The sequence below is a fragment of the Mya arenaria genome, chromosome 11 (genome assembly GCF_026914265.1).
Source record: "Mya arenaria isolate MELC-2E11 chromosome 11, ASM2691426v1".
NCBI lineage: Eukaryota > Metazoa > Mollusca > Bivalvia > Myida > Myidae > Mya > Mya arenaria.
The window spans coordinates 51,962,694-52,034,782 of NC_069132.1; the positions used below are offsets into that span (position 1 = coordinate 51,962,694).

General features: G+C 34.4%; 2 protein-coding genes and 1 pseudogene across 2 annotated transcripts; 1 reads left to right on the forward strand and 2 right to left on the reverse strand.

Moving 5' to 3' along the window:
• Window positions 1-464: 464 nt before the first annotated feature.
• LOC128207278 (uncharacterized) lies at window positions 465-22,032 on the reverse strand. Its single transcript, XM_052910113.1, has 9 exons — window positions 21,899-22,032; window positions 19,871-19,913; window positions 17,290-17,418; window positions 16,668-16,796; window positions 9,657-9,782; window positions 5,097-5,702; window positions 4,165-4,282; window positions 3,663-3,790; window positions 465-3,351 (listed from the first exon to the last, which is right to left on the reverse strand). Exons 1-9 carry the CDS (start codon window positions 21,923-21,925, stop codon window positions 2,528-2,530), a joined length of 2,130 nt encoding a protein of 709 aa, XP_052766073.1. The 5' UTR covers window positions 21,926-22,032; the 3' UTR covers window positions 465-2,527.
• A 30,335-nt stretch (window positions 22,033-52,367) lies between these two features.
• LOC128209168 (gamma-glutamylcyclotransferase-like) lies at window positions 52,368-54,732 on the reverse strand. The gene is made up of 3 exons (XM_052913073.1): window positions 54,530-54,732; window positions 53,932-54,080; window positions 52,368-53,007 (listed from the first exon to the last, which is right to left on the reverse strand). The coding sequence occupies exons 1-3, from the start codon at window positions 54,629-54,631 to the stop codon at window positions 52,590-52,592; spliced, it is 669 nt and encodes a 222-aa protein (XP_052769033.1). The 5' UTR covers window positions 54,632-54,732; the 3' UTR covers window positions 52,368-52,589.
• An 8,620-nt stretch (window positions 54,733-63,352) lies between these two features.
• LOC128208609 (deoxyhypusine synthase-like) lies at window positions 63,353-70,907 on the forward strand (annotated as a pseudogene).
• The last annotated feature ends 1,182 nt before the right edge of the window (window positions 70,908-72,089 follow it).

Consider the following 72,089-nt stretch of genomic DNA (forward strand, 5'->3'; position numbering starts at 1 on the left):
TCCAATCAGGCCCTAATATCACGAATTAAATAGTCATATTTGATCGGTTAACAGTGAAATGACTGGGATAAGTTCACGAAACATTTGTGACTTTTCACCGGACCCGGATAACCCTGTAATGTGTACCATTTATCCCGTAAGTAAAGATAGAGCACCTGGGTGTATGGGAATACTTTTGACCGACACATTCATCTATGTTTCGTTCTATTAGAGCGTCCACTTTTACTACGAATTATTACCAGCCTTTTCTTTCATGTCTGTCACGCGTGATATTGCGTCAATAGCTGAACGTGACATTAACCTATTCTATTGACATTAATGGATTTAAAACTTTCGCTCCGATACAGAAGCATTGTCATACTAGTAATTGAAAAAGTTGCACCAATCACGTGCCCTCATTGACTCGGAAAAATGTGAATGTGTATTTAGGATGTGCTTCCAAAATTCAGAAAATAAAGAATCAAGATATTTCAAGATTTATTTACAGAACATAAGGATACATTGTAGTATTTACAGGTGAATCAATGAACAATTCATTTAACAATACGAAAAGAATACTCTTTATACAAATTTATATTAACTAATATCTACTGTTACTATTACAAGTAACCTTGACGCATTCGCTATCGTGTATGTATATATACATTATCAGTAATAGGGTTAGTATGTGAACTTATATGGTTTCCTGCACCCCGTATGTCCTATATCGGATTATCTACTATCCCCATAACGCATATATCACGTTGCCAATCTGTTAACATTGATCAAGACGTCAGCACCGTCTGGGAAATGTAACATTTATTCATCGGATTTGGTAAAATACGCTATTTTGGTACGATATAACGATAAGTGACCCAATATAGACACATATGGGGCACCGTGTGACCAGGCATGGACCAATGGCGTTGCATTATTCATGCTGGAGGCATGATATATACTTAATTTTATATAGTTATGCAAAATTAGACACTCAATGTACAATACCTATACAAAACAAAAATATAGAAAGTCTTAGGAAAATTACTTGACATCTTAAAGAATGTTACTCTTACTGAAAAAAAACAACAACAATATTTTTACCTGAACCAAATTGTCAAAAAGCTTATATCAAATAAATAGTCAAAATATAGTCGATTCATTATTATTTTTAATAATCTTAATTTATTTTAAGTATTTCTATTCATAGGAAGCATGTATGTTTTTTAAATCGAATTTGTTTCAGGTAAGAGATACTATACAAAGGTATGTCATATATATTTCTTAATGAAAATATAATTTGTGTACAATTTAAGTTTAATATCATAATGTACAACATCAATTATATGTATACGTCTCTATATGAATGAAGTAATATTCATAAACATAAACAACATGTAACTAAATGACAGCAATATGTTTACAACGTACCAATGAAGTTGATTAGCACGGTACATAAATACCAAAATCTGGTTTAGGACGAATTCATGTCAGCTGATCTATCTAAATGCATTGTAAACTTAGATAGCTTTCGTAACAAATCGTCTTAATCATATGCATATTTGTTCTACGTCTATTCAATAAAACGTGCATATTTACATCGTATAGTATATACTACATATTGCTAAGAATTGCTAATATATTTTATTTTCTGCGCTCATTAGGGAGTGTTATGCCAACATTTTACTCTTTAGTCTATGGTGGGGTACACGTTACCCCGATGAACTAAATCGGAACGTTCTAATTTGGCAATAGGCTGGGGTTTATAACATGCTATTTTCTTATAAAACAATTTTCTATTAGAGTCTTCTTATTTTCCCTTCCAGTTTTGTATAAGATACCAGAACTAAATAATCATTTCCTACATCTGCAAACAATATATGCAGGTTAAAGTCAAGCTTAACAAATCTTGTACTAATAAAAACTAACATATTAAATATAGTATCTTTAACCAACCTTCAATACGGTAAAATAAATTGTATTAGTGTACTTATTATCATTTGTATGTAACATCTTAAGTACAAAAGTTACTATGGTATGATAATTATATAATTGCTGATAGTTTACAAATTCAAGCTCGCCGTAGATTAAATCATTATATGGACTTCCTTTACAACCTAGAAATGTAGTGGAATATCCTATTTGCAATTCGATATCATATGAATATAAAAACGCCGCAATGCGACAAAAGCAGGTTCTTAATATGGGCAATCAGAAATTATAGCCAATTAATTACTTGTATAATTTAGGAAAAATAAGCAGTCTAAAGTAATTGGGCGTAGAACATTTTTCTACTTTCAATTACAGTAACATTGACTCCGATCCCTCAAAATCCATCCCAGGCAAGATACAAAATGTAATTTAATTTCATTCCTATCGTGTAATTTTAACCTAAAAGTGTAACCTTAACTTTTGAGTTGACTACTCGAAATTTTTATTACGATACAGCCTTCCATAATGTTATACTTATCTGCAGTTTAATGAAATTTCATTCATGATATCTAATGAATGGCTGAAACATCGTTTATAACGGCTGGATAGATTGACGTCTTTATACAAGAGAATCAGTTTGTTTTATTTCATCACTATCGTCCATCCCATCAGTGTCTTTTGGGTCGTCCATTTTTGCATCGTTTTGAGATTGAGCAGGTTGCTGTTCAACAATGAAATCTATATCATTTGCAGAACAGCTTTCTTCAATTTGTTCTGATCGACCTATTACTAGTGAAGACTCTATATTTAGTGCAAGATTTTGATTATCAAGTTGATTAAGCACTTCACTTTCTTCTGTTTCAGTATAATGACTATCTTTCGCTTGAAATTGTCCTATGACACCAAAAACGTCCTCCCCCTCGTCGAAATATTTAGCAGCTAATTTTCGCCTATCTTCGGCCTTGGCTGTTTGATAAAGTTCTTCAAGGTCCAAATATTCATGTGTGCACACAAGTTCGATACAGCTTTTAGATTTTGCAACGCAAGGTCGGGGATTTACTCCGTTCGTATAATCTGTCTTACAGACATGAGCAAGGTCACCAGCAGAATGTGAGGTACTTCGCCCAGGCTTCCTATCGTCCGTTAATTCTTTTGTAGGCACGATTCCACTATCACTGTCATTTGTTGGGACGTTCCGACGGGTGTTTAATTCACGATTGCTTATATAGCTGTGAATACTGCTTGTTCTCCCAATACCCCACCCGCAGGTGGCGTAAGGTTCCACAAAAGTCGTACTGGAAGAACCTGAAGAAATCCTTTGCAAAATTGGGTCGACTCTTTCCCGAACGCAATGAGGACAGATGCATGGCTTCCGATCTTTGATTTTATCATAGTGATCTGGAGGGTTTTGCTCGCAGATGTAATGATAATGTTCCATGGTTTCTAAAATAATAGAAAACAATAACAAACTTTCAATCATGCTCCGTCAAGTGCACCTTACAATTATTTGCAATCAGCATCACGGAAACAGAATCATAACATTCGTATTTTTCACATGTATCTATGTATTATTGAAAGCCGTCTTTACTATTACAAAAAATGCAATGCATTTTTAAAAATGATTATATTTTAATTATCCAGTTTATTATAACATGAATGTACTAAAATCCAACTTTATATGAGCGATAAAAACACCAAATTACATTGTAATGTATAAAGTAAATTTTATTAAACTAATTACAATAAATATGTACCTTCGTTGATGTCGGCATACAGGGTAGAACTTTGCCGTCTCCGAGACCCGGAGGGTCGTTGCCTTGGTGCAACGCCAACTTGAAATTCTCGGCGCGGTTCAATGCGTTCATTCTGCTGACGGTTAAACCTACATAATTAAACAACATCAAGGATAATACAACCTTTTTTCAATCATTATCTAATGATGCGACATTAACTGAATAGCACTACTTTCCCATAAATCGCACAATAAACCAAATAGAATGTTCAAACAATTAACTTGCAATATAATGTTCTGAAGACAAATCCCATTTTGGAACCTCAAATAACAACTTTGTATTATTTTGTTCTCTTATAGAGAAGCAAATATGAAACATGCCTTATACGTTGTCTTTAACGGGCACCTCTAATCTAAGTTTGTGTATCTAAATCATGGCACTTATAAATATTCAAAAATATGTTCGTTCATTTCAACACATATCTAGTTACACATACATTTATTCGCAACTTCGTTTCTCTCACCTTTTTCGAGCCCAAAAATAGCAGACAATCCCGACGACAACGACAACCACAGTGGCAATAACTGGTATGACTACGACGGTTGTGTTTATGGAGCTGACGTTCTCTTTATCGGTGGATTCTAAAAACAAATGGAGCGTTATAATATAAATGAATTGGGAAACGAAATAACCGAGCCTGAATATAAACAAGCAACAACTTCTCCAACAATGATAAGACATCCGGTCCAAAGACATGTGGATTCTGAATAACTGATGGCTCTATATTAATTTTGTATTATTTAAAAGGGTCTTGTGTACAGAAAAAATATGTAAATAAAAACATACGGAAAATCAAATTGCCAACAAAACTTGCAAATATAGATAGTTTTACGTCATATTTCAGTTTACTGTACCAACTGTAATTCATTTATGTACGATGTACTTTCAATTGAGACCAATATCGCATGGGGCTATAAGGCATCAAAAGTGATGATTAAGACTCAGCAAGCTAAAAGAGAACTAGCTTATTTGTGGGTTTGATGACGTAAGTATTTCTTAACATGATCGTGTTTTGCACATTTAAATTTAATTTAATATAGAGAGGTTCTAATTCTTTGAAATAAAATTATCTTTAAAATAAACATAGGGATTTTTTATTTTGTAAAATCAACTCAGTTATATAATAGTTAATAAGTCTGTTATTTGGCTAAATAAAATAAAATATTAAAGAGTGTTACGTTAAAAAATCTTTTAAAATAAACAATTATAAATGATTATAATACAAATGTTGATGCCATGTGGAATATCAAAACACTTCGCTTAAACTCTTCGATAAACATACTGGTTCATTATCAAATAAGTTGTATATCTGCCATTGGATAAAACCATATAATTAAAAAACTCATCGTACATTTTAACTTGAATGGCGGTTGATGTTTTGAACTTTATTCTTACCCAAACATAATTTACCACTCCATCCACGAGTACAGCCGTTTAAACACTCCCCTGTGGATGAATTACACCGTTTGCCATGTTCGTCACCTTGACAGCTGGCACTACATTTAGAGTTGCACGTCTTGTCCCAATAATCGTTCTCACATCCAAACTGGCACACACCGTTAATATCACATGGAATATTTGAGTAATTTCCTTTGCAGTTTTTACATGAATTGTTGCAATAGTGACCGTATTGATAAAGTTTACATCCATTCAAGCATTTGCCACTTTCTCTGTCACATTGTGGGAAACCGTTTATTTCTAGACATTCCTTGCCACATTCTTGTGAACAATTTTCTAAATACGTTCGTGTACAGGTCTTACAAATTCCGCTTGATTTATTACATATTCCATTCAAACATTCTTCGGAACATGTTTTCTGGCAGTACTTGCCATGATAGCCAGATGCACACACGTTACAAAGTCCACTTGATTTATCACAACTGCCATTCGAACACTTTTCGAAACAGGTAGACCCGCAATACTTGCCAAATATACCAAGTTTACATTCACCCAAGCAGCCTCGGGATAAAGAACGATTCGAGTCACAATAGTGTCTGAGATCTGCAATAAGGAAAAAGTTTTGCAATATTCTATTTAAACAAAATATATAATGAAAACTGTGTTAACTATTTAAATTAACCAAACAGATATTGTATAATACGGACTTTTCTGCATTATAATTTTTGTAATTCAGATACGAATTTGTACACAAAACCATCAAAAAGCAAAATAATCTAGAGCCATCGCATAGGTGATTACACGCCCGCAGGTGTTGGCATTAAGGCTAGTAGAGCTATCGCTAGTTCTTGTAGTGGTGGCACGCATGCACGTGCTAGCTTTACGGTTACTCGTCTTCTTCCTGTTGTAAAAGAACGCATGCACGTATTAACTTAAAGGCTACTGCCTACTGGGCTTGTTCCTGTGGTGCTGACGCACGCATCCGGTAACTTTAAGGCTTCTCGGTTTCTTCCTGTAGTGCCGACATGCATGCACGTGTTATCTTTAAGGCTAATCGTTTTGTTACTGTAGCGATGAAACGCTTGCACGTGTTAGCGTTAAAACAACTGAGGTTTTGTCTGTAGTGATGACACGCACGCATGTGTTAGGGTTAAGGCTACTCAACATGTTCCTGTAGTAATGACACGCATGCACGTGTGTTAAGGCTACTCAGCTTGTTTCTCAAGTGATTACACGCACGTACGTGTAAGCGTTAAGGTTACTCGTCTTGTTCCTGTAGTGATGACACGCACGCACTTGTTAGCGTCAAGGCTACTCGGCTTGTACCTGTAGTGATGACACACACGTACGTGTTATCGTTAAGGCTAACAGTCTTGTTTCTGTAGTGATGACACGCACGCACGTGTTCAGATGAGATTTAAAAGAGAGTATATTGTCTGTCATTTAAGTCCGTTACATAGTGAGAAATGAACTTCAGGGCTTATAAAGGTTTGGGAAAAGGCAATGATTTCATTTCGGTTCGATTGCCGTCATTTCGATATAGATAACTTTTGCGCAAGATCAAATACATCCGGTTTTACGAATGCAAATATTAACTTACGATGGTCATTCGATGAAAGATAATAGATATATAGCTTAAACAAACATTTGTTTTCTCTTTTCAATATATGCTAACAATGACATCATATAAACCTCATTCAAACCTCATATTTTCGATTTAAAATGATGCATAACACAAATTAGAATACAACCTACATTTTCAGCCAATGAGATTGTATTTATGCAGTCATTAAGTACAAGGCTTTATAATAAGGATTTTCAACTTTTGCGGGTGTTTAAGGTCCGCCTATTGCAATCCATCCGATACACACTCACTGTGTCAGATTTTGCATTAACAATGTGTCAGCCACTGAGGTTGTATTCTAAGTTAAATGACTTGAATAATTAAGTCGGTCGCTACGCTAACTCCGCCCATTCGTAATCGGTAACTTCATGTCATATAACTATTACATAATAATCGGATTACGCACACGATACAAGGTACAATAAACAATAATCTTTATTTAAAGTCGGATATATGTTAACAAGAAACATAAGCTTAATGAGCTATTTTTCGACATGAATAACAAACATACATATCATATGCACTACCTTTTTAACATTCCTCATCTCACGTTAACTTACTCCGGGAATTTATTGGCATTGTGGTACTAGTCAATTGCTGATTTCAGCAAACCTATGTTGCTAAAAAAAATAAGTCGGCGATTTAACTTTTACATGTACACCAGTCGCTGGATGAGCAGCAAGAACCAATTAATTACTGATGGAGATATAAAGTTATTTTAGATAGATGAGTCTCGTTGCGTACATTAAAATAATAAAATGAATGTGTTGAGGAAATAACTGGAGTAATTCTAAAACAATAACGCGAAAATAAATTGCGTCTGTTTAGATTAAATTGCTGCAAAAATCAACCGGATATCTTTATGCTTGATAATACGTCTATATCATTTATGACAAATTATTATAAAAAAACAACAACAAATATTCAGTGCATTTTTTCAATATTTATATACGCATAAGCTTTTGTTTAAAGAAACTCGACTTTCATATTCTATCAAACGCAAACAGTTTTGACGTCATTTTTTTTCTTTTTCAAAAATACACTCTGATTGGATGATCGCGATATCATTGTACCGTTGATGTTCAAATTTACATTTTTTTGGCTATTACTTTTTGTTGTCGATAACCTTTCTCTAACAATAAAAAGACAGCTTCAGAAGATTGTACTCATCTTGTAATCATGATGCATAGGTTTTTAACTGTAAACATAGAGATTGGCCGCATTTGTCCGTGTGCTCATATTAATATACCTTTTAAGTGATACAGTATGAAATACACACAGGTGTAAATTTTCTGGAGAAAAAATACAATTATTAATTCAGGATAGCTTGATCTGTAAATATCAAACCATAAGGATGATCAGTCGGCTTATGCCAGTACACTGCTGATTAATATAGAAACATGACTTTCACATTGTCATATACATGTTTCTTCAAGCGAGAGAGTTAAATTAGATAATCCTCGTGATTACGCTGCTCTGATTTGCATCAGTTAAATGTAATATATTAGCAAAATAATTTTTATCATGGTGTGAACAAAAGCAAAAAAAAAATAATCATGAGACTAGCGCAAAAAAAACTGTACATCAACGTAAATGAAAGAACAGTATACTATGATTGGTGGGATGGATATAGTATCAAATTTGTTCAACATATCTTGTTAACAGATCAGAAATGTTTCATAATTTCAACGAAATAAAACACCTTTAAATTATAACAGATGTAATTATCTATAATACTACCAGCTGAAAACTAGTATACCGAATATAACGTACATGTTCTGGTTATATTACACTATTACTTCTTCCCCAAATTCGGCTATGAAGAAGTAATAGTGTAATGTAACCACAACATGTATGTTATATATTTTTAATTTACACATTATTTCACAAGTAAAGGTTTTGTGTACGTGTATTATTGCATGTTAATGAAGGAATTAGGAATAAGGTTGATTGTATTATTAAATACAATATTATAAAAAATAGACTGTGTTTTTTTGTTTGTTTATCGGAACCTTGTGTTGAGATTCTTTTGGGATACTTTCCGAAACTTGAACAAATTTCTTCAACTGGACGCATGTTCAGGTGAGAATTCTGGTTGCAAATAAAAGATTGGAGGGTAATCGGCATGCGGGCTGCATGTTTTTGTTGCAACTTTTCGTTTGGGTACTTTTCTTGACATGTTTTTTGTACTCAACACATTTCGATGAAATTGAAGTTGTTTCACTTTCCTCCATTTAGGCATTTCGATTTTTTCTGACATTGGTAAACTGCAGTAATTCATAGTTATTTTATGCTAGATAATTGGTAGGAGTGACCCCTTTGATAAATCTGAAGAAATATATATATATATTTTAGGTTAAATGTCACTAAATTTTGTACTGGTCAAATGACACTAAAGCAGGAGTTCATTCCCATCAAATCACTGTGTTTGAATACGCTCAAAGTGATTCAGAATTCGGGCTCTTCTACAAGAAGAAAATAATCTCTCTCTAAGGGGCAGGGTTAATTCATTCCCATAACACTGTTATTCGTTAGTTTCGTCTCGTAATCGTTATTACATGTAGGTATACATCCGTTTTACACGAGGGTAAAATATGTTTTTTAACAACAGCTACATGTTGTATTAGTCGTGTTCGATTATTGTTTCTGTGGCCACATCTTAGAAAGAAGAAAGTTTAATGTGTATTTTAGTCAGCGTAGATATAGGTAAATATAAATTGTATAAAGGATACATTATTTATTTAAAATATTTGCGACCATATAACACCGTATTTACCGTCGCATATACAGAAGTTTCTATAGTGATATTGGTAAAACATATCATCATGTATACTTTATAAGAAGCATGTGTTGTTTTATATAAGCCAAAACTATAGGTTGCACTATTGTTATCATTATCAACAAATAATAAGTGATATACAAGGATGACTTACACCAGGCTTTAGGCTGCTCATCTTCCCCGCGTGGACAGTTAACCTTTTCGTCAACCAACGAACTTGTGTGGATACACAGGGAACCAAAACATAAGGACCGACCATTTCGAAAACATTCATCCTCGGCTGTAGTAGAGGAAAAAGGCAGAATCGAATGTCAAAAATGTATGAAAAAAGCTGTGTGTTTAAAAAGGAATATCATTATCATTCCATACATACGATGTTTATATACGGTCGCATATTATTATTATTATTATTATTATTATTATTATTATTATTATTATTATTATTATTAAGCAGTATCAGTATCAGTATCAGTAGCATTATTATTATTAGTAGAAGTAGAAGTAGTATTAGTAGTAGCACTAGCAGTAGCAGTAGCAGTAGTAGTAGTAGAAGTCACAATTATAAAACGTATAAACCGTCGCAAATACTAATTTGAAATAAAATCATATATATATATATACAATATGTGTGTGTAAAGGATTAGTCATGATATATATTTCAATCAACCTTAACTGTGTTCAAGATGACCCCGTTACCGTTAACAATACGTTGAATCCAAATATACCGTCGTATATACAGATATACCTTAAGTTGTACAATAGTAAAATTGTATCATACATCATTCGCTTGCATCATATAATTATTTGAATTCACTTGTAACATCCACTGCATTATTATTAGTATAAGCAAGACACATTCGATAGTCGAAAGAGATGTACTGGTGAATTATCATCCTTATCAACGCATAGAAGAGAAACATAAGATCCAACTCTAAATTGGCGGATGAAACCTATTCATAATAATTTTATTTATTATACAGCAGGGCCTCATTTGGGCATATACAACATAAAAACAACGTTATGATAAGCAGGGATCATTTTACGGTGGCACAGAAGTGATATGTGTATGTTTTTATTTATCTCATGCGCACGACATACTTAGTCGTGCGTACGAGATACTAAGTCGTGCGCACGAGATACTTAAGTCGTGCGAACGAGTTACTAAGTCGTGCGCACGAGTTACTAAGTCGTGCGCACTAGTTACTAAGTCGTGCGCACGAGATACTAAGTCGTGCGCACGAGATACTTAGGTCGTGCGCACGAGATACTATGTCGTGCGCACGAGTTACTATGTCGTGCGCTCTAGTTACTAAGTCGTGCGCACGAGATAATTAAGTCGTGCGCACTAAATAATTAGCCAATCAGAATACACTTTACACACATGAATGTTGTTTGAAAACGGCTGATAGCAGAAACGATTTTATTCTATTATATTTTAATGCAGGGTTAACGTATGAAGAAATTCGGTTTCGTTTAGGCGATCAACATAATATACACATGTACATAGATTGTTACCCGAATGAATGTTGCGACGAAGAATCTATGGTGACCCTCTTAACTGTGGTTGACTTTATTAGCAACGCAATTGAACATTCTGTACCTCTGCATGGAAACCGAGTCATGCGTCAACGTTGCATTGTCAATGGTTTACGGGTTCGGGCCAACGATGTTGCTACCATCCTTCGGATATGCGACCCTCGGGGTAAACCTAATGTGACAGCGTTAAGCTAACACCTTTAAAATCAACCTTAAATTTTCCAAAACGTATACTGAAAATAATATTAGTTTCTGACGTGTAATGGTGGTGGTGGTTGCCAGTTTGTTCATTGTGGCGTGTGGAGGACGTATACATATAATGCTTTCAAATCAAACTTAGAGCGTATACATTGTATTTTATATTTCAAGGCCAGTGATTTTATTTAACAGTGATGCGAAATCTAGTGTAGGATATTTACACTTAATACGAGGTGTGTTCCAGAATTTACAAGACTTCCCCATTATTATGTGCCGATAAGTCAGCAACACCACTTCTATCGTTTCTACCCCTTTCATTTGATCTGCCAGACAGTCGCACAATAATCAGGTTGTGTCATTCTTTCCCGTATATGTTTATTGCATCATGAAAAACATCATAATTGGTGATATACATGCTGACAACAAAACTTGATTATTGTGCGACTAATTATCTTATTTGAAGTGCATTTTGATTGGCTTATCATCTCGTGCGAACGACTTAGTAACTCGTGTGCACGACTTAGTAACTCGTGCGCACGACTTAGTAACTCGTGCGCACGACATAGTATCTCGTGCGCACGACATAGTATCTCGTGCGCACGACTTAGTAACTCTTGCGCATGACATAGTATCTCGTGCGCACGACTTAAGTATCTCGTGCGCACGACATAGTTTCTCGTGTGCACGACTTAGTATCTCGTGGGCACAACTAAGTATCTCATGCACACGACTTAGTATCTCGTGCGCACGACTTAAGTATCTCGTGCGCACGACTTAGTATCTCGTGCGCACGACTTAGTATCTCGTGCGCACGACTTAAGTATCTCGTGCGCACGACTTAGTATCTCGTGTACACGACTTAGTATCTCGAGCGCACGACTTAGTATCTCGTGCCCACGACTAAGTAACTCGTGCGCACGATATAGTATGTCGTGCGCACGAGATAAATAAAAACATACACATTTCACCTCTATGCCAGCGTATCAATTCGGTAGATTTGACTTAAATCCGATAAGAATTGACGTTGTAAAGTTTATCGTTAATCGTGTAATTCTAATAAAGGTCTATGTATGTAGATTTACGGACTTCTTATGTATCACGCTGTGATTATGTCCTGTTAAACAAGTCTTGTTCAATATTAAAAGTTTTAGATTAGTTTTAAAATTGAATTGTTGCTTTAATATATAATAACGGCTTCGATAAGATTCTATAAGCGAAAAGTTAGCAAAAAAGATACTCTTATATATTCTTTGTTTTAATAACAATTTTCGATAGTGGTAGTTGTCTGCTATTTCTGGATATGTTACGGTTATACATATAAGGCATTTAGGTACTGTTAATTGTTTAAGGGCAAAATAATATATAAATTAGTGTTGGTTAAATGCAAATTGCGTATGCATGCAAGCTTTCTTTGTTTTGGATATGGGAATTGTTTAATTATGGTGTCGTATATAAAGGAAATCATTTATATAGCGCTACATAGACGTGGTATGTTAGATTGTACTGTCAATTACCGTGGAGTGTGCAAAGTATTTGCTTATATTATTTACTAATTAAACGATTTTGGACTAAAACTTTTCCATGTTGGCCAAATCAAATAAAGTAGTTGATATTTGTCATATTTTGTATCCGTACTGACTTGGGTGGTACGGGTGGCGCGTATACTTTGGGACGAGCACGCACATGGAGCTTGGCGCCATTGTTATCAAAGAAACAGCCAGTCTACACCGAGACATGGCAGTTGACAACGCCGACTCTACCAGGGCCAGATCTAGTTACAGCGCTTGGGTACAGTGCACCGGCAGACGATATCGGCGTTGGTATACGAGTGCACCGGCAGACGGCCGGCAGTTGACGTCATCGGTCGTTGGTATACGAGGCACCGGCAGATGGCCGACACTCAATAAGATCGGTCATTGGTATATGAGGAAACAGAAAGACGGCTGGGTCTTGACGACATCGGTCGTTGGAATACGAGGGCGCCTACAGATGACTGGCATTTGACGTCATCGGTCGTTGGTACACGTGGAAACCGGCAGACGGCCAGAACATTGCGACATTGGTCGTTGGTATACGAAGGCATCGGCATATGGCCGACACTTAACGACATCAGTGGTTCGTATACAAGGGAACCGGCAGACGGCCGGAATTTGACGATATATATGTCGTTGATATACATTGCAACCGGCAGACGACCCGCGCTTAACTACATCGGGCGTTGGTAAACGAGGGAGCCGGCAGACGGCCGGCACTTGACGATATATATGTCGTTGATATACATGGCAACCGGCAGACGACCCACTATTGACTATATCGGTCGTTGCTAAACGAGGGCACCGGCAGACGGCCGGCACTTGACGATATCGGTGTTTGTTTTCGAGGACCGGAGAACGGCAGTCACTTGACGTCATCTGTCGTTCATATACTGGGAACCCGCACACCGCCGGCACTTGACAACATGATTGAATGGTATACGAAAAACGCGCAAACGACCGGCACTTTATGACATCGGTCGTTGATTTACGGGGGCATCGGCAGACAGCCGGCACTTGACGACATCGTTTGTTGGTAATATAGACCCGGGCAGACGACCGGCACTTGACATCAGTCGCTGATATACGAGGGCTCCGGAAGGCGACATGCACTTAAAGACATCGGTCGCTTGTAAGCGATAGAATCGGTGAACGACGAGGAAACGGCATACAAAGAAATTTGACGACAATTGTCGTTGATATAACATAAAACGACAAACGGCCGGCACTTGACGACGGTTATCGATATACGAGGGAGGCACTTGACGGCATCTGTCTTTGGTAACCGAGGGCACCGGCACACGGCCAGCACTTGACGACATCGGTCGTTCGTATACTAGGGCAACGGCAGACGATCGGCACTTAATGACATCGATCGTTGGTTTACGGGGGCACCAGCAGACAGCCGGCAATTAACAACCGATACCGACAGTCAGCCGGCACTTGACGACATTGCTTGTAAGAATAGTAACGTCATTTCTGGGCATATGTATCGGAAGCGCTTCAAAGACGGTGGGTCTATTTCTTCTACACACCACAATCTACCTATGAAACTGTTTATTTATCGATTTATATATTTTGTACTCTAAAGTCGATCCATTAAAAAAGTTTTAAAGTACTTCTTGATAACGTTTGCTTTTTTCTGTTCACTATTTATAAATATGTCTTTTGTTAATAAAACCTTAATCAGTAAACATTGATAAATTGTGTCTTGGCAAAGTATACCCGTACGTATCATCAGAATTAAAATATCCTGGCGTTTCACCCCGAAGTGTTAGTATGACACTAAATATGCATATTTCCAAGGTAACTAGCATCAGATAAATGATCAGTAAATTTTGATAATTAACTACGTTCTTCAATAGTAATATTCTCATATCCATTACTCTTTATCATGTATAACGGTGCTTCCGTTTTCAACTTAAGATCACCGCGAATGTGTATGTTTGTTCGATCAATTTCACTGAGACATTAACATTTGAACTTATGACTTAAAACATCGACAGTCGTCATCTGCTGCACATGAATACACCTGCTTTTGAATTTCGTTGGCTCATGTATTATTCTGTTACTGATTAATCGAAACGGAAAAAATATCTATCATTTTGGACCGGCTGTACAAACATGATTCAAGTGTTGAAATCGTGCCATCCATTTGCAGGTTATTTGCGTCCCTGATTATTATTTTGAATGATATACGGTTTCAACCGGTATTGTTATTATTTTTCACTTAAAACATTTCTTCAAAAATACCGAAAACTGGCATTTTGCGCTCTAGTCAAAATATATGCCATAATAAGTCATCGTATTCCGTATAGTTAGTTTGCTCCAGATACTTTGCTCTCAGGTAAGTATTAGATTGATGGGAGTATCACTTTTTAGCGACTTTGTCGAAGGCACCAAACATATATAACGTACCAGAACACTTCATGATGATCATGTAAAACACAATTTCAGAGCCGTCCATTGGAAAGTAAAGCAATCGCTCGCGCAACAATATTAGTTTCATTCATAGCTTTAAAGTACAAAATAAAAGGCCTATTACGTTCGAACAACTGAACCGAATCTCACACAAATTGTAAGAATTAGTAATCATGTAAACCATGTTTCAGAATGATCCGTATGATCCGTATACAACTATAGAGGTTGTTTGAGTCACTTTCTTTGACGAACAAATACCGAAACCAAACTGTCGGCCATAACTATTTCTTGGTTGAAAGATGGATACTTTGTATTAATAATCATTTAGTATTGTCCACGAGTGTTTGATTCGAACTGTGTACGGTAAATATTTTAATGATTACGTACAACAACAACAGCAACAACAACCGCTTGACTCATGAGTGTGTTTTCATATCGCAACACTTCAAGGTATTTTGATACGTATGCGAATAAAGAAAATAATTACTTCGAGCCTCGAGAATATCAAGCCAAGCGAGATTGCTTTCTGAATGTGTATCTTTGTTACGTTACCTCGTTTGTTATTTGCTACGTTATCGCCGCAAGAGAAGAGTATTTATTGGACATAGTTAAAGTTCGCAACATCATGCATTCGATAAAATTATGAAAATATCATTTGATTTTTGTATTAATGCATGCATAAGCATAATTTATGCTATACCGGGTCCTTCTCTATATTTCTCAGCATTTGACATTTGTATTACTTCTTCCATTTGGAGAAAGATTCAGTGCAATATTTTTACGTGCATGACGCCTTATCAAATTGCATTGAGAGATACACATGTAATGATATAATTTTGACGTGCAAATTCAAGACAAAAAATTAAAATGATGGCATGGTCACTCCAATTGTTAAAACCATTTCAATTCGATAATAATTATGATAACAAGCAAGCAAATCTATTCGATTGTTGCCTGGTCCTTAATGAAATTCTTACATGAGCCCGCGAAAATGACATCGAGCCAAGCACACAAAACAAAGTGTGAAATTCTTACATGAGCCCGCGAAAATGACATCGAGCCAAGCACACAAAACAAAGTGTGAAATTCTTACAAGTAACCACGAAACTGACGTCGAGCGTGGAGAAGAATCGACCCTCAAAATATCGAGCCAACCGATCGAATGAACATATTTTAAAATAATCGGTCCTTTTATTCCGGTTCGAGCCGGACTAAGATATCGAGCCATATGATATCGAGCCAACGAGTTTCGACTGTAATGCATTCACATTTTATCCGAAATTTTTACCAAAAACTGCGTTGAAACTTTCTGCGTCCATTTACATACCGTATATATCGTCGGAAATAGTAGTGACATATATCATCAGATACATGTATCGGATTTTTCATGCTTTACAGCTTTGAATTAGTATACAATGTGTACTATATTATTATTACCATCACCTACAAATAAGTGATAGTCGACATATATGACTTACTACAGGCTGGAGGGGACTCATCTTCGAGCTCTTTACAGTCAGTATCTCCGTCACAAACTGAAGACTGGTGGATACATCTCCCGGAAGTATTGCAATGAAAGTTGCCCGCTTGGAGGCATTTATCCATGGCTGCAATAGATTAGTAAATGGCTGCATCGAATGTCACAAATGTATAGAATATACTTATGCGATGTAAAACACAAACCAACACAATGTTATTAGATATATATGATTTTAATGGTCTTAAATACTTTGGTCGTTTTAGAATAACCCTTTCAGTGTTGAAACATTTTGTGACAATTACAAACCGTATACACCATCGCAAATGCTAGTTTAAAATAAAATTATATATTATGTATGGGATAAGTCTTGATTAATGTATTACAATCAATTTTTACTGTGTTCAAGATGACCCTTTTTCCGCTTACAATATGTGCGATCGCTATAAACCCAATATACCGTCGAAAATACATTTGTACGTTGAGAACTACTGGTATGAAACAAATATTATATATTATGTAAAACATTTTCTTTCTTTTAATAGTTAATTTTGTTCAAAATGCTCATTACAATATTATTATCATCACCAACAAATAAGTGATATTTGCCATATATGACTTACGGCACGCAGGAGCGGACTCATCTTCGCCCTCTTTACAGTCTTCAAATCCATCACAAACGTCATTCTCGGTGATACATCTCCTGGAAATATTGCAATAAAATCCGTCCATTTCGAGGCATCTATCCCTGGCTGTAATAGAGAAGAAAATGGCTGCATCGAATATCGCAAATGTATGAAATATACTTTTGCGATGTAAAACACAAAATAAATATGTATTACATATAAACGATTTTGATAACAAAAAATACTTTGATTGTTTCAGGAACAACATTAGAATAGCACAATAAGAGATAATGCATTCACATTTCATCAATTGTATTGCACCAAAAGCTACACGGAACTATAAAAACCAAAATATACTATTTCAAAAAGTAGAAAGAATAAATCTAACGTCTGCATGAATTGTTTTAAAAAGAATGTCAATATCTCGAACATCTAATCAAATGATCAAATGGTCTTGACGGGTTTCAATGATAATTATTTTGATACGGCTTAAAAGGTTTTTTATATTTAAAATTCAAAAGTCTTTAATGCGTATAATGATATCACCAGCAAAAGAAAGGATCAATGTGGAAAAATGGGTCGATATTTATTATCCTTCGTACATGACATTTCGCTCAAACCGAAGCCAAAACCACAAAAATAGTAGATATTTTGACCTCTTAACAATGCATTGATAACATCACGTGATAATATCACTCAACAAATCATACAACAACAAAGCTGTTATTAAGTGATTATAAGCGTGTTGACGATAGAGAACAATGAGGAATTAAAAGACGATATTCGAGCAAATATCAACATTTGCTGAAGTTTTGCAGCTTTTAGTATCTTAGTTTTAATAGTCCTAATGATTTGCAACACTTTCTTTCGTCATACAAAAATGTGCATTTCACAAAAAAAACATAAATGAGTACCTTTGAAGGGAGGATTAAACAAAATTGATATATAATTATATCGCATTTTATTACTTTGTTTCTTAAATAGCATTATGCGTATATCAAAAACAGCTCTTGGTAAAACTTCAAACATATTCAAACTTAACTTTTTGTAACTTTAAAATGAAACTTTATCATTTACATTTGCTTACCTTAAGCAAAGAACGTAACCATATCTAATCTACAATATTCATACTTTAAGTTATATGTTCCACTACTAGGCTCGTCCCTGTTGTGTTTATCGAAGTATTTTTTAACTATCGCTTCATAAAATAAAAACAAAAGCAATGCGTTCAATCCTTGATTACGTTATGCTTTCGTTTTTTTATTAAATGATTTATGATGTCTAAAAAAAAGAATTAGCGATCAACCACAACAATTCAAAATAAAAGATTCATTTTAAACTCATAATTATTTTATATTGTTTTCATAAAGTTTTATATTATGTGTATGCATATTTTCATTATATTTATTAACTTCATAAATACTTAAATACTCATTTGTTTGCTTCAACTCAGAAACATATTAATTTACTATTAAAAAAAACTTATATTATATAAAATATATTGAAAAAACTGTAAATATTAACACAGAAGCAGCAAGGGAAAACACATAAAACACTTTAATGAATATTATGATAATTATCGTATTGAGTCAAATTGACGTTCCATTATATCATTGAATTGTTTTCCACTTTTTTCATAACTTCGTTGTTGATTTATATTGAAATTAATATACATGTAGCTGAAAATTCAGCTAAAGGTATCCTAGATAAGCAAATGATAGGGAGAATGGACTGCAATTACAAACCGGGCCTGCATTCTTGCTGGTCGTGTGCTAGGGTAAGAACCAGCCTATAAAGCTTAATGTGTATGAGCGCTGAGGAGCTAGTGTCTTGTGGTTTTGGGTTCGAGCTCCGCACCGGGTTCACTTTCCTTACAATGTTCACTTCATATTCAACGGATTAGTAGATGTGAAAAATAAGCCTGATAATTAGGCCTATATATATTTAAAGCAGTGGTATCTCAACTGCAGGCGGTGAAAAATATGTACATGGACTTTACTATTATTTAATAAAATCTATAACATATTTTCATTTGTAGCTTTAGTATTCTGTCGTGATTATTTTAGGTTTGATTAAATTGATTACATAGTGATGCATTACCAAATTCTTTCATTGCCCAAAATGGTGTGTCGATAGCAGTTTCGGCGATATCTTAAGCTGACCGATCTACTTAGACATGCTGCTAATTGCGATATTGTATCACGGAGATCGATAAGTTTGATTGCAGTTTCCTCTTTGCGGTTTGAGATGTTTTTAGGTTTAATATGGTAATAACTGCTGGTTATTTGCAAGCGACAATACATCGTAACAACTCGGCTTTTTCCGGCAAGCTCGGAAATAGCCGAGTGTGCTCCGAATGCCTTACGACGAAGGGATATACTTGCTCCATTTTTTCAATGTTGATTAGTTTAATATTAAACATTTCATGAACTCTTTTATTTTTATTTCATTAGCGTATACGTTAGGGGCGGCGAGTCTGTAAATAATTTAATTAAAGAACGATGACCTTATCCTGATAACGTTGTGATAAGTATCGAAATCATTAACAACAAAAATGTCATAGGTTAATTTAATTTACCTGAGTCGTCGAATAGCTGCACAATCCAGGGAAGAAAAAATGCCTGAAACAGAAGAAAAATAATATAAAAGTGTGACACAAAAGAAGCAAAGTTTTCCTGATGTTTAAGCAACACAGTTTAGTATATTTTATATATTCACGACTTACGAAACAAATTGGTAATATTAGGCTCTTTAATGCACCTTATTTAAAAGTTCCTAATAGCAAAAAAGTATCCAAAAATATCAACGATATTTAATCATAGTTTAACAATGTGTCGGCTTTATTTATGCCAAAAAATAAAGGAAAGAGGTTAATATGTAATACGAATGTCTTTTGACATTTCAATAATTTCGATTACATCTAGAACCACTAATGATTGTACTTTAACCACTTGCAGCAAATGTCTTATCATTGAAAAGACTAGAAAATCAGTTATATCATCAAAGTTATACTCTCTACTTACTACTCTATCAACAATGTCATGATAATCATTACTACAATATGAGAAAACACCCTGATACAAATCTATACTTTCTGTGTTCAATGAATTTTTTTCGAACCTACCGTTATTGTTACTATTTTCAAAAACAGTCATCTCATAATTGCGATTGGAACATGTTGTTAAAGCCTGTGCAACTCATGAATACATTCCGAAATAGATTGAGCCAAAACTGTATCATTGACCTGAATCCGATCTCAGGGTGCGTTTCCACATAAGCCAGTAAGTTGTATTACCTTAAATATATCTGAACTCAGTTGTTAAGTAAATAAGTGTTTATTATCCCTGACCTTGACTTTAACTCACCTAGCCCTAAATGCATAAAAAAATACAACGTCACATGACCTTGCTATAAAAATATTATATATAGCATATTCTTAAGTAATTGACTTGAAGCAATTTTCTATATTTGGAAACAGTGACCTTGAACCCATCCCCCTTAAGGCAAACAAAAACTATGTCTTCATATGTGCTTACTTTACAACATCATTATACGTCAATTCTAACAAAAATCATTAAGGTAAAACAATTGTCTACTTTCAGTAACAGCGACCTTAACCATGAGCCCACTAACGCGAGTTGCAATTCCAAAGTACGTCTACACTTAAGCTCAGAAATTTCAACACCGTAACATATTTCTAACTCTAGCAGAAGCTATTTTTTAAGTAACATCGATTTTTTCCTTGCACCTACAAACTCAAAAAGTAATCCTAATTAACCTTTTCACCTATCAATCATTATAAATCTAATCCTAATGTATGTCTTGAAATTAGATTTGTTAACACAAAATTCCATCGTAAAACGCTATTCCAAACTCAGGTTATTATGCGAATAATATGTTGTTGTTTTTGGTCACCTACCTTGATCTTAACAAAAACAATCAAAATTTATCTGTTGGCTGGGCTATGTTTTACCTGCACTGAAACTTGCATCACTGGAATTTAAAGTAATTGAACGGAAACCAATTTAATTATTTTTAGTAATAGCGACCTTGATCATTTCCCTACTGACCGCGTTAATCAATTTCAACGTACAATACGATCAATTACAAAACTTCATTTTTAAGCCATCATTTGAGCGAATTTTATTTTCTTATTTAATGAAAGCGACCTTGACATTGACTAAACTGGCCCGAATTGCAATTCAAATGTCTTTTCAATAGCAAGTTCAATAACAAGTTTCATCATTGAAAAGTATTTCCAATTCAAATAGGTTCTCATATTTTCTCATGGTCGTAGATCTTAAGTATTTGAGGCAGATGACAGTAAACACAGAACAGCATGTCATGGCCTAAGTGGTACAAAAATGACTCCCATTTATTAAGTTTTGCTATAGTTTTACGCTGCCTTCCATATGTTTGCTTGAACATTCATGGAATAACAGTCATCCACTGATAAAGGCGTCCATGTATATCATACATTAATCTCAAACTTACAATTCACATACACAATACAGGGGAAAACAAAATTAGACGGTAATGCAGCAGCATTGAGGTTCCAGCGTTAAAGAATGTTTAAACTGTGATAGTCAGTTAAAAATAAACTTACAATGAGACAAAACTGTATCCAAGACATCGTGACGAATAAACTTTCACTTATCCTGTCAAGTTTAAAATAATTGTATTATCTTAACTTTTTTTGTGGCAACTTGCGAGCGCAGATCGAATACAGGCCGTTTACTGAGAAAGCTTAGCAGTAAACTAAATATGCAAATATGCAAATAATTAAAGGATGCTCTCATCTAGCTTTTACATCCGTGCTTGAATGCAGAGCATGAAGAGTACGTAATATTTTATTAAGGCAAATGTACTTAATTTTAAGCTGCTCTTTCTAAGACTAAAATATGGACCGGTTTCACTGATTAATAAAATGTTTCAAAATTAAAACTAATCACGAACGTTTTTTTATGAAATAATTTCATAAGAAGGAATTAACAAATAACACAGACAGTTTTATGTTCTTGAATCTGTTTAACTGCTCAATTTCGTCACAAAAATAGGGACATTTTGCATTGCGTTCTTGAAATTTGTCGAATGGAATTAATAGAAAAATGTCTATCAATACCCGACTATTTTCACTCGATGTTTACATTAACCCGAGATAATGCACATTGCAATATCCACCTATAACGTGTTATGTCTTGACTCAATGTTCACATTTCTTCAGCTTAATTCACATTGCAATATCCACCTTTAACTTAATATGCCTTGACGAAATGTTCTCATTTATCCACGATAAAGCACATTGCAATACCCACCTATGCCTTGTAATGTCTTGACTAATCGTTCACATTTAATTACGTTAAGACACATTGCAATACCCACCTATTTCTCGTTATGTCTTGACTCATTGTTCACATTTATTTACGTTAATTCACATTGCAATACCCACCTTTAACTTACTATGCCTTGACGAAATGTTCTCATTTATCCACGTTAAGACACATTGCAATACCCACCTATTACTTGTTATGCCTTGTCTTAATGTTCAAATATTTCACGTTAAGGCTCATTGCAATACACGCCTTCTACTTATAATGCCTTGACTCAATATCCACATTGCTCCACATTAAGGCACATTGCAATATTTGCTTATAACAAACTTGTTATGCCTTGACTCAATGTTCACATTTATCTACGTTAAGGATCGTTGCAATACCCCCTATAACTTGTTTTGCCTTGACTCAATGTTCACATTATTCCACGTTAAGACACATTGCAATACTCGCCTATAGCAATCTTGTTATTCTTTGACTCAATGTTCACATATCTGCACGTTAAGGCACATTGCAATACCCACCTATAACTTGTTATGCCTTGACTCAATGTTCACATTTTTCCATGTTAAGGAACATTGCAATACCCACCTATAACTTGTTATGCCTTGACACAATGTTCACATATTTCCACGTTAAGGAACATGTCAATACTCGCCTGTTTTTGGAACGCCTTGACAGAATGTTCACATCTGCTCTAATAATGCATATACCCGCCCATTTCTTGAAATGTCTTCAAACAACTTTCAAATTTGAACTCAAATAGTCAGATGACATTTACCCTCGATAGTATACATAACACTACTTGACTGTTACTAGGAATACCTTGACTGAAAAATCACAATTACTCTATCTAATGCACATTGCACTACCCTTCTGTTACATGGAATACCTTGCCTCAATGATCACAATTGCCCTGTCTAAGGCACATTGCACAACACGCTTGTTTCTTTGAATGCCTTAAGGTAGCACACCCTTAATGGGCACCATTTCAAAATATTATCAGCTTGATAAGTTCTTAATGTGTCTCATTGTCTGGATTCAAAAACAACATTTTAAATAAATTTACCGTCAAATAACAAGTTTATTTAAATTTGAGTTGCTCTACCCCCATTTCAGAATTGCCGATAAAAACGACATCAATTGAGAGACAAGAAAAACTCTTTATTTCATTTATGTTTTAACATTTTGGTAATAATTTGGTATAAAAGTAACAAGGAATATATTTGCTTTCAGAAATAATACATTATTGATCACATCACCAACAAATATAATCAAACTGACTGAAATAGCCATATGGTATGTCAATTTTTACATACGGTTTTGAACGAACAAAATTGGAACATCAACGCTTAAAAGCAAAATCAACAAATTCGAGAAATACTCATGAACTGTTTTTTTATTTTTTAATTACCTTTAATCTTTTGGGAACATTATGCCAAAACTTCAAAATGTTTTACAGTTTCATTTAAAAAAAAAATGTAATTCCGAACCACCTATTTCAGCCGTGCCTGCAAGTTATTCACAGCAGCTAACATTTATGTGTAGAACTGTATTTAATTATTTTTTTATGAAAAAAAACAACAATATTAACTTCTGTAAAGAATGATAGCTAATGGAAACAAAGAAGTAAAACATACAAAAATAAATATTTGTGCTTCTGGCTGGATTCGAACCAATACCTTGAAACCATTAAAAGATTTGTAGTCCTGTTCTTAACAAGAGTTTACCTTAACATTTATTTCACATTTACCTTCAACAAGGCACATTGCACTTCCTGCCATTTCTAGTAATGCCCACTCAAAATGTTCACATTTAACCTCGATAAGGTACATGACAATACCCTACTGTTACTAGTAATGCATTTACACAATGTTCACATTTACCCTTGATAAGGCACATGACAATACCCTACTGTTACCAGTAATGCATTTACACAATGTTCACATTGGACCTCGATAAGGTACATGACAATGCCCTACTGTTACTAGTTATGCATTTCCACAATGTTCGCATTTAACCTCGATAAGGTACATGACAATACCCTACTGTTACTAGTTATGCATTTCCACAATGTTCGCATTTAACCTCGATAAGGTACATAACAATACCCTACTGTTACAAGTAATGCATTTCCACAATGTTCGCATTTACCCTTAATAAGGCACATGACATCACCGGACTTTTAATGCCTTGTAACATTTTCCACATTTACCCTGAAAAGGCAAATGACAATACCAGACTGTATCTTGTAATACATTAAAATTAAATACATTGACACAATGCTTTCGTTTCCCCTCGATAAAGCACTTGACATTAGCCGCTTGTTTCTGGGAATGATTTGACCCATTTTCTATTCACCTTCTATATGATACATAGTACTACTCGTCTGTTTCTTGTAACGCATTAATGCAATGTTTCCATTTTCCAACAGTAAGGCACATGACAATATCCGCCTATTTCTTGGAATGCCTTCAAACAATTTTAAAATTTCACCTCAATAAGTCAGATGACAATACCCGCCCTTTACTTGTAATGCATCAGCACAATGTTCTTTTTTGCCCTCGATTAGGCATATCGCACGACCCGCCTGATTCTTGGAATAACCTTGCACTATTGTCACAGTTACCCTCAAAAAGGCATATTGCACTAGCTGCCTATGTATTGCAAGTACAAGTCAAAATGCTTACATGAACCCTCGATAACGCACATGAAAAAACACGCTTGTGTTGTTCCATGTTTCTGGTTTGTGATTGTTTGTTTTTATCTTCTATGTCTTTGGCGTTTACCCTGTGTCATTGAACGAGGTTTATGTTTACCCTGTGTCATTGAACGAGGTTTATGTTTACCCTGTGTCATTGAACGAGGTTTATGTTTAAACCTTAGACTACTGAGCTTGTTTCTGTAGTTTTTCAAAAAGATATTGAAATGCCTTGATACATTATCCACATTAACCCTCGATAATGGAAATGACAATACCCGCCTAATACATAGAATACTTTGACTTAATGGTCATATTCAAACTCGATAAGGCACTGGGCACTACTCGCCAGTTTCTTGAAATGCCTTCAAAAATATTCACATTTACCCTCGATAAAGGTTACTGCGATCCCGCTTATCAATTGTGATTTTTAATCACATTTACCCTCGATAAGGCATATAACACTTACTGACTTTTACTTTTAAAGCATTGACACACTTTTGACATTTATTCTAGACTGCTTTGATCAAATGTTCACATTCACCGACGATAAGGCAAATGGCTATAGCCGCATATTTATAGTTATGCTTTAACACAAAGTTCACATTCGACCACGATAAACGCCAATGACAATAGCCGCATGTTTATAGTTATGCTTTAACACAGTGCTCACATTCGACCACGATATGGCAAATGACAATAGCCGCATGTTTATAGTTATGCTTTAACACAAGTTCACATTCACCCGCGATAGGGCAAGTGACAATAGCCACATGTTTCTAGTTATGCTTTAACACAATGTTCACATTCACCCCCGATAGGGCAAATGACAATACCAGCCTTCTTCAAGTTATGCTTTGACACAATGTCCACATTCACCCCCTTTAGGGCAAATGGTAATAACCGCCTTCTTTTAATTAAGCTTTGGCAAAATGTTCACCTTTCCCGCAATAGGGCCAATGACAAAAGCCGCATGTTTCTAGTTATGCTTTGACACAATGTTCACATTTACCGCAAAGTTAACAAATGACAATAGCCACACGGATCTAGTTATGCTCTGACACATTGTTCAAATTCACCCACGATAATGCAAATGACAAAAAAAAAAAACGCGTGTTTCTAGTTATGCTTTGACACGATGTTCACATTCACCCACGATATAGCAAATGACAAAACCGCATATTTCTAGTAATGCTTTGACACAATGTTCACATTTTCCTGCGATAAGGCAAATGACAATTCCCGCCTGTTTTTAGTTATGCTTTGACACAATGCTCACATCTCTCTGTGATAAGGCAAATAACAATATCCGCCTTTGTTAAGTTATGTGTGGACACACAGTTCATATCTCTCCGCGATAAAGCAAATGATAATAACCGCATGTATCTAGTTATGCTTTGACAAAATGTTCACATTAACCCACGATATACAAATGACAAAAGCTGCATGTTTCTAGTAATGCTTAGACACAATGTTCACATCTCCATGACAATACCCGTCAATTTCTTGTCATGCCTAACCACAATGTAAACATTTTCCCGCGATAAATCAAATAACCATACCCACCTGTTCCTAGTTATGCGTTTACACAATGTTCATATCTCTCCGCGATAAGGCAAATGATAATAGCAGCATGTTTCTAGTAATGCTTAGACACAATGTTCACATCTCCTTGCGATAAGGCATATGACAATACCAGTCAATTTCTTGTAATTCCTTGACACAATGTCATTTGATGTTGACGTCATTTCCTGTTCATTATATACATACAACCTGATGAAGGCCGAATGGCTGAAACGTTGTTTCAAAAATAAATAATTTGTGTTGAAGTTGGACTTCTTTAATATTCACCATATTGACACAATGTTCACATTTCCCGCGATAGGGCATATGACAATACCCGCCAATTTCTTGTAATGCCTTGATACACTGTACACATATTTCTACGATCAGGCATTTGACACTTAGAATGCCTTGACACGATATATACATTTACCCTCGATGAGTCATATTGCTATACCCGACATCCACCCAGCTTTATACCGGTTTTTCTGTTCAACAGTAGTTTGATTAGTTTAGTTTCTGCTGTATGATAATCGTAAGGCACTTACTAATGTAATGCATGCAAGTTTTTATTCAGAGAATGATGATTATACATCTTGTATATTATGCGTATCAGAAGGTTTTTCTTCCAGAAATGTATCAGGGCAGTCTCTGTTACGCATACATATACAATTTTAACAAGGTCACGATATAAAAAACCCTCTTTTATTTTAATAATTTCGTTGACAAAACAAATGTTAAGCGATGGTTTCTACATAAAAATGTACATGCATACTAATGTTTATGTAGTGTTTTTATAGAATGAGCGAGTTTATGAAATTTAAATCAAATTAAGATGCGGTCACTTAAGAAGCTGCGGACACCAATCAATCACCGCGTGGACTGATAAAAGCGATACTGGGATTGGATTTTAGTATACATTTGACTGGTTATTTGATCTAGCTCATTAATTCAAGAAATGGTAATGTATCCCTCTTTCTAATGTCATAACACTCTAAGATCCTCTAGGCCATGTTCTGTACTTTTAACACATCAAAGACATGCCTCCATCAGATTTGCATTACACGTTTTTTAAATCACCTATTTCATGAATATCCAATAGCTTAAACAAGAATGGAACAATAGTATTCCATCTGGCCAAGTCTTATACACATCTTTACTGTCCAGCGTTCACCACCTGGGAGGCTAAATAACTAGTGTCGTCTCAGCGGATCCTACCGTTTTCTCTGAACGGTAATACTAACTCTTACACTCTCTCATCAGAGGTCTTGTCAAGTGTCTGATCTGATTCGTGCAGGTATTAAGCATGAGGTGTCAACCACCGTCTGTAACTGCATTCGAAACCAACCCGACTCCGAGGTAGCTCGAAGGCGCCTCTGACATTATGCATTTAATGACATGTTTCCATTTCTTGGATATCCATGTCTTTATTCAAACGCTATGGTCATCAAATGATAAGTATCGATGCTAACTTGTTAACGACTTTCAAAATCAACAACCTCACTAAGGAAATGCCTAAATATATTGATATATAAGATGATTTATTTGCTTGCATAAGGTCTTGATTTTGCTAGGTTGTTGGCAAATTTGATAAGGATGACAAAGTTATCACACACTCCGAAAATAGTTTGTGTCTTACTGGTTTACAATTAGTGTTTATTTTGTCAGGGTTGTAACTTCTGATCATTGTTGACACAGGGCATTATGTCATTCCTTGATTCATTTTATGATAAATATTTCGATTTATATCCTGTTGTGGGGGAGGGTGGTTTCAGACAGCACCGGGGGATGATAAGAATACAAAGAAGATGGCATTCAGATAAAAGGTGTGGCAAGTGTGAGGTTGAGTACGCAAAAGCCACCCAGGTGAAGCACTGCTTCGACGACCGTTCTACGTCGGTAACCCAAGTCAACCACTGTTTCGATTGACCGTTTCACGTCGGTAACCCCAGTCAACAACTGTTTCGTTTGAACGCTCAAAGTTGGTAACCCGAGTCAACCACTGTTTCGATTGACCGTTCCACGTCGGTTACCCATGCCAACTACTGTTTCGATTGACCGTTCCACGTCGGTAACCCATGTTCCCCACAGTTTTGATTGACCGTTCCAAGTCGGTAACCCCAGTCAACCACTGTTTTGTTTGAACGTTCAAGGTTGGTAACCCCAGTCAAACACTGTTTTGATTGAACGTTCCAATTCGGTAACCCAGTCAACCACTGTTTAGATTGAACCCCAATATTTGTTATATATACTAGTATTTACATTATATAAGCAAATGTATATGCGGTATGCATTTGTTGTTTTTGAACGTTTGTCTTAATGTAAATATATAAATATAAATCGCATTTATTTCCCTGCGTTTATGCTGTATGAACGAAGAACGCTAAGTCAGCAAATTACCAACAAGCGCTAGCGTGCTTTATGGACATTTCCTCGCTTGCCCTACTGCGTTCAAACAGCATAACGCATGAAAGAATGCAATCATAAATCAAAACATTTAGAATTTTGTAGTATTGGAAGATACCTGATAGATGACCAAGCTAAATCTTGGTATTTTGATAAAGAAAACTTGACTGAAGGCTTTTGATTTTCTAAATTTTCTATGACGCTACAATACGATATTGTTTACTTAATTTTGCTGTAGACTCCGCGATTATGATGCAGGACATATCTTTTTAACTCGAGAATAAACGGAATAGGACGTAAGATTGAATCAGTGATATTCAATTAAACTTGAATTTGGACGTGGAAAGATATAATACATCCTAGTAAAAAAAAAAAAAAAAAAAAACAACATTTTACAAAATCATCAAACACGGATTTCTTGAAGTAGTTGTCAATGATTTTGTTTACAACTAAAATATTATCCTCCATTTCCTCTTAACCCTTGCGTCTACTGGCATACCTTGGGGCATTAGGTCTTGCCCTTCAATAGATGTATCTTGCTGCATCCCATCACTTATCTAAAAGGGCGGGGCATGCCCTACAGCAGATGCTCCTTGAAGCACCTCATCATTCATAGAACAGAGGTTGGGCATGTCCTTCAACAGACGTAAATTGCATCGCCTTTTTACATCTCCAATACACCCTTCACCAACCAACCAAATAAACACTATTAAGACGTATCCGGGTTATGGTATATCAACAAGTACGGAACATATTTTTCGACTTATCATTCCAGTGTTCTTTACTATCACTTCCTTTCAGCAACATTTCGAGGTTTTGATTGGGTTTCAACTCGTGTTGTTCTGAAACTGTCACGTGTGTACATTTAAATGAGGATACACATGTCAATGGGTTGAAAAGGGCAACAATACAAAATACTATATTATTGCCATTATCGCTACTACAAATTTAGAGACGGAAATAACTAATGTATTAAAGTATAATAAAATGATCAAATTAATATTTTATTATTGATTATATACTCCGATCATCCGATAATGATTAGATCAAATCGGCCCCTAGTAAACACCTTTACAGTTAAGTGGTAACGCACTATCATTTTAGCTTGACCCTTACCCTACCTGCGTTAACTCCTTTACAATAAAGGGGGTAACAAAGTAGCATTGAAGTTTAACCCTTACTCATCCTACTAAACTATAATACAATACAGTGGTTACACAGTAACATTGAAGTTTAACCCTTACCAACAGCTTGTTAACTCCAATACAATACAGTGGTAACATAGTAGCAATAAAGTTTAACCCAAATCCACAGCTAGTAAACACAATTGCAATACAGTGGTATCAAAATAGCAATAAATTTTAACCCTGTGATATATAATGGTAAGATAGTAGCTTTAAATAATAGTCCCTTTAACCACCTCCAGTAATCTCCTGTGAAAAAGATAGGAAGCATAGTAGAATTACAATCTTACCCAAACTGACCTCCAGTAAATTCATGTGAAATATAATGGTAGTGTTGTAGAATTATACTCTAACCCAAACTTACCTTCAGTAAACTCATGTGAATATAATGGTAACAAAATGGCATTATAGTTTAACACAGACCTACCTCCAGTTATCTACTGTGAACTAAAATGGTAGCATAGAAGAATTATACTCTAATCCAAACTAACCTCTATTAGACTCATGTGAAATATAGTGGTAACGTAGTAGCATTTAGGTTTAACCCAAACCCCAACTTGGTTATCTTCTTTAGAACACAGCGGTAACATCGAAGCATTAGAGTTTAACCCAACCCAACGACAGTATATTTCCGTGCAGTATAGTGGTAACATAGTAACATTAAACTTTAACCACGACCCAAGCATAATAAACACCTGTGCAATATAATAGCATACATAGTAGCATTTAGGTTTAACCCGACGCACCCTTATTAAACTCATGTGAAATAAAATGGTAACAGTTTAAACCCAATCCACAACCAGTATACGCCTATGAAATATAGCGATAACATCGAATCTCTAGAGTTTAACCCCGACCACCCCTAGTAAACTACTTTGAAATATAGTGCCAACATATAAACATAACCCTAATCAACCCCTAGTTAACTTCTTTACACTACAATGGTAGCATAGATGCATTAGAGTTGAACCCCCACCCACCCATAGAGTCCTTTGAAGTAAAGTGGTAACATACAAGCATGAGTTTTAACCACAATCCACCCCTTGTAAACTCATGTGAAATATATATGCCACATATAAACATTGTAGTTTAAACCCAATCTACCCCTAGTTAACGCCTTTAAAACACACTGGTAAAATAGTTGTAATTTAGTTTAACCCCAATCCTCCCAAGGTCAACCCCAATACAATACAGACGTAACATAGAAGCATAACTTACTTGCAGTAAACACCTGTGCAATACATTGATAACGTAGAAGCATTAGAGTTTAGCCTCAACCTAATTCCAGTAAACTCGTGCAAATTATTGTAGGAACATATACGAGTTTACCTTAAACCAACCGCCAGTAAACACATTTGAGAAATAGTGGCAACATAGATGCATTGTATTTTTATCCTGTCATTTGCATACAAATCTTTACAAAACCAAGGTGCCGTGTAAATTTTTGTTTGTTAGGGAAGGTTGACCACGTTATGTTTATCTGCAGTCAGTTGGTCATGTGACCGCAAAAACGGACTTCAATTATATTCTGAAATGTCGGAAGAAAGCTCAAATAATACTTCAGAATCTAATCAATAGTCCGCCAACAACCAGCCTCAACAATCACTTGCCCAGAAAGTTCCATCAATCTGGATGATTATGATGAAATCTCACTTACAACAGAAATGAATTCTCTCTTTGCCGGTACAGTTTTGAACATCCCACACTTTATTCTTTAATATCAACATTAATTAAATCCATTGAACATGTGGATTGTTTGTAAACACTCGTGATGTTGAACCATAACCTGTGTAGTGTGTGACTTGCGGAATAATTGTTACATGATTAGATAATGTTTGATGACTGATCCACGCTGATTCACTTGAAAAAACGTTTATGTTTTGAATTGATATTGACGTAATAAAATGCAATTATGTTGAATATAAACGTATTGAATAAAATTGAACAGTTTTGAGAACTAGTTTTGGGCACATTTAATCATTGGCACCTAGTATATTCTATAGCCGCAACATACCCATAGTAAACTTCAGTAATTAGCGATTAGATCACGTAAATTAAAAACTGCGTTACGCCCTCCTGAATATTAGATAACTACTAACAATTCGTAATGCAAAAACATATTTATGTTAGAACACTTTTGCAATCTTGTTATAAAAATCCTCAGATTGGGAGGTAAAAAGACTATTATATAATGTACTATAGTTTTCAAAGTTCCAAACACTAACATAAGAGCAAAAATGACTAACTCTGTTTTCAGCTGTCATGATCGTTTCGATTTATGTAACTAAGGATTCATCTCACCCGAATCATAATAAAATATTCCCCCACCATCAAAGTGAATATGACTAGACTGACTTTAAATAATAACATAAATATAAGTTTAATACTTTGAACGAAATACATATTATTTAGCTAAAAAACAATCCCCTGTTTTGTAATATTGAACAAAGACTTGAAATCTCCCAAAAACCACCCCTCCAAAAAATATAAACAAAACATTTTTCTCACGTGCACTGCGATGTTTTTCAGCAGCCGACTTTATGTCGATAAGTATATAGAGTTGTTAGAACGTTACGACGTTTCCCATCGTTTCTCTGCATGCTTCATTAAGGCAGACACATGTCAAGGGTATGGCTCGGTCAATATTATAATTCTCAGGTATACACTCTTTTCAATATATTTTATTATACCGAATAAAATCAACTAATTTTATACAACAATAATCATTTTTTTGATTTCCAAGATAAGAATAAATAAAATAAGCAAATTTTATACAAAAAGAATCATTTTTAATTTTTAATTAGTTCATTGTAGCAGCAATAAATTTCAATACATTTTATAGAGCAATAGACATTCCTGATAGAGTTCAAAGATGAGGACTTCATGTCTTAACCATTACTCGTTCTTAAAGATGCAAAAAGCAAACGAAACTTTCTGTCCAAAACATCCTTTGAAAAGCTTTCAAATTCACACATTTTCACCAAGAAAACTCCTGAATAGTTGAACAATAGTTCAAGTTCCTCATAGAAATCCTGCATTCAAAGGTAAGTTTCTGCATCGCCGTCAATGTTCGAACAAGTCGCTTCGTGTGTTGCAGATTTGCTGGACAGCCGGAATGGCAACCTGGACATTCAACTTCAAAGTTCCTGTTGCTCAGGAAAGCAGTCCAGCACAGGTTGATTTGGACTACTAGTGCCACCACATACTTGTGACGAGTGTGATTTTCAATAGCTACAATATAAACCTTAGAAGCAGCTTGTCCATGTTTGCATGAAGAAACCATTGGGTTGGAATCATGGCTGCCATCAACTGACAAACGTAAGTGATTGGAGTGTACTGGAGTAATTTTACATAAAACAAAGAAACGAATCTCATTGTGAGCCGACTCAAAATCTTAAATAGGTGGCAAAATCACTTTAATATGCATAGTAAAAATGTACCACCCTATAGAACGATATAAAATAAATCCAACTCTCATTTCTTTATCTGGCAGGTTATCTAAGTATGCCTGCTATGATTTATAAAAAAAACTATTCCTAGCCTATCTCGTCCCCTAAGAACATAAATTATACATAAAAATAGACGATGTTGAATTTGTTCACGTCATAAACTGCAGATGAAATTCAGTCTTCCTCACTGCTCAACTATAACGAGGGAAAAAGACGAATTAGCTGCAAATGTGAACTTCGTTGTCCGGTTAGCGCACCCGCTTCTCACCAAGGCCAGAGTTGGGTTCGAGTCCAGGCTTTTGAGCATGTGGGTTTTGGTTAGTAGTCACCAATAGGGACAAGTGGGTTTTCTCCGGGAACTCCGGTTTCACAAACATCACAAGACCACACTCTCACGCAACACCGTGCCAACGAGAGTGACTTAATAGTATAAGTTATCATAACTTCCTTCACAATCGGTGTAATATATAATGTCTAAACTAAATGTGAACTGAAACCCAAGTTTGCTTGATAATGGTAGCCCCGCGACCATTAAATTGTTTACACAAAAATGAATCAAAATCGCCAGATGATGACAAGGAAAACGCATTAAATTGTTTGGAATGTTAGATACATTATAACAAGCGATGTGCATAAGTGTCTTATAGGAAGGAGCAGTCAATACAAGTTATTAAAACATTCAACAATATGATATGGTAAACATTAAGTTTTTCGTATCTTTAAGAGATTTTGTTATACTGACAGAAAATTGTTGTTGAATTTATTGATAATAGTTACACATTGGTAGCTTTTTCCCCGTAAGGTGTATTTAGTTAAGTACTCAACTGTTTTCATAAGATATTAGTATTGACTTTTGTATGGACCTAGACGCTAAACATTATCGATCGTATTGATTTTGTTATATCTTATCGCTGCATTTTCTTTATGAAAACACACTGCCTTACATTCACATGCAGTTGCTACCAAGGTATTCCACTTTCGAAGTGCATGAGGTACACCTTGTTGTATTGTTCATCAGTGCTATGATAACATATCGAGAGTTTCGAAATATGCGGGAATGTGTTTTCATGTATTCGAACAATAAACAAAACGTACTTTAGTCGTTACGATGTATTGATCAGTACATAGTGTAATCGTAGAGCATTTCTAATAGATAAAGGTATGTTAGTAGTAGAGTGCAATATATATCACAACGTCACTCAAGCGAACCCGGCCCATATAGTTAATATTGCGTGAAACTTGACGTTTCATTGGTATAATTATCACGCTTAAATATTCAAATTCTCCGTCATAAACTTGGTGTGATTAAGGTTAGTTGAATTGTGACGGCATTAACTGTTTGGAGCCTTTAGACGCACAGTGTTGTGTGCGTTATGGAAAGTCAATACAAAAAACAATGAAAATGTTAGGACAATCGTATGAATGTACATCGACGAGATATACAGCGGTGTTTACTGTGGTATGCAAGCTTAAAACAGAATGACAGCAGAATGAAAGTGACGAATCACGGAGCGGCTGACCACGTCGATTACGTCAAGTTGCGCAAATCAAATATTGTTTGACAAGGACCGTCGCATCACGATTCCCGAATTTTAGGATGTGAATTGAATTAACAAAACTACACTATTAAACGTCTGGAGGTTCTGCGTTCTATTATACCTGAAAGCATGGTCTGATGCTTTTTAAAGTTCATTTTGTTCTTTGCGAAAGTTTAAAACTATTATCATCTGAACAAAATATTTGTTCGTGTCTGCATTTGGGTATATAATGTATTCATTATGGCCATGCTCTATGCCGTAATACACTTTGAAGCGAGTATATTGTAAGATATATGACTCAGATTCATCCTGTTATTCTTATACAGAAAACTGCGTAATAAATCTTCCATTCTGTTGTATGAGATGCAGCAAGCGCGAAAGCAGCACAGTCGTAATTATATGATTTAATCAAGACTCCACAACAAGGATCTAGGATGTAAAAAATAATTCAAGAACTAACGGAATTAAGAAATGATTTAATTGTTAGAGTTTCAAGTGTTTTTGCGTCTGCTTGTATAAAGATATAACACATCCTGTACCGAAAGGCAAATCACAATTTTCTTAACATGTGGTTGATTTTTTCTTCTTACAAGAAGGATCTGTACGAATTTTCCGCAGCAGCAATTACGCATTCTTATTGGTAAACAAACAATTGAATAATCTTCAATCAAATGGCGATGTTTTTGCACATATTGTCATTGAACCTCTTAGATCAAGAGAACATGCGCGGCAGGAGGGGCAGATGCGTCATTGTTTAAACCCTGGGACATGTCCTACAACTAATATGCCTGGACAAAACTATTGCTAATTCCCATAAAAAAATCCCACCACCTAAAGATACAGGATTGAGACTTGCTCGGAATCTGTAATCTATCTCTGCTTAATACTTAATCACTGCACCAATTACTCGTGTAAGTGGAATTATTTACAGAGATTTCAATCACGAGAGGTCAATGTTGTTACGGTTTGATACCAATCGTCAAGGACAATGTTCAATGAGCAGCTAGCTTATATCCGCAAATACGGTAGTTGTCATTTATCTGTAAGGTAAGAGCTTTGCCAACTGATTAACGATCTGATATGAACAAAAACAACGTAAATAATATTTCATATGGTTCAAGTGTTCTTAATATCGCTTTCATTCATTACTAATTAATGAATTATTAGTTTGCTAGCTGGTATTGTTTTGAAAGTTTTGATCCGCCCATTTTAGCAACGCCGGATTTAAGTATGATGATCGACACATGTCAACTCATTTAAACAATGTACAAAATAACATACATTATTATGTTATCAGGATGCAAGTTTGTTGAAAGATCAAGTGTCATAATAGTTCACACTTATGTCTTACCATGGAGCCGACTATACGCTTGAAGAAAATACTCATAAAACATATCTAAATATCGCCATTGGTCAATGTGTAGCTAACAACATTGGCACTCGCTTGGGGATTAAACCATCTTGCAGGCACCGCAACATTAATTTACACGTACAAACTAAAACGTATACCCCTTTAGGTTTGTATGAAAATTTAAAATAGTTTTGTTATATCAGAATTTAATCAACATCGGTTAACATTTTAGCGGCAAACAGACTACATTTTCTTCTGGCACCTGGGGCCACACTAGAACGACACAGAGGACCTCAAAACAACAACACGCAGGCCACAATATGAAGACGCTTTGGGCCACAACTTAAAGGAACACCTACCACATAGAAACAGTACATAAACAAACCCATTGCATAACACACTAGCCACGTTATAAACTAAGTACTGGCTACTTAAAGCTCTTTGTAACTTAAGCTTTATACAACATCGTAAATTTGTTTCAGCTAAAAAGCAAACTATCTAATTTAAAATTAAATATTAACATACATATATAGAATTGTAAACATACATTACAAGAAGTTAACTCTTGTCAAAACAATAAGTCCAAATACTCATAACAATTCATTATTGTTAATTAAGTTAAACATTTAAAACAAAAGATAAATGATTTTATTCATAAGCCCTTTACTGGTTTTACCGAAAGGGATAACATTCGATTTTGTCGGACAAAAATGCGATTGCTTTTACAACAAACATTTTGTTAATACAATTTTGACGGAATCTTGGCATAACTCAAATATAAAGAAATATACTTGTATGAAAATGTGTACTTGGATTGATAGTCATAAGGAAGGAGGTCATGCAAATTAATTTAATTCTGTTTGTCAAATGATGAAATACTTGACAGTGTGGGATTTTACTATTGAGAGTTTGAAACGTGTATACAGTTTGAAAAATTCAAAACAATTGTATGTTTTGGTTCTAAGAAAAAAGTGCTTTTGCTATAGCAAAAACAATGTTTTTTTAAAAAATGCTTCTAATTGCAAATCATAATCAACAACCATAACAAATGGTTGGTGACTACCGTATCGTTAGAAATATTCGGTGATTTGTTTAACCTATAATAGCATCCATGAATTTAAAACAGGTCATGTTTATAACATATCTCATTACGACTTCGAAGTATACAACTAGGCCATCATTACTAGAAGTTGCCCTGTTGGTAGATCTTAGAGGATGACATCATCTAAGCCCTCCCTCTTTCAAGATGTTTAGTAATATATTAAGTACAAACGCCACTTATTCTTTAATATAAAACGTTTCGCTGAGTGTAGCCCACTTGAAAGCTCTTCAGATATTCTCGTAATGTACCAATTATATTTAAGCACATCGCAATATTTATAGCACAGTATTGCACATCATGCAGTTAATTTCCGCATGTTTATTACTCCATACTTTACTATACATATTCTAAGATAATTAAGTAGAGACAAGTGGTTTACAGAATGAATACCTATTTCATAGTTTTAAAGTTTAATATTTACACATCAAAGTCCATTCCTTGAATGAACTGCCTTTCGGCAATTGTGGTTGTTCTCTGATGAACGCAACATCTTCGGATATGTTCGGATCGCGATTCATCGCATAACGATAAAGATGAAATGTTTGTATATATAGATATATATTTATATAGCAGGTCCCGTAAAATATAAATCAACATTTAAGAAAGTGTTAATTTATGATTTGCCATTTTTGAAGTGTTTCAGTTTTACGTTTCAAAGTGATTTCAAATGGTTGATCTTTCCCTCGTTATTGTGATGTTATTTGATATAATCTTTCCGGTGAAAGTCGGGTCATTCTCTTTACCGAATGAGTATGAAAGGCTTACAGAAAGGTTTTTCTATATGAAATGAAGTATTTTTTTAACAATTCTTAAATGAAACTATTGGCGTTAATATAAGTAATGAATTGCGGGATTGATGTCATAATCGGGGTTTTGGACGCCATTGGGCTGGTCAAAGTACGCGGACTCCACACACTTCTTAATTAATATACATTTTGTGCTTATAATAAGTAGCTTCGTAAGAGAATTTATAAAATATCGTCATTCGTTAATCTAAATACTTCTGCATGTTTGGAAAATATTGAAAATAAATCCATTTATCGGCTGTCTCTCAAAACTGAGTAGCTCAAACACTTACTACAAATGCATACGTACTTCCGTGACATGATGAGTAGTAAGTGTTGCACTGCCAGAACGGAAAAGGTTTAAATAGCTTTTTTAACTTGATGTTTAGATTTTAAAAGCAAACATTGACACGAATATTTCATGATATACTGATCAACATTTCGTCATTTTATCAATAAATAAATACAAAGAGGTAAAACATTGTTTCAAAATACAATGTACATTTTGTCCATGACTCTTTAATACATGCTGTTTTAGTGTCGGTAAATTGTAAAAAAGAAAGTTGGTTGGTAGTATAATGTTTGATTATTAATATATTGAATCACATACTTCTGCCATATACCACTAGCTTGTCATATTTCAAGACACGCAGTTACATTTGATGACGAACTACGGGGACTGGATGATAGAGGTCGTACACAATCTAGCTGTAATGCTGAATCAAAGAAACGTGGGGAAAATGACATAATCAACTGTATGTGATAGACATGTAAATTATCATAATTGAGACCATCAATACACATAAACGTACCATTTAGTAGAGAAATGACATTTGCTACGAATTAGAAGCGGTCGCGGATCATTACAATGGATAAATCCTTGAGATTTGGATAAAACAAATATTTGTGAAAACGAAGTGAAGAGTGTCCAGTATCGCCGATCTGTAACGTGTTCGAAAAATGAGACTAGCGTTTCGATGTGTCACCAAGAAACATTACGATCAAAATGTTTAGAAAAGTCTGCTTGTTTATTTACAAAAGTTGTATTTTAAGTTTACATTGATGAATTATATTAACAGTGTATTTGAAATGTTGATATTTCACAAATACATCACGTTGTTATTATATCTCAGAGGTGGTACATGAAGACATACTTTAATACAAAACAGTATAAATTACAATTGTCATTAATGTTGTAGTATTGTTTACTTCGTCCGAAGTTGCAGACATGAATATGGTTGTGTATGTTAAAACTATATTTAAGGTAGAATACATGCAATACATCTATATATTTCCAACGGAAATAAGTATTTTAATTTAAAACATGAAATGATTGCGGTGGAATTGAATACACCAACATTCCATAACAGTAATTTAGTGATAAAGGGAAATATAAATATTTAATTTTCTAAAAAGCATTCCAGCATTACAAATCAGTAAATAACCAACGAAAAGAGCACATATGATCATTTTAGTTTCACAAAGTGAAATTATATAGTGGCTTTACTGAATTATCTTCTATGTATCAAATATTTCACAAATTCAGTACATTCACTTAGCTGTTTATTAAAATAATTATTTTAACATTGGTTCCAGGTAGAAGTTCTTCGTAATAAATCAAAGGTTGCCTCCAGGTACAAAGAGTAGGATGATACTTACTTCTTATGTGTGTAAGGGCTAGAGAAACTTAATATAAGTCTTCATTTTTTCTGTCTTACGCGTTGGGTTTGCAGACATTATGATAACCCAGGGGACAATATAATGTGTTTAAGACTATTTCTGCACAAGACTGTGAATATCATGCTTTTTTATACTAAAATTAATAAAGTGATGTACTTACACAATATGTATCTAATTGCTATTCTAATGGCATACATTTAAATGCCCTATTTATTTTTTAAAATCTGGCCATTCCAATACTAAACACAAATCAATTTATTGTGTACACCATATTTTTAAATAGTAATAGTTTAAGGGAAGTAATCCAGTTACAAATTAAATGATTGTGTTAACTATACTTTTAAACATTTATAGTTTAAGGGAAGTAATCCGGTTACAAATTAAATTATTCTGTTTACTATACTTTTTAAACATTTATAGTTTAAGGGAAGTAATTCGGTTACAAATTAAATTATTGTGTTAACTATACTTTTAAACATTTATAGTTGAAGGGAAGTAATCAGATTTAATTTGATGTGCTTGTAATGCAGCATTCCCGTGGCTCACTTCTAGTGTATTTATGCTGTGTGATATGCATTTTTTGCCGATGGTCTTATATTGCCAATTAAACTTTTGGCTTGACTTGACCAGCAAGTAGTGATATAAATCGCCAAGATCTGATCTACACATATGACAGTATCTTTATACATTGCCTATAATTTAAAATTATCATATTTGTATCGGTTATTTGTGATATACTTATTATGATTGAATCTCAAATTAGGTGCAAAATTTAAAAAGCACTTTTTCAATTTCCAGATTTTCTTTTAACAACAAATAGTTGACTCCCATTACTGGAGTTATTTATTAATGAGTGTTTGTCTTGTTTAAACTGATCGTTGAGGGCTTGCTTTACTGGTGAAACCGGTATTATTTAAAGTGACACTCTTATTCGAAATTAATACATACACATGTAAAACAAACATAATTTTGAGTGATACGTCCTCAACTTCTTACTAAAGAATGCATTTATGGAATATATTAATTACAATTAACAATATTATTATATCTGTGTATTTAATAGCTGAAAACTAAAAAATATTAAATGATTGGTGAATGCTAAACGATTTACTGCGATTTACTATGGTCTCATATGGTAGCAATACCGTGATTTCTGCACATTTCTTTTAGATTCAACTCGGTATCCTTCATGATTACCACTGTTATCGACATTTGTTCATCCTTTTTGGTATATTAAAATATGTAAATTCTTATTTGGGAGTAATACTACATCTTTAAAATTGATTGTATATGGCCCGTCTTTTTAAAGCATGCATTATTATCATTTTGCTTTACTAACATATAACACTTACTGAGATCATTTAATTAACTAACCTCGAAATATGGTTGTATAGATATTTATCATTTTTACATTTAACGGTTATATTTATTGAATAATGTCCAGTTTCACCATACAACATTTACGCATGCCTACACTTTACACCGGTTTTAAAATAGTTTTGTCCCTTGAACAGGCATTACACACAGTGTGTTTGCAAAGGTACGACTTCTTGTGCAAATAAACCATGCTCAGTAATATGACGACGTTACAACTGTAAAACGCTCATACAAATCCGGCTTTTTGTTAGAAATAAATGAATTCAATGATGCTTTCAAAATGTTCACAAAGAGTACATCTACGCGTCAATAACTGTAAATAAACACAAAAACAGTAAAGGTTTGGTCCGATGCACAAAAATAGTCCGTCTACAAAACAGAATAAACTGTTTTTATGTTTCTCCTTGCTTTTTAACTTACGAGAATAAAAGTTGCCAGATGCACAATAAATAAACTCAAGCACAACATCAATTACTTTGTTACAAAATACAATCATTTGCGTACAGGATAAGACAAATTTAGAAATTAGGAGCACTGTTTATGAATCAAACGGGTGTTCTATGGATGCTAACCGCCACTCACTAATGCCCCGGAAATATTTCCTCAGCCTTTTTAATAATGAATTACATGATAGCAAAACTGTATCAATGTTTGGCAATCATTGAATAAGTTTCACCACACTAAACGAAAATAAGAACCCACATTGTATGAATCAATTCATTTCATTTTTCATCTGTAAACAAAGAATGCAGCATATTGAAACATTATGTAAAATAAAACTGATATATCGGTGACCTATATTATCATTTCATACCAAAGAATGGGCAGTTGTCCGATTAGCGCAGTAGTTAGCGCACTCACCCCTCAGCAAAGAGACCCGGGTTCGATTCCGGTCACCAAGCCTGACAAGGTGTTTTCCGGGCAACACTCTCGCGCAATATCGTGCAAACGAGAGGGACTTAGTATAGGTTAACATAACTTCACAATCGCTGTAAAATATATAATGTTTAAACTTAATGATTGGCGCTTAAGGGTTTTACATTAAGGTGCATTTAAACAATATATGACATATTCTGGATTCGACGAACCTTCATTTTGAAGATAATGCAACCCTTCAGAGCTCTCGTCACATATTGATCCGATATTGGTCAACTATAATTTCATCAAATTTGGTATACAGCTTATTTTAAGCGATTTTATAGTTCACTCTCCGGGGCAAGTTGCGGTGTACTGTTCTGTGGCCCCAATCTGTGTAATTTATAATACAGATGTCACCAAGTCTATAAAATCAACGGCTGTAAACACTGTGAATCATTTTAAAGCTTACAACTGATGCTCTTCGTGTATGACAATTGTATAATTGTGGTATATACATTTAATTTCGATTAGGTTGTGTTTCTTGACTTGACATTATTATATCAATTATTCAATTATTTACACAAAATAAAGGAATCGCATTAAAAAAAAAACGGTGCTGAATTTTTATTATTGTAGAAAAGTAACATTCATGCAAGAGTTTATACCGTTCTGAATGACTGACTGTATGAATGAACGAATGAATGAATGAATGCAAATGTTTGCTTCTCAATCAAAGCACTTTCAAGCCGAGCAACTCTCCTTTTTGTTATTTAGACGCCCCTTTTCCCAGGATATATGATGATAGCGATGAGGACGACGAAGATGATGTGGATGCACTCAGTTTACATCTTTAATTCTTTTCATGTCTGTTAGTTGAAATAAAATGCTGTCTTAGCAGTTTTCTATCAAATAAGGACGTGCTTGGTATCCAATTCTTAAGATTGTACTTCAGCTCCTAAATATATTGTAAGAAAACATTTGGTTTGAATTGAGTTCTTAAGGTTCAACGTTAACGTCTGAATATATTGGAATCTTTACCTTAGCACCTGGTGATTGGATAAAGTAGTCATGCAAACAAACTATGGAGGGATAATAAACATCGTTATATTCAATAAATAACTACCTTTGGGTATATCATCTTAGGAAATCCATAACACGTTACATATGCATAGTTAAAGACTGCCCTATCCAGTCTCCTTTAATGGCCCTGGGGACACCACTGGCGCCGTAAAATAACGGATATTAAGTATTTTAGTCAAAATTTATATATTAAACTGGGTATAATTTCAAAATTTTGATTGTAAAATAATGAAATATATAGGAAATTATAAATAGTTGTCCTCAAACCAAGTAGATATTTAATGCTTATGTAACTCGGGATGCCCATTGTTCATGATAATGCATGAAATAAATTCAGACTCCAATATAAAACTGTATTGATATAATTAAAGTGTGATTTCTCGAACAATACCAAATTCTCCTCACAAAGGTCTTTCTCTGTATGAAGTGTTCAGTCAAATCTCAAAAAAAATGTAGGAGTTAAAGATTGGACAAAAAGTAATGTCTATAAGATATAAGTTTGATCAGAATCTACAAAATCTACAAAACAGAGATTTCAACACGATAGTGTAAAAATCTACCAAACAGGAAAAAAGAGCATATGCATATCAAAATGGTCACAAGCTCGAAGTATGCACAATAAGACATGTTAAACTTGTACTGTTATGTCAGACAGTTCGACTGGCTGACATTCGAAAGGATTAGTTGAATCTAGAATACCCCAACCCCACAACTTTGCAGCGAAGGTTTGATAAGAATAAAATATAGTTGGTTATAGATATTACACATTATCTACAATATTCTATAAATTATGTTCGCATACATTTTCACCTACATAAAATTTAAACAATAGCTTCTTTCTCATACACTACTTCTAAGTAAAAGTTTCAAAATGTATAAGTTATACGTATATACACACTTGTAATTGGTATAAAGATGTTATCACCGCATACTTGATGTTTGCATATATTTTCAGTTTTGAAATGTTGCATTTTTTCAGGTGTTATATTTTATTTTGTGTTATTCGTTAACAATTAGAGTGCAGAATTAAAATTCTATACATACGATTTCATTCTTCTTCAGGCATGTCTCCAAATCGTTTAAAAGCTAAATCAGAATGTGTTAAGATACATAAGTGCAATATGTATATGTGTATTTAATAACTGATTTCATTTTCTTCAATTATTAATTACAACATTCCATATTCCATTCTTTGTATTTGATGAAATGACTTATATTTAACCGAAAATTATTTGAAAAGTGGTCACATCATTTTATTGTTTACATGAAAAACTAAAATTCAATAATTTTACCATGAACATGACGAAATGGCGCATGCCGGCCAGTTAAAATTCAGCATATATATTTTCATTGTAATCATTTATGTTACGTGTCATACTAAATCGTTCAGTATTTGTCATACTATTAACTTCAATATCTCTATAAAATGTTGGTAACCTAGCCTAAACCTCGCTTATTAAACTATTTTTTAACTCCTGTAAGACATCGTTATACACATGATATCTATACTAACTACTTACTCAATTGTAGGAAACCACTCTGTTTAAACGTGCTCAGGAGTTGCAAAAGGAACACACTTGTAAAACAATATTATTTAATCAAGTATGTCATTTTCATAACTGTAACAAAAACTACTCATATTCTAAAAATTAAACTGCAAAGTATTATAAGGGTACGGCCAAGGGATTGGTGGAAGGATGAACAGGCAAGAGCAAATATATCTAACCAAAACCAAAAAGGCATTAAACTTTCAAGTAGTAACACGGTTACGAGTTTTCACCGCCTTACTCCCTATCTAGCACAGGAAATCCTACATTACCCTGGCTTTCATGACCTGGTTTCATCAAAATGAAAATAAAAAGGAAATTGTTTGGCACTTATGTGTACTTTCAAAATGCACGAATGTATACGTCTACAAATGCATACTGACAAACCATGTATAATTACTACAGTCAGTCAAACTATTCAGTCACATTATTATAGACAACACGTATTCTTGAAGGAAATGGAAATGTTTCCAAGGAACATACTTGCCCATTCATTCCTGCGACCATTCAAATTATATGGATTAACTTGTAATGATTGCAAGAACACATTTTCTTTCATGCTTTACGATTAAATATGGGGGTTTAACAGTGAAATAGCAACAGTGAAAATATCAATTTGATATTTTCACTGCAAAATAAGGAGTGAAAATATCAACTTTCAGAACTACTTTTAAATTCCTTTGTTGTTACATGTACTTGCCTTGATCAAAACAGAACACTGGACTTCTGTAAATTATGACAAAAAATGTTAAAAAAGAAAGAAATATTTTATAAATTTAAATAAATATATAATTGGAAATTAACAACTTACCGTTTATTACCGGTTATCCCGCTTATCAAACATTTTACTGATCTTTGGAGCTGAATGTTAGAACATTTGCTTTCATACCAAACAAATTACAAACAAAAACAACTGTTCGAACATAAATAAAATTTTATATCCTCGTTCAAATATATTTTGAACTGTTAATCGTTGTAGTACGTAAAATGAGCTTCCTGGAGAATTCACACAATTTACAGATATATCCGATATTTTTTACCCCACCCACACCTCAAAATGTGTCAACAAACTAGCGTGGCATTTACTCTTTATCTGGAAAACAAACATTTTAAATCGAAACAGACTGGTCTCTGACAGTAAGATGACTGAATATTAACTTACTATAAAAACACGCGTACATACAGTCTTAAACTAAGAAGAATGGTTAAAATCCAATGAGTATCCACATTTGTTTTGCTAACACATTTGACCTTCCAAATTTTCATTCTTTAAATAGCGGCGTAGTAATTTGGTTTTGTATCCATGCCCATCTTAAGATAAAAAGTGTTTTCATTATTTTTTGGAACATATGTGCACTAATAATACTTCATTGTTTACTGTTCATAAAGCTTTGCAATAAAAAACGAGCGAATATTAAGCTATAAGAATGAATAGCAGAGAACTATTTCTCAGCAAACCGAAAGTAGAAAAGTTGACAGCTATAACTATGCATGAGGTGCGCCCCACGGGTAGCGGCCTAAAGCCCACCCTTTTCAAAAAAGGGGGTAATTCAGAAAAAAAATAAAAATAAAAATAAAACTCCGAAAATAAGCATAAAAGAAACAGAAAATTTGTTTATTTCAGTGTAAGATCGTATTCTATTTCACTCATGATCATAAAAAAACTACATTTTCACTCGTGGTTTGTTTATTTCAGTGTAAGGCCGTATTCTATTTCACTCGTGATCATAAAAAAACTACATTTTCACTCGTGGCTTCGCCACTCGTGAAAATATGTTTTTCTATGACACTCGTGAAAATATGTTTTTTTATGACACTCGTGAAATAAACTACGATCTTACACTGAAATAAACAAATATCCTCTATATCATATAACATATTACTTCAGTACATTTTGACTAGTATTGTCAACATAAGTACCTGCAGCTAAAAGGTCACTCGATATGTTTCATGCAAACAACTTTCAATCCCATTTCTATACATTATGTTTCTAGAAAGTATAAGCAACTTAAGCACACAAATTTAAGCAAGTTCATAAATGAACAGTTGGCAAAGAAGCCAAAGAGATTGATTTATAAAAAAAACAGATGTTTTCTTTTTTAAAATAATATACTTGCTGGTTACTACGCATAAAGAAATAATACATTCAGATACAACTACCATGTACATTGAGTAAATCAAAACTCTATTCATTTTCTTTGATTGCAAATATAAATTTAGCATGCTTCATATGGGGGGAAGCACGTCTAGGCATACATCTGTCCATTCCTCTACACAGCCGACCTAAGGTAGACACATACATTTGAGATATTCAGATTGTCATCTTATTACTATTCAGCCTTATATGTTTAATAGGAGCTATATAAACCATAACCCTTTGGTCCGACTGTTACACCTTTCATGCGTACATATCTTACGGCCGTTTTCATGACATGCTCTAGCTTCTATTCTTTTCCTGGCACTGTGTTAATCATTCGATCAGATGCAAGCGTGACCTCTCCCTCTGTATCCCCTAGGGCATATACTTCTTTACCGTTCAGTCTCTCTAAACATGGACTCAGACTAGATCAGTTCAATAGTCATTTGACCCCCCTCCACGTCCGGGGCTAGGGCCGGGAACTCTTTTCTCACTCTTTTCTATTTTTTTCTTCTTTGTATCTTCCTTTCGGAGGAAATTCGTACTTGACATCTGGATGTCGATGGCGATTGACGGCGAAGTTATGGGAAATCTCTTTCTCTCTCTTATCTCTCTGTCCTTCGACCTTACTTAAGAAGTCGTCCTTACATGTCGGAAAATAGCTCACTGAGCTAATGTTTCTTGTTAACACATACCCGACTTTAATCAAAGTTCCTTGTACCCTGTATTTTACTGAGGCCCCTTCCGCCCCTTTCTTCTGGGCACCCATACAAATTTTAAAATAGAGTGTTGAGACGTAAATGTCTCAAGTAGGTTCTTGAAAGCGTAACGGGCTAATGCCAAGACTCTGTACGAGCCCTTAACAAGATAGAGCTGTACAAATGTAAAAAGAAAGAACGAGCCCTCAGTACCACAGCACTAAACAAATGTTAAGAGAAATTACTAGCCCTCAGTACTACATAACTGAACAATTAAAAAGAAAGTACGAGCCCACAATACCACAAAACTGTACAATGTAAACAGAAAGTACGAACCATCAGTGCCACATAACTGTACAATGTAAAAAGAAAGTACCAGCCCTCAGTATTACAGAGCTGAACAATGTAAAATTAACGTAAGAGCCCTCAGTACTACATAGTTGTACAGTGTAAAACGAATGTACGAGCTCTCAGTTATACAGAGCTGCTCAGATGTAAACGAATGTTCGAGCCCTTAGTACTACAGATGTGCTCAGATGTAAACGAATGTTCGAGCCCCCAGTACTACAGATGTGCTCAGATGTAAACGAATGTTCGAGCCCCCAGTACTACAGATGTGCTCAGATGTAAACGAATGTTCGATCCCCCAGTACTACAGATGTGCTCAGATGTAAACGAATGTTCGAGCCCCAAGTACTACAGATGTGCTCAGATGTAAAAAGAAAAGTTCGAGCCCTCAGTACCAGAGAGCTGTACAAGTGTAAATGGAAAGTATGAGACCTCTGTTACAGTACTGAAATGAACAATGTTAAAGCACGAGACTTCAGCACCTCAGAACTGTAGAAATTTCGAGCCAACAGTACTGCAGAGCTATACAATATCAAAAGAAAGTATGAGACCTCAGTACTACACAACTGAATAATGTTAAAGCACGAGCCTTCAGTACCACATAACTGTAGAAAGTACGAGCCAAAGTAGTGCAGAACTGAACAATGTAAAATGGAAGTACGAGCCCTCAGTATTAAAGAGCTGTAAAATGTGCAGCAAAGTACGAGACCTCAGTGACACAGAACTGTACAAACATAAAAGGAAAGAACGAACCGTCAGAACTACAGAACAGTTAAATGTTAAATGAAGGTACAAACCAACAATACTACAGAACGGTACATGGTGGAAATAATGCAAGCTGTACGATGTAGAATAGAACTACAGAGCTGTACACTGTTAACAGAAAATACAAGTCTACAGTACTACGGCGCTGAACAAAGTAAAAATGAAATACGAGCCATCAGAACCACAGTTCTGTACAAATGCAAAAAGAAAGTAAAAGCCCACAGTATGACAGCTGTATACAATGTAAGAAGGTAAAAGCTTTCAGTATTACAGAGTAAGCTCTCCGTGCAACAGAACTGTACAGTGTAAAAGGAAATAACGAGCCCTCAGTTCTACAGGGCTGTACACTTTAAAGATAAAGTACGAATCTTCAGTACCATAGTGCAATGTAAAAAGAGTATAAGTCCTCCGAACAAAAGAATGAACAAACGCATAAAATAGGTATCAGCAAAAAGTAAAACAATGCTGTTTAATGAAAAATGAGCGTAAGAGCCCTCTGAAACAAAGCGCTGATCCATGTAAAACCAAAGTAACAACCCTCCGTACAACTGAAAACCCTGAAAAAATGTTCTATGTGCCCACTGTACAAGAGCGCAGAACACAGTAAAAGGAACGTACGATCCCTCAGTACTACAGACATATACAATGTAAAAAAAACGAGCCTATAGCATTACAGAGCCTTATACTGTAAGAAGAAAGTACAAGACATCAGTAAGTAAACTGATAATTAACAGAACAAATGTATAAAGTAAATACGAGCCTTCAGTACCACAGGATTGTACAATGTAAAAACAGAAAGTACGAGCCCACAATACTACAGCGCTGTACAATGTTAAAAGGAAGTACTAGTCCTTCGTTGTACAGCACTTTACAAATGTAAAAAGCTCGAGTCCTTAGCACTACAGAACTGTACAATGTAAAAAGAAAGTATGAGCCCTCAGTACCACATAATGGTACAAACGTAAAGTACAAGACCTGAATACTACATAACTGTGCTATGTAGGAAAACGTACGAACTATTTAATCCACAGAGCAGTACAATGTAAAACGAAAAAACAAGTCCTCAGTACCACAAAGCTGTAAAATATAAAAGGAAAGTTCCAGCCCACAGTTCTACAAAAATGTACAAATTTTAAAATAAAATAAAAGCCCTCAGTAGTACAGAACTGTACAATGTAAAAAGAAAATACAAGCTCTTTGCAACACAGAGCTGAACAATGAAAAACGATAGCACGAAAAATGATCTATGTAAAGGAAAAGAACGAGCGCGCTGTGTGCCAGATCTGTACAATGTACAATTGAAGTGCGAGCCCCAAATACAACAGATCTGTAAAATGAAAAAAAAATCCAGGCTTTTTAAGCATTTTACGTTGCGTGCTTATAAAAATGAAAACAACACATTTTAAGAAATAAATATCCTCTCCGAGTTGAGTAGAATACAGATTACTTGCCTCCGAACTGTGCAACAATTGTGACTTATATAATTGGTCTTATGTATTGGTATCTATACGTGTTGTTTCGTTCTTTAAATAGCTCATATATTCCTGCAAAGAGCATGGTACAGTACAGTTGTTCTGAGAGTTTGTATTTTCTCTTAACATTGTACAGCACGGGAGTATCGAGGGCTCGTATTATTCCGACTTACCCATCCATTTGATATTTCCGGTACATGGACATGTATACATAATCAGCGGCGAATCGGTATATGCTAGATTCAAGACATTTAACATGGTGGTAGCTGAGTTATGTTCGTGCTTTGAATTTTGAATGTTTTTTCAGGACGACCCTGTAAGACGCTTTAGGTAGGAACACGAATATCCTGAAAACTGATTTATCACTGATCTCATATCACACGAACAGACAGGCCCAATAAAACGCAATTCTACAACTTTGAAAAAATACTAAATTTTGAGCCAATATATTTCATTCAACTTATTTATTAACTAAAGCGAAAATGAATTAATACCATGTAAGTTTACCATAGTTAATAATAGTAAGTGTGTTGCCATTTACAGTTCTTGTATATGCACGATGTCATTATACTTCGCAAGATTGTTATGGTGCAACTTACTGTGTCCTTTAAAGTTTTACTCTCACAGATTTACCATTTTTACAACTTTTTTTTATTTTTTGTCTTGGAAAGAGGAAATGTTTGCGTTAATATCTGCAAACCAATGATAAAAGATTGCCGACAAAAGATCAGGGCGCAGACTTGCATATCTCCGTTCGAAAATTAATATTTTATTGTTTTAACGGTTTAAGAAAACTGCATAAAACATGATTTTTTGAACTTAAATATGAAATTCTGCGATCTAATTTTTCGTCAGCAGTCTTATATCACTGGTGTCCTTGGATTTTCGCAAAAATTCGCTTGTTCCAAGACAAAAAATAAAAAAAAAGTTGTCAAAACGTTTAATCTGTAATGCAGCAGCTTTAACTGTCAATTGGATTATTTAACTTGATTTCATCAGATTATTTAGTGTTTAAAATTACAAACTTTCACTTTTCACCTTTAACTGAATGAATAATATTACAATATTGTTAGACAATGCTTATTCGATTATCGAAGTATGAGTTTTAAATCCTAACAGTTATTTATTAGGGTAATAAAGATCAACAATCAGCTTTTCAGAAAGGAAGGGAAAATGAATTGAGGAAGTTTTATTTGAAATGCTATAAATAAAAATGATGTAACCTTTGTATAATACCTAACACTCCAATCGATATTAAAAGCACAAAATTGTAAACATTTTATTTATTTATGTTCAATGCTGAATGCGTTAATATACTGAAATATTTCTAAGAACCAAGCCAATGAAATGCAAGTTATTGAAATATTTTTTGTTTTGTTCTTTCTTGCTGTCATATTTATATATCAATTCTTTATACGAAACCTTCATTTATAAATAAAGGCCACTTACAATGAAATGTTTTCTATTAATTACGGTTCTAGTTATCTCCCTTGACATCCATTTTTCAACGCGCTTTTTATTTTGTATCAAATTTATACGCTTATCAACAGCATCTAACAGTTCAAAGTCCAACGAAAGACTGACGTTCTTAAACATATGATACAAAAAAGGTTACACTTGATGGCATCAAATGTTTTATGAATGAGAAACGTAGATGTTCTAAACACAACTATACTACTTGCGATACATTTAACTTCACAATTCTGTTAGATTTTTTATTAAGGTGAAGGCATCAAATTTAATGGCACATCAAATGAAATAAATAACTTTGCATTTGTACACAGTATGAAACCGTTGCGGTACTATCATTAGCATACAATGTAAAGCACTAAAACGTCTTCAACTTTTAAATAGTTCATCATGTCAACGCAGATCTGTGAAATGTTATTATATTACCTTTATAACACTACATTATCACATTTGCTAGTGCCAGTCAACTGTTATATAACCATTTATCCAATGGCTGTCATATTCCTCAAAGAATGAAATCGTCGCTTTGTGGTCCAAAACACTGCAATGGTGGTGGTTATCATCGATTTCCTTGGTCGACTGAACAGACTGGTTTTCGTCCGGCAATAGTTTCAAAATACTGACATAAATGTCCAGCTCATTATCGTGATGACCGTTGTGTTCGATTGACTCTAGCGCTTGCAGATAGGTGTTCGGTAGCTTGTGTTGTCTTGCTCCTCGGATGATCACATCAAGGTACATTGGAGAAGGTCGGTGGTCGTACTCGTGCAAATCTAAGTAGTGGTCGGGTAGGAAGTAGGTAATGCACGTGAACTTCGCATTGTCGGGGGTAACCACATCCACATCTTTCACATGGTAACACAACTCTTGCCTGAAAATCAATATTCAGTTTCGTTATACATGAATTTCCTTCAGTTATATTAAGATACAAGAGCACCAACTATCACTAAATACGCCCGTCCTAACTTTAGGGAATCACGGTTGGTGATTAATGGTTGTACATTTAGCCAAATGTTGAAAGCGGTCTTTGTAAAAACAGTTTTTGCCAATTCATGGGTCATAACTCTCGAATGACCGTTGGCGACATGGCTGGTTTTCAAAGCTTTTCGCATAAATACTGACCAATATGTTCTCTCCAAAAACATTATTGCCGAATTTGATGATTGGACAAAGGCTTCTAATGCAATTGATCGGACAAGACCGTAATCTATATAAATAAAGGGTGATTAAGTTGAGTGATTCAAACTATCTGACTGGTTGACGAACTTTATCAAGATATTATTCCTATACATGACATGTTTTGCTTGATGTAGTTTTTATATTTGTTCTGTTTCATGAATACATCATAATGTATGTCGATTATGTTACCTGTAGGATGTCTTATTAGTTTTGTTTAATTAAAATACACGATGTTATCATGTCTTATTGTAAAATTATGCGCTTTATAATACCGTTTATTGTTCCGAAGCATAGCTTTAAATTCTTAGTCTATATCAATCACAAAACGACTCGTGATTATAAGGCAAATATGGTATTGTTTTTTAATATATGGAAAATGTTACATCTGAAATTGAATTATATTTTAACCTTATCAAAAGTTATTTTCACCGTAGGGATTGTAGTTAACAAGATTAATTATGTCAATTCTGTGTTTGTTTGTTTTGATACCCCCATGTGATTATTTGAATTGTAGCAGTCATTTGCTGTTGTGATATTTTAATCGTCTTTGCAATATAGGTAATTGTTTAACAAATTGTTGTTGACAATGTTAATTACCACATCAGTTTACTCGTACTTATCGAGTGATTCCCTGTGTTTGGTGTCCAGTCTCCACACGCAGCCCCATACTTCCTGTTCAGGGTACTCTACAATGGTGGCTGCACCTCCTTTCCACCGATTGGATAGCGTATCCATACCGATACTGTTAAAAGCTATGGCATGGTCCTACAATGATACACACAGTCGTGCTTTTGTTTGCCATTGACATTGCTAGGCATCACTCCACACTCGACCTAGTACATGCGATCACTGGTATAATAAATTAAGGCTTAGATGACGTTTAAATACATGTATTTTTGTTATAATTTGTGTTATATTTTCATTCGTTAGTGCGTTTTTTTTCAACGAATATTAGATCTATGAGAAATCTTTAAAAATTATAATTATGATAAAGTAAGCGCTTTATGGTTTTTTTTCGACAAATTGGGGACTGCGTAATAATTCGTCCTATATATTTGGCTAGAAAATCAATGCAGTTTGATAACATACTACAAACAATCAACAAAATGACACATAATTTCAAAGTCGACAACTCGAGACTTGATTATCAATACAATCTTCATAAAAAATGTATTATATTAAAATACAAAACGAAAGTAGACACCTTTACGTACTTGAAGTTTTGCTGTGCTAATGAACAAAGCACTTGGATTTGCCAACTGTAAACGCTCCTTCAACAAGTTACTTCCAAAAGCAAAATAATGAAATGTTGACATTCTCTGAATTATATAAATTTCACTAAATATTCTCAAAAACGTTGATCCTTCTACAGTAAACAAGTAACTGTCACGTAAACCTTGCAGCTTATACAGCAGAGATAAAGGCCAATCGATACTTCGCTTACTCAACCCATATATCCAATCAAGCATGGCGTTTATGTTACCATTTATAAATGAAATGTATACATAAGTACAGAAAAATAAATTTAACATTAGTAACCATCAGAATTCAGTGACTATGTCATGTTATTTATTTGTGTGTGTGTGTGTGTGTGTGTGTGTGTGTGTGTGTGTGTCTGTGTGTGCGTGCGTGCGTGCGTACGTGCGTGCGTGCGCGTGCGTGCGTGTGTGTGTGTGTGTGTGTGTGTGTGTGTGCGTGTTTGCGAGCGCGTGCGTGTGTGTATGTGTGCGTGTGTGTGTGTGCGTGTGTGCGTGCGTGCGTGCGTGCGTGCGTGTGTTTGCGTGCGTGTGTGTGTGTGTGAGAGAGAGAGAGAGCTGATAATAAGGGCAGGTTACAAGACATCTTAGAACGGACTGTACTACCAATAGCATTTCAAAATCAATTATTTGGCATATTCATTAGTTGTAGATGTTTGTCTTATGATGTTCACGATGTATGACAAGGATGTTATTTTGGCATTGTTAATGCCTAATGCTAATATAAAAAGAAAGCATCCCTTTAGATAACATCGACATACATTAAAAGGTCGGTATGGGATTAATATGTTTGCAGTTTACCTAAGAATTGTATTTGGAGAAGAGTAAAAACGTAAGACTGCTTTTATGTAAGGTAAGGTATTATTCGTGATGAAACTAAACACTTTCAACTTCGTCGCTTTAAAGCTGCAATCTCACAGATTGAACGTTTTGACACTTTTTTTATTATTTTTGTCTTGAACCGAGCCAATTTAAGCTAAAATGCATGTTAACCAGTCATATAAGACTGCTGACAAAAAAAGATCGCAGATTTTTATATTAAAGTTTAAAACTTGGTGTTTTATTCATTTTTCTTAAACCGTTCGTAACGCTTTTAACCATAACGAAAATATTAACATCTGCCATCTGATCTTTTGTCAGCAGAATTTTATCACTGGTTTGCAGATATTAACACACAAATTTGCTCACGCCAAAACTAGAAATAAAAAGTTGTAAAAACGGTAAATATGTGAGAATGCAGCTATAAGACATGTCTCGCGTTCACCTATGGCCACAGAACACAAACAAACTCGTCCTTATTTTAATTAAAAATACAAACACAACGAGTTGGCTTTCATTGGCTCCATCCTATCTTTGGATTAATACAGCATCTACACCGATTTAACTTTTATCGGAGATGACGTCTTTGGCAACAAATAAACAACAAATAAACATGTTTTGCGACAGGTGGGTCCTCTAGTATGACAGTCTTGGTGATCTTTATTTGGTAGTTTAGGCTAAGCAATGCTGGTGTTGATATAACTAGCCTAGTTCAGATTACGCGGTATTCCAAACGTACAGGGGAATCAAACCTTGTCCGAATCAAAGATGGCGGACTTATACCGAATTTATAGGGAACATATCCATGCACCATAAACACAACCTAAAATGACAAAAACATGGCACATTAATATCGAATTTATAGAGAAACATGGATATTGGAACTATTTATACGTAGGACCTCTAGTGGCCCCTATTACTATTTACGAATTTACGGCCTAGAAATAATAATGATGTATAGGTCGGATTAAAATGTTTTTGGATAACACTTCGTTTTCTTGTTACAATTCAATACAATATTAAATATATTGTTGTTGTTTTAAATATTTACAATCAGGAACTTTGCTACAAGTCGAAATTTATATTAAAAAAACATAATCACTAACAGTTTGCCGTGCTCTGTCCGTGAAGGTTATGATTACATTTATAATTTATACAACACTTTTACATGGCATCAACAACAAATGTTATTTTTAAAAATATTTGAAATGAAACCTTTAAAATTATGGTTCAATTTTGCTTCTATTCTCTAGAATAAGCCATAGATACTCTTGGTACTTTCGTTTGTGCTCGATATAAGTGTTTTTTATGATAAAAATATAGAAAGAAAATGTTGAACAAGTAAAAAATAATGTTTAGGGTCAATCATTCTTTAGCTGTTGACATCGTTTCCAGTTGAATATCCCAACCCCTGATTGATAAAGCAAGTGGTAAAGAATGTCCACCATTTACAACTATTAACCAGTTTTCATTTGATCGGCATGTTATAAATCACGGTTATAATAGTTGTTTTGACATTGACACAGAGTAAAAAAAAGTTACTATATTATCACTATATACAATAACAACAAAAGAACACATGCCATTATTTTGTCATCGTTTTATAACCATGAATATCATAAAAAATTAAAAAAATATCAATAATGTAACATTCATTGTTTCAACTATTAGCAATGTTTAAATAATAAATGGACCGATCTGAACCATTCATTTTTTATTTTAACCGTGAATCGAAACAGCGATTTCTGTGTCCACCACGGATTTTTATTTCTCTCACCTAAGATAAGTAGATCTAACAATTTAACTATGCTAGAAATTCTTATCTTGCCCACGGGCGAAGATAAAATGCCAGTATGGAACTCCTTTTTAATGATCACCACATTGTAATTACATCCCTTGTTGAAGACTGTCGTCTGTAGCATCATGGAATCCTTGTCTTGTGGCAATATTTAGAACGCTAATTAATATTTCTCGCTTCAAATGTCACCATAAAACAGTTTAAACGCACCTTTCAAGAAATAATGTTTCCCTCTCCTTAGAACTATTTAAAGACCGATTTGACTATAAACATAAGCTGAATCACTGCGCGCACATCCATGACAACCGCGAATTATCGCATATCCATACGCAATTATTTTCACTAAGCACAAAAGAGTTCAAGTAAAAAATACATTTTTTACTCATTTTGTTAAACTGAGGTGGGAGAAAAAGCATCTACCATTGCCGCTCGTGTAAGATAGGTTAATCCCGACCCTCGCGCAGGGTGTGGGGAAACCTCGTTTCCGCAAAACACCCTACGCTCGGGTCGGAATGAACCTATCATAATGTCTATACCCGCGGCAAATCAAACGATAATGTTTGCAGTGTTCTATCCAGGGATTCATGATTTCAGTAGATTTAATGATTTTCTGAAAGTATGCCATTTCTGAATCTTTTTGAGACACACAAATATTTTTGTTTATGAAATAACTGCCATATATACTGGTAAGTGAATAAAAGTGGTAATAAATATATTAGATATCTTCTATTTTCGCTGATACATCGGAAGGTATCAACTTTAAGAACGTTATCAATTCTTTTTTTGTATATGAAATTTAATGTGAAAACGTGTACATTTAATGTTTTTCTGAAAGAATGTCATTTCTGATTCTTTTTGAGACACCTATATTTTTTTCATTATTTTGCTGCAATGATCGCATATACACCGGTATGTGAATATGCATCGTATTAAATACAGACATTAATATCTTGATATAGTAATATTAGCTTCATCTTACGCCTTATGCTCTTTTTAACACAAACTATTTGCATTTTATCAAATGTGTATAATGCTCTCAATTACCATTTAAACGCAGCCAAAAAATACCCTAGATGTAATTTAGCCCACTTAAACGCTTCAACAATTTTTATGAAGACATAATATACTGTTTGTGATGCACTTCAAATAAATAAGCATTTAAAAATGAAGCTTTGAAATATTTGAATAACAAAATGCAATGATGATCTTATATTTCATCTCTTTTCCCACATTAAAAAGCAAGTTAACAAAACAATGTCAATGCTTCAGCACATATTTTTTTTTGTCAGGTTAACTTATGTGTTAGCCCATTCAACCGGATTTATAACTTTTCATGCACATCCAGTCTTTTTCCATCACACTATGTTATAATCTAGTACCTTCAAACTATTTATACCAAGGTCTGATTAGTATTTCGAAAGCTAAAACGTGTTTCACAATAGGTCCCCAGTAACCCTCGGTAGCTCTGTTGTGGTTATAATCAAGCCCACCCGATAACAAACAAGCCAATGATTGTCTCTACAAATGTCAAGCCAGACTTTGTTCAACCCCATTTTGGCTACCATAAAATGAATATGCCAAATTATAACCACAGACTGCCTGTTCTCTGGTCAACTGTGTGCCAAAATATATTTTGTCAATCCATATGGTGCCAAACATACAATCAAGATGCTCTATGAAGCTATATCAAGTGCTTATTAAACAACAAATTTTCTTTTCTTCAGACCATTAAGGAAGTCCAAGATTCTCACATTTTGGCAACAAAGAACCATATTTAGAGTCGAAAAAAGTAAGCTACTGTAAAAAAAAAAAAATTCAATTTACAATTATGTCATCCCATATAAAATACAAACAAATTTGCATTTTGAAGAATATGAATTTTGTATAAATTTGTTTGTTTTTTCATTTAACACCTTAAAAGTTATTAAAAATCACTAAGTAAGGCATTGATTCTGGTCAAATAAGGTAAATAAACTATGCTTTAAAATAATAATGGCCCTGATGTTATTCTTGCATATCGACTGCCGTATTTGATGTGTTCAGAATGGGTATTTATATAGTTTGACTCTTTTACTAAATAATGTTAATGTTTCATTATTAAGATGCCAACTTGTGTTTATAAATATTCATTTGATAATGATGTCATTCCATTTTGGATTTTGGATACAAATACATTTGCATTTTCATCAAATACTTTAAAATGATCCAGCAACCCAAAATTTCGTCGTATGTTTGTGCTATAACAGTGAGGTAGTCAATACTAAACGAAAACTATAATTTGGTATGGCCTTACAAGTAAATGATCCTTTTACTTTATTTGAAAAGTTGTGGTGAATGGTTTAATAACATTTGTGCTATTAACTGGCGGTTTGGATATACATTAAATTACTGGATCATTTACCAACGCTAGTGTCTGCTTGAGGTTAGTGTTTGTATGTTTTTTAATCTGGATTATATAGTTAATGCCTAATAGTCTAATGCAAAAATATATGAATTTCCCAACACGGGCTAGACAGGGGTGCAGAAATATAATATAATAATTAATATAATATTTAACTTTATATATCGGATATATCCCAAGAGTCGGGTTTATAGTAGAAAAAGGTAAGACCGCTAATCTGGAAAATAAAAAAAGTAAAGTACAGTTAAGCTCTTTACGCCCCGACCCTGGGGTTTTCTTTTCACACTCAAGTGCTTGAAGGAGAGAATTAGACAAAATGATCTATAACAATGATATCTAAATAACCAGATCTCCGAACTCACTCTCGAAATGTGCATTACATAAATTTAATCATATTTGTTGTCGTGTATGACTCGATTAAAGTTTGCGATCATTGACATAATACTTTACTTAGACCAGTTTTAAAGGTAATTCACCACGATCAATGTATTCATTTCGAATTGGAGATGGATCGCTCTTTCATTGTCTTATAAGACGATGCTTACATTGTAATGTTAATAGACGTATCTGTTTAGCTTATAAAACATGGTGGCATTTTAAATAAAACGAAAGCAATTAATGAGCAGTCAGGAAATAAAACTTTCTGGAAGTAGCTTATGAATTATACCAATAAAAAGGATCAATGTCACCTGTCTTAAATATAACGTCAAATATCAATATTGATATACCATTAGACCTTTTATCATATAAAGCTAAACCCAAAAAAGTCAAAATGATAACTTTGTATTCACAGTTCCTTTTTATACAGTTTCTGCAACCAAAATAAAACATCGCACTTTAATCAACGCATGGATTATTTTATCCAGCCCATAACATATCTGAAAGACGATGTACACAACAATACGTATTCCACAACCTCTCTATGATGGACAAATTACACGAATTCGGAAGTGATTACTCAGTGTTACGTGCCATGTATTTTTTAAAAACACATTGCTGTGAATCCAAGCATGATTCTACCATCTCAGACCATTGCCCACTTTCCAAGTTTACGGTTTTGAAGCTGAATGGTTTATATTTTTAAAAGCAGGTTAAACATCTTGTATTTAATTGATCTTCTTTTTTGTTCACATTTTAACTGCATGTTTTCTTTTCTTACTTCGGATATAGTCACTTTATCGAATGCACAGTGGTTTAGGTAAACCAAATATAATTGTCTAATAAGAACAATAACTTTTCTGTGTATTGTAATGTTTAGTACACAAATGTAACTTTCTCTCACTGTAGTTATTGGGTGTCGTGAAGCAATAGAAATCAGTGTTATCTCGCTTGAAAATTGATCAATTTACTAAAGAATGTCACTTTACACTTTTTCAGTTCTTATAAATGAATGTACATGATACGCAAAGAATTCGATTAATTATTTGATAAATGAAAAAAAAACGCGGAGCTTAGTAAAACACGCACCCTGGCTATGTAATTCAATGTATTCTCGTACTTATTTTCATGTCACATGTACATAATTTCAGTAATGTTTCGCGTACTTTAACATACTTGTACCGATGATTGACCGATGGTGAATATAGGATTTAAAATGATCGTATTAGAATGAATAGGGCCACATCTAACTAAACAGGTTTACTGATATTCATAAATGTCTGAACTGTTTACCTGGATTCCCCTTGAATTGGGGATGGCTAGGTCATAACTGATGACCTAGGAAGTACAAACAAAAAAACTTTCAAACTTAAACCCATTTCATCAGACCAACGGTGATGCCATTGAATGGAATCGTAGGCAAGTCATGTAAATATTTTAGACCTTGATCTTTGACCTTTTGACTTCAAATCTACATGGTTTTATGGTGTATCGTTATAATACCATTCACGTACTTGTGAAGTTATTTTTTCTTGAGTACTTGTTGGAAATTGTTCTGTCAAATAAGGTGAACTCCGAGTTTTGACGTTAACGTTGAATCAGGGATATAGTTGAAAAAATAATGATCAAAACATTAATTAATTTCCAGATTAAATGCATGGCTACTGATATATGCACAAGAGAGTGTCTTTCTCTCAAAATGTTATATAAATGTAACGGCACGACAACACAGCGTAGGACAACTTGAATAGACTTATATTTTTTTCTAATATTTTACTGATAATATCAACAGAAACGCATCAATTTCTTCGATTGACAAAACCAACGTTAAAGTAAGTCCCAAAATACGGATAAATCCAATAATTTTCTCCGTGTAAGGTCCTAAAGCTTTGAAAAAGCCTTAAAAACGTTCTGAATAAGACATCAATATGGTTTTGTTACCCTTTTATCTCAGAAAAAAAATATAATGGTTGCAGTAGTTTCTAACAAAACTATTATTTACGAATTGTCACATAAACTATACATATTACAGAGTTCGACAAATACGGTGAGGACACCTTATTTTATGGAGGGATTATAGAACCTCAGAGTTAGGTGTTCCGACGGATTATTAAGCGCAGAAAGTGATACACACCGTATTAGTAGTGCACAACGTCGGTTTTGCTTGTGATCTTACGGTTTCAAGTTTTTCGTAGACGAAATCGATCTGCACTCTTTTCATTTATAAAACTCTCTTTATGATACGGATAAAAACAGCATGCGTTTAGTAGGGCGTGCTTTTTCAAAAAATAGGAAAACTAAACGCATACCTGGTCTGCATATATTTCATTACAATCGCTCTAAAATGTAATATAATGGTGACATTGTGAAACAAATATTTTATTTGTGCATTATTAAGAGCAGGCCGAAATAAAGTCGAGTTTGCTATTTATCATCCAGTTTCAAATTCTCGTAGAGAACTTGATCTTAATTATATTAATTATAATATTCAATTCTTTATTTCGGATGAAAACTGAATAGAATACGCTAGAGTGTAACCTCTCAATATTACAAATTATTGACGAAATTGCCAAAGCATGCAAACAATAAAACCCAGTTGCGTAATGAATGATTTTATACAAATGATTCATACTCATAGCATGTAATCCAGATGATTAGGAATGATAGGGTATTGCAATTGTTTTGATCCTTAAATAAGCTTCCTATACACACTTTTAAAATAGTAAATTGAATTATTAAAAAGACCTTGCACACCATACATTACGTAATTTTTAAAAGAGGCATAAATTAGCCCATATTAACACAAAGAACGAATACGAATTCTCGAAGGGACACTTGATTTCAATAGATGGCGTCTTTTCGGGATCCTAATGGAAAATATATAGTATCAGCCCCTGCAAACAAATTCGTTTCTTCGGGACTCAAGGCTTCCAGGCTCAAGGACAGCAAAAAGTCGTGTAGTTCAGGAAAAAAATGCAAACTCTGAAGTTGACAAGTATACCTTCTTTCAGAAGAGAATCACTATACAGTCATGCCTGATTAAATTGACATTTTGGTTAAAAAAAAGGTAAATAAAGTATTATTCAACTTAAGTAAACGTTACTGTGAGGTGCGTGTGCTTATCAAAATGTGATTATTCGACAGTGGCTGAAGTTTTAAAAGAACATGAACAATTTCAAATGATAAATGGTGTCAATCAATTAATGTCATGTAAATTTCGGATATATATATCTATAAAAGAATCAGGGATAGTTTATATCTTAAATTGAAGATAAACAAGAAGTAACTGTTCTGTTTTCAGTCAAGAATATTTTGCAAGCTTGGTCATTCGACTTGGATACAGCAAAATGATTGGAAGGGTGTTTTTGAATAAGAATCAATCAACATGCAAGAAGGTATATTATACTGCGATTTCAACCAATTTCTGGAGATTGACATTCCCATTGTAATATATTTAAGTTCTAGAACAATGTTTGAATTATTTATCTAAAGTACTTCTGAGTTCACATTAAATTTTATACATTGCATATGAGCACTTGATGCAATGCATGTACAATGAGTATACATATGTTTATAGGGAGTGTAGAGATCGTACCTAGCCTGGCGGTGTTTAAGAAAAGTGAGGCGATGCCAGAGGGGACCCCAACAGTAAGAGGTACAGGTGTAAAAATATGTTATCTTATAAATATTTATTATATGCCTATCAAATTTCCCATATCCAACAGTGAAAATACAGCACGCCGTATTGAAAAATCCGTATCACCATACTGTCGTTTTCTGATTCCGTATTATGCGAGTACCGTGTCTAATCTCGGAACTACTTCCCCGTTGCTAAAATTAGCGTGACCAAAAAACTGGTAATACCTGTCAACTTTTATATAAAAAAAATAAATTACTTAACTTTACTCACCCTCCAGAAGCATGTAGATATTCAGGAGCATGATTCTCATATTCTTCAAAAAACCATGAGAATAGGCACGAAGCAGAGAACAGTTCAAATCTATCATGACAGATACTTCAGTGATCTAGTTGTTTGCCATTTCGAAATTCATAAATTGTTGCATTATCCATGTTTATTATCATGAAAATATGAGCAGCTCGCCAATACAAAGAAGAAGGCGAATTCGCGTCATCGATAGAAATAGCGATTGACTCACGAACTTCCCTCAATTCTGCATAGTAAGATGGTCAAAATATCCCACGAATATTTACTTTGTTAAAAATGGCTCGTTACGTCTACAGGAAATGACGATTAGTGTATACTCGTAAAATAAGTACCATTTTTGTTGTTGTTTTTTATGCTGTGACATTTAATTTCGTATTAGCAATTAGTTAATTTTGCTTAAACACAAACTATTTTGTTCTTATTTTGCCCAATATAATTCTGTAACTTCTGACTTCGTTTCGCTGTAGAAGCCTCCCTTGATTTCATTACACATAACTACGTAACACATTCGAATTCATACGCGCATTTGACAGATGGCGGTTAATTTAAATCAAATTGAAAGCGAAAAATAAAAAGAAATAATTAAATAGGCAGGTATATAATAAATGAAATATTACGATAAAACGATTTTCTGGTGACCTGCATCACGTCTTATTCGGTGAGTAAACAAATATCCGTCTCGACCTGCGGTCTCGACGGATACATGTTTACACACCGAACTCGCCGTGATACAGGTCACCAGAAAAACGTGCTATCATTATATCCCCTTTATATTGGGTTTTTTATCGAGGTTATGGCATTGTGTTATGTATTGAGTAAATGGCATTGTGTTCGGTATCCAGCATGTGACATTGTGTTTTGTATCGAGATTATGGCAATGTGTTCTATTTCCTAGTTTAGTATTGTGTACTGTACCCATGTTATGACATCATGTTTTGTATCCGGGTAACATCATTGCGTTCTGTATCAAGTTTATGGCATTGTGTTCTGTATTAAGCTTATGCAATTGTGAACTGCAGTCAGGTTATTATTCACTCTTTAGTCTGTCTTCTGAATAGAAAATAAACTGCTGCATTGTGTCATTATGAGACGCTATTGAATGTGGCAATGCTAAAATTAGATAAACCACCTCTTGGATGAGATGAGAATACCTTTACCACTATACTTCTCTTTCACTTACATAACAATATTTGAGCTCAACTAAATAAGTATAACATAGCAAGATATGTGTGTTCTGTATGCAGGGTATGACTTTAGCGAGGAAGTGGATTATTATAAGCTATTGCAGTCCTATGCTACCTCCGTATTTCAGGCACAGAACTTTGGCCGCGCTGTCGAGGAAATAAACAGAATGGTTAGTTGTTTAAATATTTTGTACTTGCATATAAACTTTTACTGTTGGTTCATACTGTACGAATGCCTACATTTAGCGTTTCCAAAATCAAGAGGTAACATCATCTTTCCCTAGTGCGGAAACGCAATAGAATATAGGAAATATAAAGAACTAGATTTTTTGACCTTCATTCTTTTCCAATAAAATCGCCTATAAACTGCTTTCAATAAGTAAAACGCTTAATTGTTAAAAATTACAGCTCTTCAGCTAAACTTGACATGGCATTATAATTTCGTTTCCCTTATGTTGAAAGCACATTATTATCTAGTAAGTTTAAAAAAAATGTTTAAAATCTTTTTGACCAAGAAGGACTTGCTCATTTTCCAAGCTCAATTAAAATTTATAATACGGTCTAACTATTACAAAGTAGGCAAATATTGAGTACTTTTATTATCGTTCCATGTAAAAAAGAAACATTTAAATACTTTGTTTTTTGTCCCCAAAAAAAGGTAGAAACATATCGTGTAGTAATTCAAACCTAGCGTCATGTCATTATATTCATGTTTAGATTCACTGTAAGTTGCTACGAGTTGACGACAAAAATGTAAAGGAGCTGATTGGACATCCGACAGGCCGGGGCAGGACCAACTGTACAATATTCCTGAGTTATACGTCCAACATGATCTCATCCGGAGTGCGCGAGACAATTCGATACCTTGTACAGAACAACATGGTTAGTTTTATAATAAAAAATTGCTAAAATAAAAGATTTAAAAAGTAACTATATAGAGAGTTTGAAATTTGTTTGTACACTATACATTTTTGTATACGGTCGCAAATGTTTATTATAGATCTAAGTCGTAACGTCAATAATCTTAACTCCGATATCTCAGCACAAATGGCAACAAGTGGCTTTTTTTGTATTTACTCAACCTTATGTTTATTTATGATACTGGCTTAAGATTTATAACACAAATATGCAGCCAAATAACGAGTATATGACACTAAGAGAAATTCAGTTGACGACATTGATCTGCAAAGATATTTGATAATATTTAAACAAAAATTGAAGGCAATTATGACGTAAAATTACATAATACCTGTAGGTAGATTGCCTGGTGACAACAGGTGGCGGTGTGGAGGAAGACTTTATGAAGTGTTTGCTCCCACATATCTCGGGGACTTTGCTCTTAACGGAAGCAGCCTAAGGTAGCTACTTTAAATTTATTTAATTTTATGAGATTTTTATCGAAGTACATGTACTGTAGAGTGTTGAAAATGTTCTAGATCCTTACAGATATCTAGCTTCGACGTTTGGGTAAACTCCTGTTCTAATGATTGGCATCAAATAATTTAAAAAAAGTCACGCTCTTAAACATCCGGAAATAGACCAAACCTGGATAACATTTAAATAGTGCAAGAGTCGATCACCGTACGTGTGCTTTTTGTGATCTTCTATTTTAGCCTATTTCGAGAGTTGATTTAAAAATCAATTGTGACATAGCCAATAACATCATAATTCAAATATCTATACTCATCGATGCAATAATCATCGGCCTGCCAGTCTTATAAAATGTCATGAATACTAAACTATCATGGTTTTAAACCCATCTAAAGCACGAGTATAACGTATTTCCTTAAGCTATGACCTTACTCTCTTTATGAAACAATTTGTTGCATGTTCCAGGGAAAAGGGAATCAATCGTGTCGGGAACCTGCTCATTCCTAATGACAACTACGGCAAGTTTGATGACTGGATCATTCCCATCCTGGACACAATGCTCAAGAAACAAAAGGAAAAGGTACATGACTGTTGTAAATCTTTGATAGAAGGTGGAGAACAAGTTATTCGGTAGCATGCAACAGTGCAGATAATAGTTAAATATTTGTAAAGGGGTGAAGGGAATAAGCAATTGACGAAGAAAACAGTATTGGGAACTATAACATAAATTTTCGAAAGTAAAGGGAAAGGGTTATCAGTAAAACAGTGCTGATGATAATTGAAATGTGTAAGAAAGCCAGTCAACGAGGTAATGAATAGAAGGATTGAATATGGAAACATGATAAATCCTTGTTAGTCGGCGAGGGAATGAGAAACGAATTAGAATATATGTTGATTTACCGGTAAAAAATAAAAATTAAACTATCATGACATTAATGCAAAGATATGTTGATCTGTAAAATTATATGTAATATACCATGTGGACGCCATCAAGTATGATCGACTTCTTGTGCGGGATATCAACCATCCCGACTCCGCATACTACTGAGCCCATATAGAAAACATCTACATACCTTGCCCGCTGTAACTCCACCACTTCAACAGATATTATGGTTACAGTCATGTATTATTGTGTACAGGGAACGTTGTCGACGCCATCACGTGTGATCGACCGTCTTGGGAGAGAAATCAACAATCCTGATTCTGTTTACTACTGGACTCATAGAAACAACATCCCCGTCTTCTGCCCAGCCATCACGGACGGTGCCCTCGGGGATGCTATCTACTGCCATTTCTACAAGAATCCTGGCCTAGTGATTGATCTCGTTCAAGGTAACACTCTTTATTGTACGATTCCATCTGCTTACAAAAAATATCAGTAAGATATAAGTGAAATTTCACTGAGGTAAAACAGCGAACTATCATTTTGTTGTCGATCACTGTATTAAAAAATTTGACCACTTTTGCTATCCAAAGCAGATGTCGGCACGCACACAGCTGGGAAAAGTATTACAGATGCCATTCTTGAGAATAATACACCTATAGATTTTCAGAGTTCTAATAAAATGATTTGTCAAAAATGTTTTAAGCAGAGATGTATGCTAGAGAGTGATGTTTATATTTCATCTCGTGAACACCAAAAAATAGATATTCTGGTGTTCACAAAAATTATATCAATATCTCACAAAATCAATGGTTTTGTAACGTTACTTTGGCAACCAATACCCAAGCTTTAACGCAGCCATAACCGTTGTTACAAAGTTGTATGACCTGTAAAATCAGATCCCTAATACACCCTTTGTCATTATGCTATGTGGTTATTGGAACTTCGGGTAAAGGATTAACCACAAATTGACCTTTCCAACACGAAGCCGACGTTTTCTTTAAACGCCAAGGCCGAATTAAGCTTATTTTGATAAGTGAAGGTTCTTTTCCCTAAGTCGCTGAAACAAATCCTTGGACCCATCTTCATGACATCTGTACCAATAGTACACTGCTTTGCTATAAAACTTGTTGTTAAACCTTAATTTTGAAAAAAGTGCATTCATCTTTGATATCATTTGTATCATAATGATGTTTTCTGGCACATATTGACTGTGTAGTTAATGTCAAAATGACTAACCTTTTAAACGTTGTTTGCATTGACTAATGATTGTTTTCTTTGCTGGTATCCGTGATTTCTCAGATTACGATGCTGTTCACAAATTAGTATAAATTGATTACTTAATTACAGCATTGTAGCATAGAAAGTTTCCTGTAAACTGGTCATGTTCATTATCATTTTAACAATCATCCCAAACGTAATATTTGGCATCAGCAGATTAATTTTCTGGTTTGAATTTTCATGATTTACTGTACAATTACAAGCTGAGCACCTGAAGAGTTCACTCTAAACTCTTCCATTTAAGAAAACCTAACATATGTGTTTCTAAGAAAACGTCACGATAATTGTTTATTGCATGTAGAGATACATCATTGATTCGTCTAACATTGTTTTTGTCACTAGCAAGTCAATGGCTTTGTGGCATATTTCTTCCCAAGGGAAGTAATATTCTGCTGTTAAAAAATAATTTTATCTAAGTACGTTATTTTAACTTGAAGGTGTTTGCAACGTTTGTGTTTAGATAGTCTGAGTGTTGAGAAAATGCGTTGTAGATTTAACTATGGGCTTATTTTTAGCCGCAATTTTATATCAATCAACTTTTTTTATATTCGATCGTGGGTCGATGCTGTCGTCTACTTTTGAGTATTCAAAGAGCTAAAAAATATCTTGGAAGGGAGTCTGGATTTGGTATTTTCAGGGTATGGGGTCTACGTAAAATATGGAAAATATAGAAATCAAATTTATTCTGGCAGGGGTTATGATGATTTTACACAGAATAAGAACTGTATCGATTAAATATTCACAGATGTTTAGAACCTTGTACTTTTGAATTAAAGCAGCAAAGCATTGTGAAATAAGGTACACATATGCTATGCTGGATAAGTCTACTGTTAAGCGTCGGCGATCGTTGCAGCACAGTCGGGAAGCACGCCGATGACTTCTGGCATCGTGCAAGAAGTGAGCTTACAACAGTGTTGTTTTTGTTTCAGACATTCGAGCGATCGGATCCGTATCCACCAATGCCGTGCACTCTGGGATGATAATTTTGGGAGGAGGCCTCATCAAACACCATACATGCAATGCCAACCTTGCGGTACTATACTGCTATAATATTTTAATAAGTGAAAAATTAATTTGCTTTGAAAATTGTTCATTAGAAAGTAAACCACACGTACAACTTAAATATGCCCATAGCGTTTAAGATTTAGCAATTATTATATTTACTTAAGTGCGTTAATCAATGGATATTTTATCTCGTCAGTTTTCCAAGAAACAGTCAATGAACTGCTATTACCTTTAATTGCGTTTTCGTCATAGGCATATACGAATTGTAATCTTTGCCATAACTCATTTCAAGATATTTAAATATAAATTAATAGTCATGTTGTTAGAAACAATACACACATTTTCAGCCACTCCTTTAACTATGGCTTTTGTAGTGTTGTTTAATAAATACCGGCCCTGTACAGCTTTTATAAGGTACGACTAAAATATACAAAAGGACCATTGTTCTGTGGAAAAGTAGTCCAGCTTTCCAATGAAGGAGACTTGGGCTTGGTTCTTATTAGGTTATATAAAGTGCAGCTATATTTTTATCAAGCTAAAATAAAGGAGTATAAACTTACCGTATCGTATGCTTTTTATTCTGACAGAGGAATGGCGCGGACTTTGCGGTATATCTGAAAACGGCCCAAGAGTTTGACGGCAGTGACTCGGGTGCGGACCCGGGCGAAGCTGTCTCCTGGGGAAAAATCAAATCCAACGCAAAACCGGTTAAGGTACAGAACAATCAGTGAATTAACATGCTATTTCACCACAACATGTTAAGAAAAATAGTTACACTAAAACAATTCTTTATACAAATGCATGCAATAATAAATTACATAACATATGAACAAAACATGGTTTCTTTCAGATTTATGTGGAGGCTTCCCTAGTTTTCCCTCTTCTTGTGGCGGAAACCTTTTCCCGACGACAGAATGATTTTTCCGCTCCTACTCCACGCGCTGAGCCAAAGGTTTAGGCTTGTACTGGGAAGAACTGCAAAATGTTTAAATTTAGCACGGCCAAATTGATCATGTATTGTGTAAAAATGACCACGTGAAATGAACGCAAATTTACAGTTATCCACACAATCAATTAACTCATATGGAAATAATTATTGAACTATTTTCCATCATAATACAAAACTGTTTTACTTAACTATTTCTGCCTCTTGTAGAAAACATTGTCAATCTACAGCAAAGACGATGCAACCATTATGTATCTAGCCATATAATATAACAGTTTATCACACTTTCACACGTAAAAACATTTTACACAATACATATTTTATACACATTTTAATATTATATTAATTCAAACATTTTTTATTGTATGTTAAAGCAGAATCCAATACTTATAACACTAATTATTATAATAATAAAGTACAATCAACCTTTGTAGGCGAATTCTTAATTAATATATAAATTTTAATCTTTTCCCATCTGGCTGTACTATTCAATTCAGAATCAATTTCACACTGATTTAATTTTCGCTTTTATCCCGGTTCATTACTGCTCTAAAGGAGCATTAAAACTTCACCATGGCGGAAAAAAGAACTACAGATCCTCGTTTAAACACTGGCTTTTTATCGTCCAAAGTATGGTATAACTTATGCTCGATTACTCATAGCGATGTCGGATTGCTCTCCAGCGCTTTCGAAAATTCATAAAGATACTATTTGTTGCTACAATTCAAATCAAGTTTCGTTTATAAAAAAAACCACACAGATGAATAGACGGTGTATGTCAGTGTTGCAACAACATTACACGTTTGTGTAACATTAAGTAAAGTACGTACATGCAAAGAAAGGTGATTGTTGGTTAAAGACAGCCAATAAAGGAAGAGCCGGCCGATACATATTCATGCATTTTGAAATTTTAATGGATCTTCAATTCGAGTGTACATAACAAATACAGAAATATCATCTGAAAATATGTTACATTTCAAATTGAAAATATATGCAAACATCAGTAAAGGCGGTAATTACATCTTTATACCACTTACAAGTGTTTATATATGTACTTGTACTTGTTGAAACATTCACCGAGAAGTTTTGTATAAGACAGAAACTATTGTTTAAATTTTATACAAGTGAAAATGTATGCGAACATAGTTTACAGAATATTTAGGCTATGTATCAGATCTGTAACTAACTATATTTCAACCTTTCGCTACAGTGTTGTGAGGTTTGGGTATTCTATAATCAACTAATCCATTCGACTGACAGTCAGTCTGACTTTCTGACATAACTGTATAAATTTAACATGTGTTATTGTGCATTCTCCGAGCCAGTGACAATTATCACAAACATCGATAGACAAGTGTGTATGTATGTGCACGTGTGTGTGTGTGTGCGTGCGTGCGTGCGTGCGTGCGAGCTGCTGCTCCTTTTTCTCTGTTTGATAGATTTAGTTTTCACTAACCTGTTAATTTCTCTGCATTGAAAATTATGATCAATTTTTAAGCGAAAAGC

Coding starts and splice junctions, on each gene's coding strand:
- LOC128207278 (XM_052910113.1), bottom strand. CDS start 21,925: ATGTCTTGGATACAGTTTTGTCTCATT. Junction 3,791..4,164: donor TATTTTTGGGCTCGAAAAAG/GTGAGAGAAACG, acceptor TTAATTATGTAG/GTTTAACCGTCAGCAGAATG. Junction 3,352..3,662: donor GTATGCCGACATCAACGAAG/GTACATATTTAT, acceptor CTATTATTTTAG/AAACCATGGAACATTATCAT.
- LOC128209168 (XM_052913073.1), bottom strand. CDS start 54,631: ATGTCAACATTTCATTATTTTGCTTTTGGAAGTAACTTGTTGAAGGAG. Junction 54,081..54,529: donor TTAGCACAGCAAAACTTCAA/GTACGTAAAGGT, acceptor GTATCATTGTAG/GACCATGCCATAGCTTTTAA. Junction 53,008..53,931: donor CACAGGGAATCACTCGATAA/GTACGAGTAAAC, acceptor ATTGATTTTCAG/GCAAGAGTTGTGTTACCATG.